Source organism: Mytilus edulis, chromosome 3 (genome assembly GCF_963676685.1).
Source record: "Mytilus edulis chromosome 3, xbMytEdul2.2, whole genome shotgun sequence".
In the NCBI taxonomy this organism is placed as follows: domain Eukaryota; kingdom Metazoa; phylum Mollusca; class Bivalvia; order Mytilida; family Mytilidae; genus Mytilus; species Mytilus edulis.
Window position 1 is genome coordinate 81,342,011 of NC_092346.1, and position 59,453 is coordinate 81,401,463.

At 32.9% G+C, this 59,453-nt stretch overlaps 3 protein-coding genes across 4 annotated transcripts; 2 read left to right on the top strand and 1 right to left on the bottom strand.

Annotated features, from left to right (window-relative positions):
* Positions 1-1,608: 1,608 nt before the first annotated feature.
* LOC139517590 (uncharacterized) lies at positions 1,609-2,710 on the bottom strand. Its single transcript, XM_071308807.1, has one exon. It carries the CDS (start codon positions 2,585-2,587, stop codon positions 1,658-1,660), a length of 930 nt encoding a protein of 309 aa, XP_071164908.1. The 5' UTR covers positions 2,588-2,710; the 3' UTR covers positions 1,609-1,657.
* Positions 2,711-29,469: 26,759 nt separating this feature from the next.
* Positions 29,470-32,030, top strand: LOC139514957 (uncharacterized). Its single transcript, XM_071304536.1, has 2 exons — positions 29,470-30,161; positions 31,641-32,030. Exons 1-2 carry the CDS (start codon positions 29,492-29,494, stop codon positions 31,967-31,969), a joined length of 999 nt encoding a protein of 332 aa, XP_071160637.1. The 5' UTR covers positions 29,470-29,491; the 3' UTR covers positions 31,970-32,030.
* An 8,483-nt stretch (positions 32,031-40,513) lies between these two features.
* On the top strand, positions 40,514-58,889 carry LOC139514521 (uncharacterized). 2 transcript variants are annotated; one of them, XM_071303878.1, is made up of 6 exons: positions 40,514-40,711; positions 44,077-44,171; positions 45,896-46,122; positions 48,908-49,076; positions 52,620-52,829; positions 56,059-58,889. In XM_071303878.1, exons 2-6 carry the CDS (start codon positions 44,078-44,080, stop codon positions 56,208-56,210), a joined length of 852 nt encoding a protein of 283 aa, XP_071159979.1. In that variant the 5' UTR covers positions 40,514-40,711; position 44,077; the 3' UTR covers positions 56,211-58,889. The 2 variants fall into 2 exon arrangements, with proteins under 2 accessions (XP_071159979.1, XP_071159978.1); XM_071303877.1 differs by having other exon boundaries at positions 40,563-40,703.
* Positions 58,890-59,453: the final 564 nt, after the last annotated feature.

The following is a 59,453-nucleotide window of genomic DNA, read 5'->3' on the forward strand; positions in this document are numbered from 1 at the left end:
AAAAATAATATTTAATTTGGTTTTAATTTATTGATAGCAAAATGAATATGTTTACCGATAAAACATTATTGAAAGATATTAGTATAGTGTTGGATTAGTTACTTTTAAGAATAAGTTCATTTAAAGGATCGAAAAGTTAATCCGATCGTATCTAAATTTAAATACACATTCATGGCTCTACAATCTTTCGATATCTGCATCTTAGCATTGCACAATGTTATGTTTTTTTCTCTGACGTCTTTACACTAAATCCATTGGCTGTTGGGTGTGTTGTGATTACTAACTCAATCTTAGATGCATGCTATTTTTTATTAGTTAGTATTGGTTTTGAACTAGATGTCAGTAACTGCGAATACTCTCAAATCTGTAGTTCCATATTGTAGTAGGGAAGTACCCGTCCACGTCCATGTATATTTTTCTAGATGTATTTCTATATTTATATCCATGAGTTAAGCATTTTTCAATTGATTTTTATGGTATGTTCTTACTGTTACAACACTGTCCCAGATTAGGCGAGGGTTGGCGCCTTCAAACGTGTTTAATTTTCTGTTTCTGTTGTGCCTGTTCGATGACAGAAGCCTGTAATTCAGTAGTTTTCAGTTGTTTCTCTGTAACATATATGTTTTTCGTTCATTATTTTGTACATAAATTAAGTCGTTAGTTTTCGTGGTGAATTGTTTTACATTTATCATCTTTGGGGCTTTTTATAGCTGAATATGCGGTATGAGTTTTGCTCATTGTTGAAAGCCATACAGTGACCTATTTCCAATCATACCACATCTTCTGTTTATATTTGTTTCGTTCTTTTACATTCTGCAAAAGATGGGCGAAAGATACCAGAGGGACATTCAAACTCATCAATTCGAAAATAAACTGACAACGCCATGGCTAAAAAAGAAAAAGACAAACAAACAATCATAGTACACAAAACACGACATAGAAAAATTAAGACTTACCAACACGATCCCCACCAAAAACTGGGCGTGATCTCATGTGCTCCGAAGGGGAAACAGATACTGCTCCACATGTTGCACCCGTTTTGTTACTCATGCTATTAGAAACCCGGTAATAAGTCTATTTCGGTAGGTCACATTCGTGAAAAGGGAACGGGATGGTAGTTACGACAAAAGGAACATATCCGATATCATGTGTGAAACGGATATTCCATAACGGTCAGCCAACTCGTGATGGCGACTGTAAAATTTACAAAGGGATAATTTCAACTGCACAATTTGGAACTTTTGGTTTACTAGCTTACTTGTAAACACCAACGCTCTATCAAGGAAATCATGATAGGAAATACAAGCCCGCGTATATCGTATCAATTTGGAGATATATACTCCATATGCAGGCGCTGCTGGAATGTTGCTACATAGAAATGGAAAGTTCACAATTGGGAAGCTGAAATCATCTTTTTTGTCGTACAGTTTTGTTTTCAACCGACCCTCATTGTCAATTTCTAGAAGTGAATGACAATGCAATGAGAGTAAATGACAAGACCACTAAACATGATCTTGATAGATTCGCAATTGTACAATTTAGTTATCGTCACGGTTTTTATGCAGTAATGATATTTTGTATGGCCTGAAAAGATGATTAATTCATATCCACTTTTGAAATCTGAAATTTATTAAAGTGTATTATGGCTGTTCAAAATTTAGTTTCGAAACAAAGTAAACGTAAGTGTCCATAAAACACATACGAGCGTTGACAATTTTAACATATCAGCAGTGGACGCATTGCATTCCGATCGCTTTTCGAAATTAACACAGTCGTATTTGCTCGGGTTTTCTTCAAAATAAACATGAAGTGTGGATCTTCTAAGGTTCCCTAAACAAAGAGGGACCTCTTCCATCAATTTAGTGAAAAAGGATGGTTCAGGGTATTCATATGGAATAACTGTTGAATTCAGCACGGCTCCATAGGACCAAACAAATCCTTTCAGTTGTCCGTGGTAATACAGAAGAGCAACCGGGAAAAAGTTAGAGCAATTCATATCAAGATGTATGTTGTAAAAGTAATGAAATCCCATACCGGGAAAGCATAGACCTTTTACCCATTTTGTTTTGGACTCTTCTAAGGCCATTTCTATCACATCTTCTTCCGGTTCAGTACCATTCTGAATTAGAAGGTATTCGGCTATTCCGTGCAATTGAATTCGCTGTTGCGATCTCCCTCTTTTACAAATAGTGCTTGGGTCTGTGAAATAAGCTGTCAGTTTATAAAGTTCTCCATCACGGATAAATGGCGGCTGCATATTATCTGGTGGATATCCGTTATCTATATCAAAAGGAATTCCAGATTGTAGTCCTGCAATATTTCCGTTAACGTCAAACAGAAGAATAACTTGTGGATCCCCATTCTTCATAAACTGCTTTCCTCTAAAGTTAGGGTTGCTTTCACATTCCGATATTTTTGTATATCCAGTTTGGAGAGCATCATGTTCTGTTGTGGGGAAGGATGTAAACATATCAAATCGAAGTTTTAAACTTGTCCATTCAAACCTTTGGTGCTTGTTTGTTGTAATTCTTGGCATCAATATTAGAGTGACAGCAGACATGAATGCGAATTTTAATCGTAAATCCATCTTTTGACCATTTATTTTTCCAAAAAAGTTTAAACCTGGAAAAACATGACATCAAATATTTTGTTTACAGTGATCTCTTTGGGAAATAGCGAACCGTTTAAAATTTAGAAGCAAACAAATATTTAACAACGATATGATTTTTTACACACACAAAAGAAAACCATCAAAGAGCATCGGGGCGAAGAAAGTTTTTAAAACATACAATGATACACTTAAGTTACGCTTTGTGAAGAAGTAATTATAACGCTCTGAATATTTTTTTAAAATGATATCTTATGTATTGTGAAATGTTAAGGATCAACTACTACGGGGCGCCGAATGGGACTCTTGTGGTTTTGTACATAATTCAATTCTGTGATAACAAAATGATTTTTGTCTTACAAAACTATGTGATACAGACTTGTTTTATGAGCACTTTAATTTTGTGATGACAAAATTCATTTTTGTGATGACAAAATTCATTTTTGTAGACAAAATTCATTTTTGTCAAATAGGTATGCAAATATAAACTTATTTGCATACAAAATTGACTTTTGTGACAAAAATGAATTTTGTGTTAAATTTTCACTTCAGTTCAACAAAGCTCAATTTTGTCTACACAAAAATAAACACAAAATTGAATTTTGTGACAAAATATCAAGTTTGTATGCAAATTAGTTCACAGATTTTTGTTCAACAAAACTCATTTTTGTCCGTACAAAATTGAATTTCGAGTACAAAACCACAAGAGTCCCATTCGGCGCTCCGTAACTACTAGAACACCTTCAAACTTTACAAATCACTTGTATATTCTTAAAAGTCGCCTTTAAAGTTGGTTTTTGTGATTTTGTAATAGGATTATATGGTGAGAGTTGGCTTATGAACTGAATATCTACGCACCAATGATGTGAATATTTACCCATCGATTCAGACAGAGACACATATATATAGTCTCTGATTCAGGTGACAGTAGGACTCCAATAACGATTGGCTGCATATCTGTTCTTATATTTAGTTTTAAATAAACGTACGGTACTAACGTGAAAGAAATCGTCACTGGCATAGCCAGACAAATAATGTAAATGTGAACAGCTATTATGATATTGTCGTTGACTCAAAATTTTTTTACAAAAGTCTCCTTTTAATCAAATTTAATTTTTTGTAAGTATGACGCGGAATCAAGGTCATACATATCGATTTTAGTATATACTAAAATCGTTATTTATGGCCTGAATTCCGTGCCAATGTTTCTTTATAAGCTGCATAATTCATTATATGCGAAATTGTATAATACCCTAAATTAATTTAAATATATACTAAATTGATTTTAGAATACCCTTAAATGATTAAAGTATGAACTAAATCAATTTTAGAATACCAATAATTGATATAAGTATATACCAAATTGGATTTAGTATACCATAAACTAGTTCAAGCAAAAATTTATTTTGAGAACTCTAAAATCGATTCTAGTATCAAATAAAGTCGATATTTATTATCCTGATTCCGCGCCAAATATAAGATAGCAATACACAGTAACTGGTTTCGCATTTTGGACTTCTAGATTTTTCAAATATGAAATTTATTGAACAATAAAATTCAAATTTAGACAGCGGACTTCGAATTGAGCCTTCAAAATGTGCTAATAAGATTATTTTTTTACATGTTTTATGGGCTATTTTATGTTTGACTGTCCGTATTTTCCTAGCTAGACCGGCCACAGGTCCAGTAATTAATGTAATGTTTGCAAATAGTTATCAAAGGTACCAGGTTTATAATTAAATACGCCAGACGCGCGTTTCGTCTACACAATACTCATCAGTGACACACAGATCAAGATAGTTAGAAAACCAAACAAGTAAAAAGTCGAAGAGCATTGAAGACCCAAAATTCCAAAAAAGTTGTGCCAAATACGGCTATATATGTCTGGAATAAGAAAATCCTTAGTATTTCGAATAATTTATACTTTTGCAAAACAGTTAACTTATACAAACACTTTTTCTACACGTAGTTTTTTTAATGCAAAAAATGAGACGAAATACATATGATTTTTATTTCATTTCTTGATTATGATTTCTAAAAAGTTTCAGAAAAGGTCTCACACCAAGTGATTAAAATTCTAATTCTGGCCGAGTTGTTGGAAACTATGTGACGTCTTTATTCCCTTTTTGCAACATTTATAGCAAACAAATGCAGATTGTTGCCATGGAAACACCAAAAAGTATAATTTAGCCTTTTAACCACTTCATATCAAATCTATGGAAGATACTGATTACATACATAAGCAAATGTATGACACAAACAGTGATCCTTATTTGGAAGAAAGCAAAGAAAAGGCGATTTATAATGATTTTTTGAATTTTTTTCTATCCTTCTTTTGAACATTTACAAAAAAAAAGAGGATAACTTAATTTTGATGAGTAATAATCATATCGAATCTTCCACCAGTAAGACCGAAAATATAACAAATTCAACAAGATTGATTATACACCTGAAGTACCATTTTTTGATTTTTAGTAAATAACATGTTGCCTCTGGCTGCTTCCCGGTACGGTGAAATATACACCTTGTTTTTACTTGTCATAGGGTACGAAATACAAGCTTAGTAAAAGAAAATGGTTGAATGAAGTACTTTCGTTCAAATGTATTTTTGATGTACTTATCATATGATACGATTTAAAATGGTAAATTACTGACACAGCAGTAGTTTACCATTTTAAATCGTGTCCTGTCTAATTTTTGGCCTTTTTTCAGACATCAATTTTAATTGGACTTATTGCTGATTCTATTTGCCATTTGACGCATTGACAAATACAACGAAGCAACATTTTATTTGTCAGTATGGTTCTTGAGTGTAAGGTTTAAACCAAAGATGCATTAATCCCGATAAGCGATATGTCAATTGTTCGATTATGTGAGGTTTTCGATAAAAGAATTTGAAAATATCATTTTTTGTAATTCTTCAGTCAAGAACGAACCATCCTATCCACATCTTTTACAATATAAAGTATGATATATTTTTATTTTATAGTTTTTTTCATTTTCACCTATAACAAATAATATATACCCTCTGGCGATTTTGGCTGGTTTAGCATACAGTTGATTTTTGTCTAATGTTGACATTGTTGAGGGCTGATATATTGTTTGGAAGTTGTCTATTCTTACATATTGTTTTTTGTTGTATTTACGCTGCCTTATTTACGTAAACTTCATTTGTTTTTTCTCACATATGTTACATATTCCACCCTGCTTTACGACCGTTTCCTTTTATTTCCGTTTGTTTTACAAAATAAATCTAACTGAGATTACGTCCAACATTTTATAATACAATATAATACAGCAGGGTTTTTTTTTTGGTGAAATTTGCATTGTGTTTTTTCTAGCTTTTCAGTCATTAAGAACCATTGAACATTTGACCAATTAAAATCGACAGATTATAATATCTGGTTTTGTTTACTTTATCTTTGGTAGGAGAATTTCACAGACTAAACATACAACACTTCCACAATGGACCACACATATCTTCAATTAACAGAGTTAACGAACAACACTTTGATTATGAATATCACAGATCTTCCAGCTATTGCTTACAATCCCCGAATCCACATCCTTATCATCAAGATAATACGGAGACTTAAAGCTGACCATGATCTAATGCAGATGTACATGACCGTCATTGTTCTATCGCTGTTATTTGGATTCTTCTTCCTCCTATATCCACTTTATCAAAAGCGACGTCAAACAACTGTTTGGAGTCTATGGTGGACGACTTTGTTAGGATTAATACAAATATGCTACAGTTCAGTTAATATACTTGTTGCTAGACACGCCTATTTAAAACCGGAACCAGACTCAATACAATGCAGCGACTTCTATTCAATTCCAGTGTTCTGTGACGTTTTATCAATAGCTGTGCTTGTTGGTTCCGCTATTTGTGTGCATTTTAGAAATTCAAGAATTGTAATTCGGAAATATGTTTATTTCACTTACTCAACTCTTTGGATGCTAAGTGTTATTGCCCTACAAAGTTTGACAACTCCTCACCAACCTTATGGAATTGAAGTGACATCAAACTTTCAACTAGAACCAATGGCTTGTGGTTTTAATCCGAATGAGCATCTTCTCATTATTGCATGTGAATATGTTTTGTTGGTGGTATACTCTCGATTACGAAAGGCAAAAGGTAATTAATATAGTTTTAAGATATAAATAAAAGGAGACGTAGGGTATTTGTCAATGATAGAGCAACTCAACCATAAAAAAAAGCAAAAGGCATGTTCACATCAACATATTGGATTTAAAAATAACTGAAGTAAGTAAAAAGAAAATTGAACTTTTAATTTGTAATCGGATTTTAATGCAATAGTATTTGCATATTTAAAGTTATATCGCATCCAATTAACTTGAGACTGAAAGTCTGGAAAGCACAAAATGAACAAATCATTTGAGAGAGCAAAAACAAAAAACGAAACACAAAAAACAACAAAAAAAACCAACAAAAATTAAAGCACTGCACTGAATAACAACAAAAACGAAGACAACATCAAACAAAACAAAAATCTTGACATTATACTAAAGTAGTCAACATTTTATACTTTCAATATTTGTTTTATTCTTTTATTTGCTTCACGCATTTCGACAAATATTTCCTGAAAGTTGTGACGTCAATTTGTGGTGTTGATACATTCGTATGACGCACAGTTCGTAATTCTATTAATAATTCGTGTTTTTGTGTACTATCGTCAATTAATTTTAGGTATTCGTTGTTATTTTGTGGTTAACATGTCGAAATGTACTATTTTATTATTTATTTATGTATTGCTCTGTCCTGAGTGTTCTTGCATTCATTTGTACTGTATTCCTGTTAGGCAATGTTTAAATTTTAGCGGTATTTTTAACATTGCAATTAAGCGCGAAGTTTGACCAGCTACACGACAAGGTTCAACTCGCCATTTTTACTTTAAATGTCCTGTACCAAGTCAGGAATATGACAGTTGTTATCTAATGTTTCTATGTAGGTTGCATTGGCGTTTTTTGTTTTTTTTTTGTGCTTCAGTCTTTTTGTTGATAGGGACAGAAATCTTACCTTGTATAAGGCACCACGGACCGCTCAAAAGAGGTTGCAAGGTATCCATAAAGCATATTTTGTTTTATTATCAGACACGTGTTCATTTAATATAGTGGTATTAAATTGGCGACTTTGAATCATACATATTCAGGACAAGTTAAATTCTGAACTATTCCTTTTTTTTGTAAACATGAAACTATTGAGCGATAAAAGTGAAATCGCCCCAAACGGTATAGGATGCTTACATATACTTGCTACCAAATTTAAGGAAGCTTTCTTTTTTGCAGTTCCCAAGTAAATGAAATGATAATTTCATGGGACGGACGTACACACGGGCGCATTTTAGTGTTTATTGAATATAATATATTGTTTGTGCAAGGGAATTGTCTTCGGTGAAAGTTCGGAGATTTGAACTGTTAAAGAAAAATGAGGGTATTTTTCTACGCATCAAAGAGTTGATGCAAGGCCAAGGGTTTTTTCACGTAGATGTTGCATTTTTGTTTTAATTATTGATGATATTCAGCAAGAAGATTTGCCTTTTCAAAATATTTATTTACCTTTTTTTTCAGAAAGGTATCAAGAAATATATTTCTGTGTGCCTTGCAATGAAGACAACGTATGTGAATCATGCCAGTATCAGAATTATGTCTGCCGGTCAATTCTGTCTTCATAATATACATATCATATCATAACCCCGCCGCATTTTTGCGCCTGTCCCAAGTCAGGAGGCTCTGGCCTTTGTTAGTCTTGTATTATTTTAATTTTAGTTTCTTGTGTACAATTTGGAAATTAGTATGGCGTTCATTATCACTGGACTAGTATATATTTGTTTAGGGGCCAGCTGAAGGACGCCTCCGGGTGCGGGAATTTCTCGCTACATTGAAGACCTGTTGGTGACCCTCTGCTGTTGTTTTTTATTTGGTCGGGTTGTTGTCTCTTTGACACATTCCCCATTTCCATTCTCAATCATTATTTATTCCATGTATGGTTTTCTACACCAGGACATTATTCCAAGTGTTGTATCAACCGCAGTGTATGTGTTTTTATACTTTGAATACACTATTATATTACAAAGTAGTTGTAAGCAGTGTACAGAAACACAGACTGAATCACAAAAGGACAGTTAACAGTGATATTTTCGACTTTTTTTACATTGTTTCTTTTTCAAATATATACTCGTTTGCTTTATTGGGTCATGACGAAAAAATATAATACTAAATGCAGAAAAGACAACAAACGAAAACACATCCAGCAAAGACCCATAACAATTGTTTAATCTCGAATTGATGATGTTTGGTACGTTGGTGTGAAAATATACTCCAAAGACAGAAGACAAAGTGTGGAAGTTTCCGTTGCCAATGTAGGAAAGATGGATATAAAAATAATACATTGAAATCTATCGCGCATGCTTATATTATAGCAACTGAATTGCTTATCAACGGCTTCCGTATTAACTATTTACTATATATTTATAATTGTTATTTATTGTGTTTCTGGTGCAATGCTTCGATCATACTACATTTTAAATTAGTTTATGCATATTGTTATCAAATATTTGATGTTTAAAATGTTATTGAAATAAAAGAAAACGATTTCCATGAACTTCATGGGTTTTTTTTAAAGCTGATTAAAAGACGGAGTTAATTCCAATAAACTCCATTGAAAGCGTTGACATACGATTTGTTTTACAACAACTGGACAACTCACGATCTACGCGATACTCAATAAATTATCAAATACGACACTTGCGCAAATGAAATGAAAATTTAGACCATAACTAATTTTTTGATCTACCGACGAATTCTCCAAAAAAAAAAATTAAATTCACAAAAATACTGAACTCAGAGGAAAATCAAATCGGAAAGTCCCTAATCATGGCAAAATCAAATGACAAAACACTTAAAAAACGAATTGACAACAACTACCATATTCCTGACTTGGTACAGGCATTTTCAAATGTAGAAAATAGTGGATTAAAACTGGTTTCAAAGCGATTAATATTTAATAATCTGCCATAGAATCCTTCATGAAGAAAGGCAACATTAGTATACCGCTGTTCGAAAGTCATAAATCGATTGAGACAAAAACAAATCCGAGTTACAAACTAAAACCGAGGGAAACATATCAACTATAAGAGGAAAACAACGAAACAACAGAAACACTGAAGTGAACAAAAAACAAACGACAATGCAACACACACAGAAACGAACTATAAGATAACAACCGCCATTTTCCTGACTTGAAACAGGACATTTAAAAAAAATGGTGGGTTGAACCTGGTTATGTGGCTAGCCAAACCTCGCACTTTTATAACAATGTTAAATATAACACTAAAATGACACCATTACATGCACAAATAAATGCAAGAACATTCAGGACAAAAGAACCACGAACTGTCTTTCACACGATTGGGTCAACGCCACAAATATGACGTCACAGGTAAATTTCTTAAGATTTTAATACTGATGAAGATCAGGTTTATAACTATGTCATTTGATGTATTATATAACAATTACAAGAATATTAATATAGAATTGTGTTAGTAATTAGATAATTAATTGTATTATCTAGCTATGTCGGTATTTTTTCTAAATCAAACGGTAAAACAAATAAATAGTGTACGAATAGTTGCTTTAAACTAAAATATTAAGCCTCGGTCACACCTTACCGGATAGCACGAACGGACGATTATGATTATGAATAATAAGAATTCATGAACCTTTAGAAATGAACTGGGTGATTTATTATCTTTACTTTTACATACGAATAGAAAATAATAAAAACAGAATTACAACTACAAACGATAAGACATTTTACAATATCCGATCAGAATTACAAATACAACATCATAACTAAATACATGAATGATGGATAACAAATACCGTGACACGTCTTATAGCAATGCGAATTCACACTCAGCAAAACACGTAAATGGTAAATCACAATCTAAGACGTGGTAAAAATGTCCTTAGTTTAGACACAGACACATAGTATGGATCAACCAATTCGTGATGGTGTCCATAACATTTACGGAGTGTCATTTTTAATCTTTCCTCCTCATAACTTTGTTGAAGCAGTTTCTGCGTAAGGAGCACACTCATGTATATGAAGTCCGTATAGTGTGAATATGCACGACGCACGTATCAACACAAAGGTTCCTGGGTCGATCCCCGTTCCGGGGAGAAAATTTCAGGGATTGAATTTTCTGCTCTCCCTTGACACCATTTGCGAGTATGGTCTTGAGAAACGATGATAGTCCGTCGGAAGGGGACGATAAATGTCTGACCCGTTTTAAGAGAGAGCTATATCTCTTGCACGTAAAAGACACCCTTGTAGATTTCGAAAAAGAGCAGTTTCCCAATCCATTATAAATGAATATGTTGAAGCTATCAACTGAGATATGTAAACACCATACGATGGGGGCAGAGGGTACGCTACTGCTGAGAAATGTGAGATTGATAATTGGGAAGTTGAAATCGTCCCGTTTGTCATAGATTTTGGTGTGAAGTCGTTTATCTGTGCCAATATTGAGGAAAAGATCACGGTATGAAGCAGTCCTCCTAGTATAAGTAGTATTCTTAATTTCAAGTTCACTGGTATATATGGGATTTAGGTATTGGCTGAATTATGGCTTATTCAGTGATAGGACATCATCAATATATCAGAAAGTAAAATTAAAGAATTTCGCAAGGGGCTTTTACTTTTTGTCTGTTAGAAGGTTCTGACTGAATTCCGCTTCATACGAGTACAAAAACAAATTTGCCAATATGGGTGCACAATTAGTACCCATTGGAACACCGACTGTTTGTTGAAATATCAATCCTCCAAACTCATTAAATATGTTGTCGATCAAAAAGTCCAGCATTTTGATAATATCATCTTCAGTATATTTTCTGGTAGATTCAGTGTGGGTTTTTTTTCACAAAATAAGAAGTATTATAATCCAAATCAAGAAATTTGTATCTACGATTCACATTTTATAGAAAAAGCTGTGTTTAATGAGATGATGAAGTCAATCTTTCAATTGAGCATGAGGAATATTAGTATAAAGCGTAGAAAAATAAAAAGTCTTAATGTCGCTGCAAAATTGCAGAGATATTGCGAGTTGCAGACTTTTAAAACAAGTTTGTATTGGAAAAGATAAAAGGGGAAAAGATCCTTTCTTAAACTTTCCTTTGCCAACAAAGGTCTCGATTTCATCAACTTTGGCAATATTCTTCATCATACATCAGTTCACTCGAAAATACCTCACTATTTTAAAGATCAGTCTGTATCTAGCATTACCTATACGAAACCAATTACAACAAAAAATTTAATTCATCAACACGTGTTGCAGGATCTTAATCTCAATATTGACAAGTTCAATTCTAAATCTCCTGTTTGCACCTGTGCTAGTTACTTATTCCTATATAATTCGGCTAGCCACGTAATTACTGGTGACCTAACAATTGTCAATAGCACTTCTCTGTTAAATTTGTTATCCAAAAGCCCGAAATATCATGAACCTAATTACATCAATTGGATATACAACTTCAAAATACCGATGGATTAAGTCTAGAATTATGCCAGGCAATGGGTTAAACGCGAGAAAAAAGACGTAAATACTCTTTCCGAATGGATTAAGACTGTATGATCGTTAATACAAATCAGTACTATTATTAGGAAACTGAATGATTCTATTAATACCCATCCTATATCAATATTTAAAAACCCAAATGTTTCAAAACACTTGTCCTACCTCCATGACAAATATGTTGCTGTCCCTGCAGATAAAGCCTCAAACAACATCGTTTTTGTGTGTAAATCATATTACATAAACTGCTTGACATAGATGACCTAGGTATGGGTTATTCACTTGGGCACTCAAATACACCCACGCCACATGCTGAAGAGGAAATCTGGGATAATCATAAATCTGTTCTAAGTTACTTTGAAACTTGGACATAAATGAAGAAATTGATCTTCAATCACTGTATTGGATACCTTAACAATATAAGTGTCCTTACAAACAAAGGAAAAATGGTGGCGTGAATCAGATGTGGATACTAAAAAAATCAAAAGATCTTTAAAAGTACATACACATCTAAGACTCATTCATCTTGCAATAGTATCAAAACATTTGACTTTTCTTCACTCTACACAATGATTCCGCGTACCAAACTAAAGGTCAAATTGAAAGAGTTGGTCCTGATTTGTTTCATAAAAAAAGAATGGCCAACCTTAAAACATGTATCTTGTCGTAAGGAGGGATAAATCCTACTTTGTAAAAAATCACTCTGATTCAAACAACAAAATTTTTTGAAACTGACATTATCAAGATGCTTGATTTCTTGATTGACAACATATGTGTTACGTTTGGATGACGTGTTTTTCGACAAACAATCTGATCCACATCTGATTTACACTACTCTAGGTAGTTTAGGTTTCCAATACAGTGATGGAAGATCCAGTTCTTCATTTTTGATCGAGGTTCCATATTTCGATATATTCCTATGTATATTTTAGCTCATTGCAATGCTCATAACGTCATTAAAGGGTATCTCGTTGTTACAATTTTGTTTTGTGTGCGTCTTTAAAATCAAAGTGCCAATTAATGAGTAGGTTAAATGTGATAAATTGTAACAACAGGATTGCATACTTTTGACGATAAATTGTGTCATAGATCTCCAATTTTTAGCACCTTTTACATGTGGAGCAGGATCTGCTTACCCTTCTGGAACATCTGAGATCCTTTCACTCCAGTTTTTGATGGGGTTCGTGTTGCTTAGTTTTTAGTGTTCTATGTTTGTGTCTTGTGTACTTTTATTTGTCTGTTTGTCTTTTTTTTATTTTTTAACAATGTCGTTTTCAGTTTACTTTCGGTCTATGAGTTTGACTGTACCTCTGGTATATTTCAGTTTTTCTATCAATGGTCGGTGGTTCTCTCTGGGCACTCCAGTCCGGCTTCCTCCACCAATAAAAACTGACCGCTACGAAATAGCACAATAGTGTTAGAAGTGGCGTTACACACCAGTCAATCAATCAATATGCATCTTAGAAGATATGCGTTGCATAAATAATTAAAGATAACGAAATATGTTATTCGGAGACTAAGTGATAGAGACCAGGGCTCTCGGTCATACAACTTTACTAACGAATTATAAATCCCCGGGGAGTGTTTTGGCTGATGCATGATTTATTATTATTAATTATGGAGAGAACAATTTGCATCAGCAATTCGACTTTGGATTTTTTTATATGGCGGCCGTTACCATGGAAACAGCAAAATTATGAAAAATTTCAAAATGCTTCAAATTTAATGAAACTTAAAACAAACATTGCCTAGCATATGTAAACATGACTTTTGATACTAAAATTTCCAAAATGGCCGCCGTTACCATGGAAACAGCAAAAATGTGAAAAAAAGTCAAAATACTTTAAATATAATGACACTTTTCATAAATGATAAGAAGCACTATGGATACCACAGAACAATGAATTAGGGTCCGTTTTGGCGACTTTTGTGTTAGCATCCTAACACAGGATTACTAGTTGTTTTTGGGTTTTTTAAAACTACCTTTCGGTAACTGCGAGTACTTTCGTGTTAATACAATTTGTTGATACAATTTGTAATGCATTTTTGTTATTTGATTTTTCCACATTTCTTGTTAAATCAAATCTCACAATTTTTAAAATATACCACATTTGATAGGTATTTAGTGTGTGATAAAAATTAAAATAAGTCGATTTGAAAAGCTCACTAGAGCTTGTGTTATGTAGTTCATTGAATATCGACTCTAAATAAAACTTTGAATCTTGAAACAAAAATACCGAACTCGAGTAAAATTCAAAACGTGAAGTCTGCAATCAAAAGGCAAAATCAAAAGCTCAAACACATCAAACGAATGGATAAAAACTGTCATATCCCAGACTTGGTACAGGTATTTTCTTATGTAGAAAATGGTGGATAAAACCTGGTTTTAAAGCTAGCTTTACTTCTCACTTGTATGACAGTCGCATAAAATTCCATTGTATTGACAACGGTGTGTGAACAAAACAAATAGACATAAAAGGTAAATATGTCAGAATAGAGGTAAAGCAGTCAACATTATGTTATCATCTAAATCACTATAAATACAAACAATCATGTAACAAAAAATCCCACAATATTAAAGACATATATACAAAGCACATTAGCAAAAATGAAAAACAAGGATACACCATAGCACAATAACACAACGACGGGATGTATAAGTACAGGGCCACGTCATATGTAAAAAAGAAACACAACAAGGCATATAGACAAAGAATATTAGGAAAAATGAAAGACAAGAATACAAATCTTTTACCATAGAACAATAACAAAATGACAATGTATAAGTACAGAGCCACGTCAAATGGGTATCACTAAAAACAGACTAAACAGTAAAAGTATTATCATTAAAACAAATAAAAGAATATTATAACAATTTTATTAAGATGCTAAACAACGTAAGTACCTAGAATCTATATTTCAAGACCCTCATGTACTATTTGTAAAGTTGATACGGAATATTTATCAAAAGGTCTTGGTACCTTCCGATGAATTTTTTTTAGAAAAAGGACAAGGCGTTCTTTGACATACCACTAGTTCGTCAACTTTCTACTCAGACAGTGGTGTTGTTTTAAAAGTAGAAGCTGCAAGCTCTCGAATACCTAAAACGTTGCGAAACATATATTTTCCCAGGCATATTTGGCACAATATTTTGGAATTTTGGGTCCTCAATGCTCTTCAACTTTATACTTGTTTAGCTTTCTAACTATTTTGATCTGAGCGTCACTGATGAGTCTTGTGTAGACGAAACGCGCGCCTGGCGTATCAAATTATAAGCCTGGTACCTTTGATAACTATTTACACCACTTGGTCGATTCCACTGTTGGTGGACGTTTCGTCCCCGAGGGTAGTCAGCACTTCGGTGTAGACATGAATATCAATTATATGGTCATTTTTATAAATTTACTGTTTGTAAAATTATGAAATATTCGAAATACTAAGGATTTTCTTACCCCAGGCATAGATTACCTTAGTCGTATTTGGCACATTTTTTTTTTGGGTTTTGGGTCCCCAATGCTCTTCAAATTTATACTTGTTTAGCTTTCTAACTATTTTGATCTGAGCGTCACTGATGAGTCTTATGTAGACGAAACGCGCGTCTGGCGTATCAAATTATAAATCTGGTACCTTTCATAACTATATCCCATATGCAAGTGAAGTTGGTATATTGCTACTGAGGTTGGGGAAATTGATAATTTTAAAATTAAAATCGTCTCGTTTGACATAGATTCTGGTACTGAGATGTGTGCGTATGTCAAATTCGAGGTATAAGTCTAAAAATGAGGTGGAGGAAGCCGTGTCTGTTGTTTTTTTGAATTCTTATTCTGAGGGATATATTAATGAAATTCAATCAGAAAACTTTGGATTGTTAATGGAAAAAACATCCTCAATATATCTGAATGTGAAATTAAATGATCTGGATTCTTTTATCTTCTTGTTTTTGACAAGTGTCTGAAGGAACTCCGACTCATATGAAAATAAGAAGAGTTCGACAAGGAGAGGCGCACAGTTCGTTCCCATAGGAATGCCGACAATTTGTTGAAATACCTCCAAATTCAACAAAATGTGGTCAATAAGAAACTCCAACATACTGATCGCTTGTTCCTCTGTATAGATTGTTTTACCTTTTGGTTCACTATTTAAATTATTAAAAAAAATCACTTCTGTGCTCGAACTATGAACAACAAATTTATTTATTGTTCTAAAAAAAATCCGTACTGCATGGTGATGGTTGACAGGGCTTTTTTAGCTGAAGAAGTTTTAGAAGTTTTTAGACTAAAGATATACCATAGTTTTAATACTGGATCAAGTATGTGTGCTCATAATCACATTTTAACTTCGATTTTAACTTTTAGTGTTCCTTGGTAGATTTTAATTATCCCATTGACACTATTAGCTGTTTTGTACTTGCCGATCTTTTAGGAAAAGTACCGCAAGCTTGACAATTTTGTTATTTTTCTGCCATCCGGAGCTATTGTCCCTTTTGAACGTATATTTTAGCTGTAAATATCTCATTATTAGTCCCGCGTATCGTTTGTACATTATTCCATTTATGTTTAGCCTTTTTTTAAGTACTGTGTTTATCTGATTATTTTTATCTCGAGTCAGTCCCAAGTGTATATGACCCCTCTCGACTAGGCTCTACAACGATAAAAACAATACATAATGGATGTGGTGCGTAGAAGTACTCTTGTCCAGGCTAAGCACTTGCCTTTTACACCCGGCAAGGGAGTTGTTAAATCAAGAAAACATAAAAACACTAAGGCTACTATTACAGATCAAACTGTTCAGTATACTCTTGACCGACAAAAGGCTGTTAAGAAAAAACTTGATGCTGCCAACCGTTTTTTCTCTGTCACGCCAGAAATAAGTCCTAGTAATCTTGTCTTGGTATTCTCAGCTGCTGCATAAAAAACTTTTAAGAATGTCACCTTCAATGTGTTAAACAACTTACAACACACATTAGACATCACGAGCACGAAAGACCAATCTGGTGCTGTAATATATGACTCTGAGGCAGTAAAAGTGAAATCTGTTAAGCGATGTGTGCTGAACTTTTACCATTCAAGCTCAAAGGTCCTGCTTAATGGTAAACAAAATCACACGATAGACTTTATACAAACAACACTACAAGATATCATGGGTATGTTAGAACAGCATGATGACTTTACTAGTATAAACAATACAATCAAGAACTACTATAAACATTACCTACAAACTCTTGATAGTTCAAATGACCATGCAAGTAATAAATGCACCAATTCTAGGGACTCTAAAAATGTACTCCATATAGACAATAATAATACCTTGTCAGTGACACCTGCCAATATCTTCCCTTTCTGCAATGATCCATGTGAATTTTCTTCAAAAGCAATAGGGTGTGATACGTGTGATAAATGGCTTCATTACTCCTGCGAGCATCTATCACCTAAAGACATAAGATATTATGAATCCGACCACTCAGCGCAATATATTTTTCGTAGCTGCATGAGCTTACAAGCTTCTGTTGCAAATGACTCCGAGAGCTCTAATGTTCTTAACCATCGTTTTACTAATTTGGGAACCCCTAGACTTAACAACTCTGGAAAACTTAGTGCATGTGAAAATTTGGAAAGCTCAAAGCTTGATGTTATGGAACAAACTTTACCTAAGGTGCTTATACCTAATACTGTTGATGCAAATCAAACACTTGTACATGTAGTAAAACAAAGGGCAGAAATCCAACCAAAAAAAACTAGTGTCTCTAAACAAAAGCCAATTATGTCAACTAACTTGAGTGATATGCATGACATTAGAAAAGACCAAAACGAACTGGATATTCCGGTTGCACATTCTAAAATTGGAACTAGCACGGTCTCAAACAACCCTGGCGACATGGGTTATAGATACATGTATCTTTATGAAATTGCACATCTTAAATATTGTTTGAGTAAGAAAGAAAAGCTATTAAGAGTTCAAGACTCTACAATTTATAAACTACAAACTGATATCTCTAACCTACAAAACGAATTGACAACTAGTAGATCATAAATAAGACCCAAATGTTGCAAAAGACCTATCCGACCTCCATGACAAATATGTTGTTGTCCCCGCAGATAAAGCCCCAAATAACATCGTTTTTGTGTGTAAAAGTCATTACATTAATTGCTTGATAAACGAATTAGGTATTGACAATTCACTTGGAAACTCAACATATACCCTCACGACACTTACCAAAAAAGAAATCCTGGATAATCATAGTTCTGCTCTATGTTCCTTTGGAATTTCAACCAGAGATGAAGAACTGGATCTTCCATCACTGTATTGGATACCTAAACTACATAAGTGTCCTTAAAAACAACGGTATATTGCTGGGTCTTCCAAGTGCTCCACGAAACCTCTTTCTAAATTATTAACATCTATTTTATCAGCAATCAAAGACGGGCTTCAAAGTTATTGTGAAACTGCCTATTCTAGAGGTGGCGTGAATCAGATGTGGATACTTAAAAATTCCAAAGATCTTTTAGAGCACATTCAAACTAACTCTCTTTCATCTTGTAACAGTATTAAAACATTTGACTTTTCTACTCTTTACACAAGTATTCCACATTCCAAACTAAAAGACAAATTGAAAGAGTTGGTATTACTTTGCTTCATAAAAAAAGAATGGCCAACGTAGATACAAGTATCTTGTCTTAGGGAGGGATAAATCCTACTTTGTAAAGAATCACTCTGATTCAAACTAAAAATTCTCTGAAACTGATATTATCAAGATGCTTGATTTCTTGATTGACAACATATTTGTAACGTTCGGAGGACGTGTTTTTCAACAGACTGTCGGCATTTCAATGGGAACAAACTGTGCCCCTCTACTTGCCGACTTGTTTCTTTATTATTATGAGGCTGACTTCATGCAGGAACTTCTTAGGAAGAAAGATAAGAAGTTAGCAATATCCCTTAACTCTACTTTCCGCTATATAGATGATGTTCTTTCACTAAACAATTCAAAATTTGGTGACTATGTGGAACGCATCTATCCCATCGAACTAGAGATAAAGGATACTACAGATACAGTTAAGTCGGCTTCATATCTTGACTTACATCTAGAAATTGACAATGAGGGTCGGTTGAAAACAAAACTTTACGACAAAAGAGATGATTTCAGCTTTCCAATTGTGAACTTTCCATTTCTAAGTAGCACCATTCCAGCAGCACCTGCATACGGGGTATATATCTCCCAATTGATACGATATTCCCGTGCTTGCATTTCCTATCATGATTTTCTTGATAGAGAGTTGCTGCTCACAAGGAAGCTATTAAACCAAGAGTTCCAAATGGTGAAGTTGAAATCATCCCTTCGTAAATTTTACGGACGCCATCACGAGTTGGTTGACCGTTATGGAATAACCGTTTCACAAATGATATCGGATATGTTCCTTACGTCTTAACTACAATTCCCTTCCCTTTCATGAATGTGACCTACCGAATTAGACTATTTACCGGATTAAAATTTTGTAATCACATAAGCAACACGACGGGTGCCACATGTGGAGCAGTATCTGCTTACCCTTCCGGAGCACCTGAGATCACCCCTAGTTTTTGGTGGGGTTCGTGTTGTTTATTCTTTAGTTTTCTATGTTGTGTCATGTTTACTATTGTTTTTCTGTTTGTCTTTTTCATTTTTAGCCATGGCGTTGTCAGTTTGTTTTAGATTTATGAGTTTGACTGTCCCTTTGGTATCTTTCGTCCCTCTTTTATAACTCTGGAAAGTGAAAAATTAGACTTAGAGCACTCTCTCCGTATACATAAACAGAAACTTGCCAATGAATTATCACAAAATGATAACTATCCATCGTTTAAAAAATTCTCAAAATCACAATGCAGCATCTCATTATCATCAAAGTGCTGAGCAAGACTCCATAAAGGTCTGGGTTCTGGAACAAAGAATTAAAACTTTTACTTTTGATATAATCAAGCAAGATAATAAAATGTCAAAATTACAAGATATGAACATTCATCATATGTACAACAAACATAATCATGAGAAACAAAGGGGTAGAAGAAAGCGCAATGGTAACAACAATAATAACAACAATCGCTATCGAACACATAAACAATCTGGTAGTACGCTTTCAGATATATCTGAAAATGTGAAAAAAACAGTTCTCTACACATTTTTTGCAATGATCAATATGATGATATCTGTACGTCAGTCAGACCGGATAAATCCACTGTGATAATGAATGATTCTCTTGAAAATGAAATGGATAATTATTTAATGCAAACCCCTGAAAAGGCAAATTCAGGAAGTGATGAAAATTCTTTGTTAGACATGCGCAGTCGCCCCAGAGTGAGGAAGAAGACTAAAAATATAGCATTGTCTCCAAAAGTGTGGATCTGTGCAAAAACGCAAGTGAACCGAGAAATGAAAGACCAACAGGGAAAGGCGTGTTAATCTTATCCGAGCATCCCGTGCATGCACCCCACCGACTGGGAAGAGATAAGTTTAGGTCAGGTCAGGACTTGTTAGATGAAGTTAATCTTGTAGATAGCATACGTATTTTATCTTTAAACATTGAAGGATTTGTTAGCAACATAGTATATCTACAAAAACTTAGTGAACATTTTGACATTATAATGCTTCAAGAGCATTAGTTGCATTCTAGAGATTAATATAGAATTCTTGATGATTTTAACCTTTTCAATTCCTATACTAAATGCTTTGATAATGATAAAGTTGATAATCCGCTTCAAAGAAGTCGGGGTCATGCTGGTATTTCAATTATGTATAGAAAAACGTTATAGTAACAACCAATTATTAAAGAAATTCCGGATGGTGGAAACAGTATTATTGGGGTTTTATTAAAACTAGCAAACCTAATACTTTTGTTATGTGTATACCTTCCAACTAGGGGCAATGGTTATTCCAGAGATGACTACCAAGCAGTATTAGATGAACTCTCCGAAATTATTCAAAAATATACTGACTCACATACCATTATTCTTGAAGGAGATATGAATGCTTTGTTTCATCCCAAAGGTAGCAATACTAAAGATATTGACTTTAGACTATTTGCAGATGAACATAACTTCTCTTTACCTAAACTTTGTAAATAGCAAGATACATTTTACATTTTAATGGGAAATACTCTTCACAAATTGACTACTTTCTTCTTAATACAGATATTGTCACATCCTATAATGTACTGACAAGAAAGCTGAATAACACATTTACACATGATCCAATTACTTTAACTATCCAAATGGACAACGGAAAAGAATATCGTCAAGTCAACTGATTCAGTTAACAAGTGTGTGCGAAAAATTGACTGGAATAAAATTTACACCGATGAATATGAAAGAAATTTGAGCCATAAACTAGACTCTAAACTCCAAAAGTTAGATTTGGAATCATTTGATAACTTCATAGGTAATCTGTGCGAAATAGTTACTGACACAGTAAGGGAGCTGGTCCCATCAAAATACAAATCTGGAACACGTACTCGTAGGAAATGCAGAGTTTGGCCTCAAACAATTGTTGATATCATTAGGAAAGAAAAACATTGCTTTTTTAAATGGAAACAAGCTGGACGACCCAAAAGCATGGGAAAAAAACTTTTGAAATGATTGAGATGAAACGAATGAAAAAAGATCCCAGGTCTGCTCAGAGAAAGCTTGAAGCATCAAAGCGTCGTGACAATTTTACCAACGTAATGGAGCTTAGGGAAACCGATCAGAAACAATTTTATAAACTTATCAAACGCCAACGGGACCATAACTATGTATCAACATCTATACTGAGATATAATGACAAATTTTTTAGTGACTCTGTAGCTATAGCTGAAACTTGGGCTGATTATTTTCAAGAACTGTCTACCCCTTTTGATAGTGATTTTTTTGACAACAATTATAAACAACTGGTCGAAGATGACGTACAAATACTGCAGGACCCTTTTAACACCAATAGACAACCCCTTGAATTTCTCTCGGAGGATGATGTGGAAAAATGTATAATGTCTTTAAAAAATTGAAAAGCAGCTATTGAACAAGGGATAACTTTTGAACATCTAAAATATGGAGGTCAACCTATTGTTAAAAATATTATTAAATTAGTAAACTTTATATTTCAACATATTAACCTTCCGTTTGATCTGAAAAGTGGTATATGTTACCAAGTATTCAAAAACAGGGGCAAACCAAGAGATGTGCCTAATTCGTATCGTAAAATAACAGTTACAAGTACTATTGGAAAAGTAAATGAAAAACTTCATTTGTCAAAAAATGTTAACATTATTAAAAATAAACAAAGTCGTCTGCAAAAAGGTTTCACAGAAGAGGAATGTCCTTCCGTAGCTGCATTTCTCTTAACTGAACTCAAAGCTGAAGCTAAGAGTTAAAAAAACAATTAATCATAACTTTGAGTGATGTACAAAAAGAATTTGATATTGTGTGGCACTTTGGGCTTATGAGAGAGATGTACAAAGGAGGAATGACAGGTGATAATTGGTTGCTTTTCAATGAATGGTATAAGAACTTAATGTCCTCTGTAATGTGGCAAAGTATCAAGTCAAAACCAGTTAACGAATTCCAGGGTGTTCCCCGACTGCCTATAAGGTCTTCATAAATACACTACTGAAACTGTTCGAAATGAATGGTCTTGGTGCTCACTTAGGTTCAATTTACTGTGGTATACCTACTGTTGCTGACGATGTCACTCTGATTTCCAACAACCCGTATGAGATGCAAGCAATGATTAATGTCTTGTCTGATTATGCAAATAAACATCGCTAAATAATAAGCAGTCAGAAGTCATGTACTGTACAGTATGGAAGTAAAACTGAACATTTATTTACGTTGAATGGTCAACCTCTTCAAAATGTAATAAAAGCGACTCATTTTGTATTGATCATGCTGTCAATTTTAAATATGGTGTGAAGGATTGTGTACCTAGTAGAATTCAGACGGTGTATGCCCTCATGGGAGCTGGGCTCCATGGATCGAATGAACTTAACCCTAAAGTTTCGATGCACCTGGTGAAAATGTATGTGCTACCCAGACTTTTGTTTGGCTTAGACTCTGTAAGACTTTCCGTTTCTGATATGAAATTACTGTCCGTATACTATACCAAACTTCTAAAGCAAATTCAGCATCTGCCAGAGCGCACTGCTACTTCTGCTGTTTACTTACTTCTCGATCAAATTCCAGTTGAGGCTGTACTGCATGCGCATAAGCGTATGCTAAATTTTTTCGGCAACATCATCAGAAACCATGGTTCTATCGAGCGTGAAGTTGCTATCAGACAATTGGCTGTAATACCGCGTGATTCAAATAGTTGGTTTGTGAAAATTGTTGATTTAACAGAACAATATGGCTTAATACCATCACCACATGATCATATTAATGTGCCACCTGTAAAAATTGAGTGGAAAAATATTGCAAGAAAAACTATCTCTCAATATTGAAGGATCTACTTAAAATAGAAATAAAATCTAAGTCTTCTCTAAAGTTTTAAATGTCAATAATATCACTCAAGGAAAAACCCACAATGTATGGGATAGCTGTGGAACAGAGCCTTTTACTTTAACTATGGCCTGTATAAAAGCAAAAAGCATGTGTGGAACATACACTTTACAACATGACATAGCTAAGTTCGACAGATCTGATGGAACTAATTCAGCATGTAAATTATATGGCAAGGAAGCGAGGACATTAAACATTTCCTTTTATGTTGTGAAAAATTGAGAGACATACAGGAGCATTTCCTAAATATTATGCTAGTAAAGTTATATGACAGTGTTGATAATCATATGGGAGTGTATAATGAAATATTATCATCTGATGATTTAGAACTCAAAGTTATTATTGACTGTTCATCCTTGGAATTCCTAGATGAATCCATCATCTCTATAATTGAATGCATATACAGAGGTTATTGCTATAGCCTGCATCAGAGAAGAGTTTTTGCTACTTCAAATAACCTGTCCCAAGTCAGGAGCCTCTGGCCTTTGTTAGTCTTGTATTATTTTAATTTTAGTTTCTTGTGTACAATTTCGAAATTAGTATGGCGTTCATTATCACTGAATTAGTATATATTTGTTTAGGGGCCAGCTGAAGGACGCCTCCGGGTGCGGGAATTTCTCGCTACATTGAAGACCTGTTGGTGACCTTCTGCTGTTGTTTTTTTTTCTATGGTCGGGTTGTTGTCTCTTTGGCACATTCCCCATTTCCATTCTCAATTTTATTAGTTATCTTCATTATACAAGTGACACTAATTTTAAAACCGTTAAATTGTGAACAATTTCATTTGGAGAACTTTTGTGGACTATGCAAGCAGAAGTATGGATAGCTAGTAGAGGAGTCATGCACATATCGTTTTAAAGTATATATTTAATTTCCCATTTTTGGTCATTGATTGTATATACCCGGTAATATAAAGTTAACGTTGAAGTCCCAAAATAAATCATGTAGTTAAGGTGTGATTGGGCCCCTGTATATAACAGCTCCCAAATTACACCGTTTGGTGGTGCGCCTGACAGAGGCTGAATTTACAGAATAGGTAACAGGTACTTTAACGGCATTTTGCCCGAGGTCATAGTTGTCTTTATGATATTGTTTTACATCTCACACCTCTTTTTTTTTTAAAGTAATTTTGTATTTATATTGTATCAGAAATCAAATGTATTCATTCAGTGTATGTTTAACTGGTTTTGTTAATATGTCTTTTGAATGAGTTAAGCCATTTCTATAGTGTGTCTTTTTACGTTGTGATATTACACTATTGTTTCAGGTTAGGGTGAAGGTTGTCGCATGTTAAAACGTTTAAACTCGCTGCATTTGTTTGCAACTGTCCTTAGTCAGAAACCTGTTGTTGATGTGATTCACAAGTGTTTCTTGTTTCTCGTTTTTATATAGATTAGACCGTTGGTTTTCCTGTTTGAATGGTTTTCCTCTGGTCATTTTTTTGGCCCTTTATAGCAAGACTGGTACCCGGCCGTTATTGTATATTCCGAAGACATACTGAATATTTTACGGAGGGAACCAACTTGCTTTATAGCTTGCTGTTCGCCAATCGGTGTCAGTCAAGGCTCCGTGTTGATTGTTTACTTTTACAAGTTGTGACTTGGACGAAGAGTTGTCTCATTGGCACTCATAACACATCTTCTTCTATTTATAGGGAATGAAAAATCGTCCCTTTTGCGTAAAATTTTATGAAGAGTTTCATGTGTGAAACTGAAATATTCAAATATAGGAAAGAACAGTTATTCACTGGCGTCAACGTGATGATCGTAACTGCAATTACGATCATCCCAATATGGCAGACACAAATATAGGGATATTTTAGAAGGCTGATTTCTCCACTTTAACAGCTTCTTTTCAGATTTGTTTTATATCATTCTTCTTGTTGCTTTTCCATCCGGTCCGACAAAATATTTCAATGGCAATGCGTATAAAGATGTTTCTTGGCATGATACAAATCTGAAAATAAGCTGTTAAAGTGGAGAAATCAGCCTTATAAAATTTCTCTATATTTGTGTCCGCCATATTGGGATGATCGTAACTGCAGTTGCAGTTACGATCATCACGTTGACACCGGTGGTTATTGCTGTTTATATTTCACAGTGTAATACTACTATTCTGTACGCTATCCGGAAGTCGCGATTTTCAAAGCGATGATTTCCAACTGGCTAACAGGACGGTTTTGCCTACGGTGACTTTTCTCATCATTTGTTTACTCCTATATCTATAAAGTGCTTTGAACATCTTCAAGGTATGTGTATCATCATAAATATGAGTAACTGTAACAAAAACATGCATTGGAATGTAAAATATAGGTGTACATCACACCAACTTGATAGAAAAAAAAGTGAAATCGATGGACAATTTTGCTCTCGTAGTACAAAGCAAAAAATCTTTTATTGCAAATATTCGCATCAGTTTAGTTAAATAGAATGAAATTCAAAACAGTGTGGCTGTGGCCATTGATTGACACATTAAATTCATCCATTGACTGGGACAATTTAGGTGAACGTTTGTATGTAACGACCATTGCCCACTGTGTACTTTTTAAAGACACTTAAACTATGGGGTCACCAAAGGTCCTCAACACCTTAATAAAGTATTTCGAAAAATTAATCAGGAATAACAAGATGTTTTGATTTATATCAATTGTATAAATCAAAACATAAAGGTTATTCCTGATTAATTTTTCGAATTATTTTATAATTAAAGGCGTTAAGAAACCTTTGGTGACCCCACAGTTTAAATGTCTATCGTAGGTACGTCGTGAACAGTGGTCGTTACAGACACACGTTCACGTAAATTATCCCAGTCAATGTGGGTGATCTCGTGTGCTCAGGAAGAGTAAGCACACCCTTCTCAGCTGTTAAAATAGATAAATATGTATAAGATTACTAAACGAATAAATCAGGAAATATATGATCAGGTAACGATCAGGCACATATAATGATGAACGGAAGGTTGCAGTTTCGATACAAATATAAATGGAATAGAACTTTATATATTTACCTCATTAAACAAACAGTTTCTTACAGATGTCAGACATCCTTTAAGAATATACAATTCAATGTTCCACTTTCTAGGTTGTATCTTGCAAAAACTATTTTTTATGGTTACCACAAATAATGTTTCTTACGTGAACTTTCACCTGGTAAATAGCAGAAAATGATAGGTGAGATTAGGTGAGATAACCAAGTTTCCCATTGTAAATCTTCTCGGAATTTTTGTTTTGGCCATGGTGTTGTCTGTTGGTTTTTTTGTTTTTTTTTTAATTATTTTTTTTCCTCATGTTTTTTTTTAAAATTTCCTTTCTATACACCTTCTCTCCCAATTTTGTTTATTTTATTTTGGAAAAAGTACCTTCACTTTCTACGTACCGTCTGTTTGAAATCCATTGTCGTATTCGGAAAAATCATGAATGATCGAGAAGTAAACCCAGAAATTATCTCCAGAATCTTGCCATGTATTTACGTGCCAAACTTTAACGCTCACCTAGTTTTAATTTCTTTCAAATTAGGTGTTATAATTCTGCAAAAGCAACATATATTTTGTCGTGTAAGTCTAAAAACCGATAGAAGTCGGAACTGAGAAGTGTCCAGCTGGAACGTAAGACTGTATCAACTTCAAACTGAGAAACATCAAGTTGTTACAGAGAAATGTCATCTTGGCAGTGAGAAATGTCAACTTGAAACAAAAAAATGTCACCTTGAAACAAAGAAATGTCACCTTGAAACTCAGAAATGTCCACTTGAAACTCAGAAATGTCATGTTGGAAGTAAGGAATGTAAAAATGTAAATGAGAAATCTTTAAAATAGAATATCCAAGGACTTAAGATTTTTCGTAAAAAAAATAAATGTATTTGTTTTTTGAAAATATTTACATACTATTGTCTCAAAATATCATCAAAATGGATGTGTTTAAATAAAACAAAGCAATGCAGGAACTAAAGTTCTGTATTTAGTCAGATTTGGACAAGTTAAGCCACTATGTATAACATCAAATTTATCATCAAGTCGGATGTTTAACAAAAATGAAAATTTTCATATTATGACATTCAAACAACTTCTTTTGATACATTTTATAATTTTTAATAGTGAAAACATTTTAAAAAAGGAGGAATACATTATTTTGATGATAACCATATCGATTTTCTAGACCACATGGGAATTGAATTTAACAAGATTGATTAAAAACATGTGGTACTATTTTTATTTTTCTTGTATTATATTTGCCTCTGGCTGCTTCCGGGTATGGTTAGATATACACCTTGTTGGTTTTTTTTATCAGTTTTACTTGTCATAAGGTAGGAAATATAAGCTTAGTAAAAGAAAGGACGTCACACGGTATGTTATTTATTTATTTGTTAATCTTAAAATGATTGTAAACTAAGCAAAAATCAACGTTTTCTATCTTTTTTTTTTCTATGTTTTTCATTTTTTACTAGTTGCATGAAATACAATCGTTCCAATGTATGTTAATATATATTCATTTACAACAGCAATAATTTATCACTTTTTAGTAACAGATTCTGTTTAGTCGTGTTCTGTCTTATTTTTAGCCGTTTTTCAAACATCAAATTTAATTGGACTTAATGCTGATTCTAATGCCATTTGATGCATTGCCAAATAAAATGAAGCAACAATTTAATTTTCAGTATGTTTCTTCTATGCAAATTATCGCGATTATTATATGAATAAAAAGGTGAATTACTCAAGAAAATGTGAATGAAAATGAATGTCAAACTAAAAATATCGATAATTCACAGATAAAGGAATTTTTAATTTTTAATTCTTAATTTATAAAAAAGTAAAATCACAAAAATACTGAACTCCCGAGGAAAATTCAAAACGGAACGTCCCCAATCAAATGTCAAAATCAAAAGCTCAAACACATCAAACGAATGGATAACCGAACTGTCATATTCCTGACTAGGTCCAGGATTTTTCTTATGTAGAAAAGGATGGATTGAACCTGGTTTTATAGCTAGCTAAACCTCTCACGTATATGACAGTCGCATCAAATTCCAGTATATTGACAACGATGCGTGAACAAAACAAACAGACATAATAGGTAAACATGTCAAAAATAGGGTTACAGCAGTCAATATCGTGTTATATTCTTAATCACTATAAAAACAAACAAACATGCAACAAAGAAGCTGTATCTGTTTTACAAACATTTCTTGATACTTTGTGTCTTTGTAAGTCTATATCTCCAAATGGTCACTTAGTGTTAATATAGCACAAATACAAAAATTGTTGTTGTTTTTTTGGAAAGGGTGGAAGATATTTGATAATAAGAAATGGTATTATGATTACCAGAATAGAATTGGTGGATACGTTACTTTATCTTGGAATAGTGTTTTAATGGCAAATATAATAAGTTACAACAGAAACTCTCTGAATATGGCAGAAAAGCTGTGTTTGCCACACGTAAGGTCTAGATCATAACCATTGACTAGCGATGGCGGGTATAATGAACGTATCCTTTCACTTTCATTTGCATCTGCTTTACAAAATATATAAACTAATTAAAACTTAATAGACGTGCAACATTTTGTAAGACAATATGATGGAGCGAGTTATATTTTTGTGAAATTTGCAGTGTGTTTTTTCTCTTTTCAGTCATTCACAATCATTGAACACTGAACCAATTAAATTCGAAAGAAGGTAATACATGATTTTCCCACTTTATCTTTGGTAGACACAGAGTTAACAGACGACACTTCTACAATAGATCACACAGATCTTCAAACACTGACAGAATAAAAACAACAACACTTCGATAATGAATCACACAGATCTTCCAACTATTGCTGACAATCCACGAATCCACATCCTTATCATCAAGATAATACGGAGACTTAAAGCTGACTGTGATCTAATGCAGATGTTTGAAGTGGTACAGATGACCGTCATTTTTCTATCAGTGCTCTTTGGATTCTTCTTCCTTCTATATCCACTTTATGAAAAGAGACGTCGAACAACAGTTTGGAGTCTATGGTGGACGAATTTGTTTGGATTTATCCAAATATGTTACTGCTCAGCTAATATACTTGTTGCTAGACACGCCTACTTAAAACCGGAACCGGAACTGGACTCAATACAATGCAATGACTTCTATTCAATTCCAATGTTTTGTGGCGTTTTATCAATAGCTGTAATTGTTGGTTCCGCTATTGGTGTGCATTATAGAAATTCAAAAATTGTTATTCTGAAATATGTGTTTTTCACTTACACAATTCTTTGTACGCTAAGTGTTATTGCCCTTCAAAGTTTGACAACCCCTTACCAACCGAATGGAATTGAACTGACATCAAACCTTCAACTAAAGCCAATGGCTTGTGGTCTTAACCCGAATGAGCACCTTCTCATTATTGCATGTGAATATGTTTTGTTATACATACCTATGGGAGTTGCACTGTTGGTGGTGTACTCTCGATCAAGAAAGACAACAGGTGATTAATATAGTTTTAAGATATAAATAAAAGGAGACTTGGGGTATATGTCAATGATAGAGCAGCTCAAAGACGAGAAAAAAAGAGAAAAATACTTCACATGTAAACAACATCAACATACTTGATTTAACAATAATACAAGTCGGTAAAGAAAAGAAATTAAAATAAAAATTTGTAAAATTGCAATGCCATACTATTCAAAGTTATATTGCATCCAATAAAATAGAAATATAAAATGCACAAATCATTTGAGAGAAAGAAATATAAATATAAAATAACAAATATCAACAACAAACAAAACAAAACACAAATAAAAAAAAAAATCTAAACAGTATACTAAAGTATATAGTTTCAATATTTTATTATTTTTTTTTTTTCTTTGATTCACGTCCTTCTAGAAATATTTCCGGAGAGATTCATAAGAGATCGAATTGACAATAAATCTAATAGGTAGGCATAACAAACTTGGTTGTCCAAGATAAACGGGTAGTTTGGCATGTATTGGAAAAGAGGTTTTGTTTGAAAGGGATAGGCATCTTACCTTACAGAAGGCATAGACCCCTCAAAAGATTTTACAAGGTTTCCATTAAGTTTAGAGATGGCACGCTCCCTTCAGTTCGCTCCAAATCCAATCGGACGTGACTGCATATTTAAATATTCCGAACCCAAGCAATTAGGAACTCCTACCTCATTGTCAGCATACATTTTTAATATCGGACGGGTGTTAATTTAATTCAATAGTATTTTGGTGTAATTTTTTTTTTTTTTTTTAATTTAATGCATTTTTGTTGTATCGTTGACAATTGGAGACATATGGAATCATGTTTGTGTTAGTAGCGCTTGAAAGACAACTAATAGAGATTCTTTTTTGGCAAATCGTTTTACCCCCTCCATAAGACACCCTAAGCATTAAAAATCAGGAAGTTATTTTGTGAAAATGCATCGCACAGCATAGCATGCTTACAATAAACTTCAATTTTTAGGAAGCTCCTATATTCGTACTTATTGGGGGTAAATATATAACGATAATTTCATCCATGGCCACGTTAATTATTTTGTAAACAAGAAGTTTAAAATGAGATATTGAAAGTGTTAAAGTGAAATCGCATCAAACGGTGTAGCATGTTCGCATAAACTTAATACCAAATTTCATGAAGCTCTAATTTGCATGTTCCTATGTAAATGTAAATAAAATTTCATGGGTCGGACAGACAGACGGATATAAGTTGGGATATTAAATATACTATATTGTTGTGCAAGGTATGTCGACTTGGTTTTAGGTTCAGAAATTTGAATTTTTTTTTTTTAATTGAATAGGTACAGAAAGTTTGCTTTGCGCCATACTTCATTAAAGAGTTGTTGCCCAGGTTCTTTAATGTGCAGTCAATGATGCAATTTTCTGTTTTATTATTGGTCGTGTTTAGCATGAAAGGAGTATTTACATTTGCAAAGTATTGATTTTTTCTCTTTTTTTTTCAGAAAAGCAGCAAGAAATGTATTTCTTTGTGCCTTGCAATGAAGACAACGTATGTGGATCATGCCAGTATCAGAATTATGTCTGCCGGTCAATTCTGTCTGCATATATATTCTGTATATACATTATCAGACCTGGGGTAATCATTATTTATTCCATGTATGGTTTTCTACACCAGGACATCATTCCAAGTGTTGTATCAACCGCTGTGTATGTGTTTTTATGTTTTGAATATACTGTTATATTACAAAGTAGTTGTAAGCAATGCACAGGAACACAGACTGAATCGCGAAAGGACAGTTTAAAAAACAGTGATATAAGCGACTTTTTTTAAAATGTGCTTTTCCAAATATTTATGCATTTGCTTCATGGTGTCATAGTGAAAAAATATCCAGTGGCAGATCAAAGATATTTTCATAAGGGGTGCCCACTGGGTACCGCTCCAATCATACCTAAGGAATTTACTATATAATTAACAAAAATGTTCCCATAAAAGGGGGTCTGAGCCACGCCCCCTTGATTTTCATATATCAATACAAATCTGAGCCAAAAACAGAAAAGACAACAAACGAATACACTTCGCGCAAAGACCCAGAATAATTGTTTAATTTCGAAATGATGATGGTTGGTATGGAAGTGAGAAAATATACTCCCGAAATTAGCAGACTAAGTGTGGACGTTTCCGTTGGCAATGAAGGAAAGATGGATAAACATTATACATTAAAATCTATCGCGCATGGTTAGATTACAGCTACTGAATTACATACCAACGGCTTCAATATTACAGTTTATTAAAGATCAATAACTATTTACTATATATATATTATTTATTATTGTTATTTATTGTGTATACATAGCTGATGCAACTTTTAATGAATATTGTTATCAAATATCTGATGTTGTAATGTTATTGAAATAAAAGAAAAGGTTAATTCCAACCATCTCAAACTCCATTGAAAGCATTGACATACCATTTGTTTCATAAAACTAGACAACTTGCGACGTGACACACAATAAATTATAACAAATACGACAAAAATGTTTAATTACGCCCTTATATATAAGAATGCCATATTTTAATTGGTTGGTAGTCAGTGTATTTTTCCCATATTCTAACCTTTTCCTCATTTCAAACGAATTTGCATATTTTTCACCAATGCCGGTGAATATGCTTCAAATTGTCTTCTAAGTGTATGCCATAAATCTAAATCAATCTATCGACATAATGGTGTAAAACACGACTGTATATATTCAGACTTTAAAATATGTTTGAAAAATTTATAAATACAAGAAAATGCGATTTTTTACCCGTGACAACAGTAGCCTGCCAAGTTCGGCTCTACAAGCAGCATGAGAACACCCAATCTAATTAAAAACCGATCTCTCATCGCTCCTGTTTCTGATATGTCGCGTGGGAGATCTAACGAAACCGGCTTTGGGGTCACATGTGAGTGAACTGAAAGTCATGAATCTATAAAGATATGCAAATGAGTTGACGACCTATTAATAAGCCAATCAAAAAAGTTTATGAATTATTATGACTGACGATTTCGTCGTAAATAAAATGAGTTACATCCCTTTGCCTTACGTTAAACTTCCAAGATCGTGGAAGACTCAATTTCATTGGTCGAAAAAGACACACCTACGAGGTCACTCACATGTGACCTCAAAGCGGGTTTCGTTAGATCTCCCACGCGACATATCAGAAACAGGAGCGATGAGAGATCGGTTTTTAATTAGATTGGAGAACACCTACACTTGCTTTTATGAATTCCATATAGAATTGTCTCCCGAATAATCATAACACCCCAAATCTCACTACAATACAGCAATATTTGACTTACTAATGAATCAAATAATTTTTCTAAACGTTAACAAGGATTATCCAATCCAATTGTTTTCTTAATCTTAAAACATGCTTTCCTAGCTTTTTCCAGGATACAGCTAAGTTAAAGTTACACTTTAACATTATCCCAAGTAACAATATTTGGAGACGGTTTGTATGGTATTATCATTATAGATAATCTCATTTAGATGTGTTTTACCATTAGAATTAAATACTAATACCTTTGATTTTTTAACATTAACATGTAGTTTCGAATTCGAGCAATATCTACCAAGAATATTGAGACTGGTTTGTAAACAAGTTTTGCTTTCAGATCTGATAGTTATATTAAGGTATATATGAGATTTTTTTCTGAGACAAAGTGCCTGTGAAACATCGTGTCGCATTAATGCCATATATATATATATATATATAGTGATAGTTCTTGTCGAATTATTTTTCATGTTTTAGCGTTTAAAATGCCATTTCATCAGTTTCTTTTTATAAATTTACTATCTGGATGATAAGTTTTATATAGGAAAAAATAACAAGTTATTAGGGAAATCTTTTTATAATTTATCATTTACTGCGAGTCTTATATTTCCATTAGTAAACGAAATTATTACGGTTGACATTCTTCTAGAGGCCTGCAGCTACGACAAATGTACACGTGTTATCTTTACGACATAAGAAGTTTTAGTAGGGTTATCACGGAAGTTCGCGGCCTGTTGACATTTTTCAAATGTTAAGCTTTTAGTACCTTGTTGTGTAGATATTGATGGTCAATGATTGTCTACCAGTATGTGTAGATATTGATGGTCAATGTTTGTCTACCAGTATGTGTAGATATTGATGGTCAATGTTGTCTACCAGTATGTGGAAGATATTGATGGTCAACGTTTGTTTACCAGTAGGTGTAGATATTGATGGTCAACGTTTGTCTACCAGTAGGTGTAGATATTGATGGTCAATGTTTGTCTACCAGTATGTGGAAGATATTGATGGTCAACGTTTGTCTACCAGTAGGTGTAGATATTGATGGTCAATGTTTGTCTACCAGTATGTGGAAGATATTGATGGTCAACGTTTGTCTACCAGTAGGTGTAGATATTGATGGTCAATGTTTGTCTACCAGTATGTGTAGATATTGATGGTCAACGTTTGTCTACCAGTAGGTGTAGATATTGATGGTCAATGTTTGTCTACCAGTATGTGGAAGATATTGATGGTCAACGTTTGTCTACCAGTAGGTGTAGATATTGATGGTCAATGTTGTCTATCAGTATGTGGAAGATATTGATGGTCAACGTTTGTCTACCAGTAGGTGTAGATATTGATGGTCAATGTTTGTCTTCCAGTATGTGGAAGATATTGATGGTCAACGTTTGTCTACCAGTAGGTGTAGATATTGATGGTCAATGTTTGTCTACCAGTATGTGTAGATATTGATGGTCAATGTTTGTTTACCAGTATGTAGAAGATATTGATGGTCAATGTTGTCTATCAGTATGTGTAGATATTGATGGTCAATGTTTGTCTACCAGTATGTGTAGTTTTCTAAAACAAGGGCCTGTGGAGACAGCCTTCCACCAGAGACCAAATGGCATAAATTAAACTACTAAAGATCACCGTACGACTTTCAACAATGAGCAAAACCATACCACACAGCAAGGACGTATAACTAACAACTTATATACGTCCTTACACACAGTCAGCTATAACTTGAAAGGCCCGAAATGACAAATGTAAAACAATTCAAACGAGAAAACTATAACGGCCTGAGTTATGAAGAAAACAATGTACGAAAGACAAATATGACATACATACAGAAACCCAACATAACGAGCTTTTTTTCAGAGACAAGTGTCAATAGTGCCTGTGGTTTACAAGTGACGTCACAAGTTATCTAATGAATTTGATATTTATCTTAAAGACCTGAGTAAGGATCAGAACCAACGCTCTCAATAAATTGATTTATAAAACTAAGAGTTGTAAGACTGTCATTATTTATGATTATTTATGGATAAAAAGATATGGTGGGACACATTTTACCTTGATTTCGCTAAAAAAAAAAGAAGATTAAGTACCTCTTAAAAGACTATGTAAGAAACTGTATTTATACGGTACTCGTGGTTCCATATTAGGATGGATAACTGACTTTGTAACTGAACGTAGACAACATGTTGCGGTGAAAAGGGAAAATTTGAATGGCAAAATGTAATAAGTGGAGTGCCCAACGCAGTGTACTAGGACCTGTTCTTTTTATTATTTTCATAAACGATTCACCAGATGTTGTAGAGTCTATAGTAAAAAAAAATAATCGCAAACGATATCAAAATTTATGCACCAACTTTTAAAAGTAATGTCTTCCAAAGGATCTAGACGCACTCTACAATTATTGGTCCAAGTTATGGGATATGAAATTAGATGTGAACAAATGTAAGCGAATCCACTATGGAAGAAACACAATCCTGAACATATTCATACCATTTTGACCACCGAAAGTCCGCAACCAAACCAATTACCTTGAAACAAAAATTATCTTAAATTTTCACAACACTTTTCAAGTAAAATGAATAAAGCCATGCAATAACATACTTGGTTTTATTAACCGGACTACAAGGGTTGGGATCTCGCTGACATGTTTAACCCCGTCACATTCTGTATGTATGTGCCTGTCACAAGTCAGGAACCTGTAATTCAATAGTTGTCGTTTGTTGCTGTGTTACATACATTTTTTTTGTTCATTTTTTTGTACATTAGTTAGGTCGTTAGTTTTTCTCGTTTGTGTGATTTTGGGTCCTGTTATAGCTGACTATAAAAAGCCCCGTAATCACAAATATAAAACATGGGCTATTCTCATTGTTGAAGACCGTACGGTGATACATAGCGTTTAATTTCTGTGTCTTTTTTTGTCTCTTGTGGAGAGTAGTCTCGTTGGCAATCATTCCACATTGATCTTCTTTTTTTTATATTCAAGTTAGCTTTAAAGATCAATCTACATTTTTAAGACTGGAAATTGCGTTGGTACAACCGCACTTGGAATATGTAAACACAATATGGTATACGCATTTGAGGAACGATATCAATGGAGTAGAAAACGTACGGAAGCGTATAAGCGCCACACAACTTTTTTTTAATATTTCTCCCTATGTTTGCGTTTTAACTCGCAAAAGGTTCGCGTTTTAACGCAAACATTGGCGTTATAACGCGAACCTTTTGCGATATAACGCAAACATTTGCGAAATAACGCAAACATTTGAGTAAAAACGCAAACATTTGAGATATATAACGCAAACCTTTGCGTTATAACGCAAATATGTTCACTTCAATTATGCATTAAGTTTTGTATATATGCCCGTCTGTCATTCATTTCGGTTGTGATTTACTAGTAGACAAAAAAAAAAAAACATTCAAGGCCAAACAATTTTAATGAATATTCAATAGGAATAAGGGAATACTTGAAGTGCAATTATACATAAATTAAGAATGATTTGTGCATCAGAAAAGTATATAATTTCAGAAGAAAATAGATAAGGTATATAGGCATATTTTAATTGAAAGATAAAAAATAATGTCATACAATTGTGAAACCGTCCAAGTCAAATAGACAAAATGGTCTTTCTGCTTTAAAATGAATTATTAATAAAGAAACTTTTTTTTTTAAATCTCAGAATAAGATAATTTAAAGATTCTTTGATAGAAAGTCACTAAATTTTCATTTCAATATAGTGAAGTATTTTTAAGATGATTGGGTAGCAATTTGAATGGAGAGAACATAATTTTATTAATAAAACATCTTCATTCTATACAAAGGGTAGCCTGTTTGAATCTAACCATATTTACACAGTCCTCAAACGAGAGCTTACTTTGGAAGTATATTTATATTAGGTTATAGCTACTTTAGCAGGGTTGATTTTTTTTATTTTATTCGGTATAACTTCAATTTACTCAATTTTCTTTGTAATATATATACAAGTAGTATCATGGATATCATTTTGGGGGCCTTTATGGCTTGCTGTTCGGTGTGAGCTAATGCTCCGTGTTGAAGACCGTACTTTGACCTATGATGGATTACTTTTACGAATAGTGACTTAGATGTAGAGTTTTCTTATTTGCACTCATACCACATCTTCTTACATATATATATATATTATGCTACTCATTATTACTCAATGATATGTTCTAAATATTCAAGCATTTTACTCTGCAATGAGTACAAAGGTGATAAATTTTAATATATGGGTCATTTTCAAAAAATGTCGAATTTTGAAATTGAAAAATTTATTAAGTTACTTATTCAAACAACCCTCTACATAAGAAAATCAAAACAAACAGTATTTTAAGAACAACATATTAAAAGATGCAATCTTAATGATGTCATACAAGAATATCTTGAAACATTTTTTGATCGGTGGTACAATATTTTGTCTATCCTGTTACCATTTTCAAAAGAAATTTTAGGTTATTAAGAAAAGGTTTAGATAAATTGTTAAGCTTGTTTTACGTTACAAATTAGACAGTTTTCAAGAGAATAAACTTCTATATATATTCATTCTGTAAAATAATAGATTATTTGCCAATTTTCTAGGTTGTACTGAAAAATGGCTCTAAAAGGTTGTAACAATTACCACCAGTAATGCAAGTCTAAGATAGCAATTTATATTGTTCGGCCTTTTTTCACCCTTTCAAATAAACCCAACATCAAGTAAATCCCTCATAAGTTAATTTACTTTTCTCTTTATTTCGTTGGTAACAGGAACGTACGTTTCTGATATATTACTATATAAAAGTCTATCCTGTTACCTTTTTGTCTATCCTGTTATCTTTTTGTCTATCCTGTTACCGATATCAGTATTGCACCTGCAAATGCTTAATTGGGAAGATTAAGACGTTATAACCTTAAGATGAGTTCAAACAATGAAATATTTCATTCGTTTTCCACCTACATGTTAAGATAAAATATTTAACGACGTTTTTGTCTATAATTGTCTATCCTGTTACTGTAACCATAGCAACCATAGTAACAGGATAGACATAACAGGATAGACAAATTTCTTCGTTTTTGATTGCTGTTGTGGAATAACTACTCCCTTTAGTGAAGTGATTATGGTTTTCTATTGTGAATTTGGTTTCCAACAGGTTATTGCACTTTTTACAACCATACTGTTAGTGTAATTAATCAAAATGGTTGGTAACAGCATAGACATGAAAAAAAGTACGCTCTATTTTTTTCACTAAATGTCTTGAAATTTCTTTTCTCTACACTGTCGTTCAAGAAACGAGGTGTTTTAAATGTAAAGATTACTTTGCATTTTTGAAATCAACACTGACTGATTCAATATTTATAGGGAGAATAATTTAACGACTGATTTAAGTAGCGGTAACAGGATAGACATGAACCTCCTGTACGCTGATTGAATTTAGTTTGTAGGTAATCTGTTACATACAATGATAAAGAAGCTACGATTTTTCGTTAGAATTATAAGTAACGTTCTTAAGGATGTATTCTTCTGACGTTTCAGTCTCGTTGAAATCTCGTTCTTGAATTATTTCCAAAACATGTCATACAAGTGGAAAATATCAATGAATTTTAAAAATATTATAATCAATTATAACTCTGCGAAAAAATTGTGTATTTACAATGAACGGTTTTTGAGTAATCCCGTTTTCAAATTTTACTACCAATCAAGTCATTATTTTTAGCCAAAATTTTCAGAAAATGTGTGAGGGATACAAAAAATGATTTTACGAGAATCATGTACATCCCATATCATTTTGGTCTTTTCCAATTTCTTAGATATGTATTTTAAATCATTTATAACAAAAAAAGTTGAAATAACTTGCATTTTTTTCTTAAAACTGAGAAAAATCACAAAAATAGACAATTGGCACCATGGTAAATTTTACACAAAAAAGCGTCAACATATGATAAAACTTTCTTATATTAACACCTACCTATTGTTTTTCTAAGTAAAATTTATTCAGATTGGTCCACTTCATCTTTATAGAAAGTATGAAAAAAAGTTTAATTGTGGAACTGCGATTTTTTTCACGGTTATAGCCCAAAAATAGGTAAAAATCGATGAAAAATGGGAAAATCATCAAAATTGGGCATTTTCAAAGGGCCGTAGCAAAAAAAGAAGTGCACCACCATATGATTTTTTCTTCACCAATTATTTTTTTACAGTCTTATACATCCAAAAAACAGGTTAAGAAAAAAAGTTTAATTCTAGAAATTTTTGGCTCCTCAGAGGTGTACATCCTTAAAAAGTCCCTTTTGCAGATATCAAGGCGATCAGAAAATCGGAAAAAAATCATTTGAAATGTGTTTTTCTGACAATGTACGCACACAAATACCCCCAAAATCGGACTTAAATGCAGTTTAATCTTATCAAAATAGATGTAAGGTGTGTTTATTATTAATGTTCTGAATCACAAATCCGACAAGCTTTCATTTAAACCATTACAACTGAAATTTCCATCAGAAATAAAAAAAAATTAGCATGGGTGTACTGAAAATTCGACATTTTTTGAAAATGACCCATATACAGCCTCCTCCTGATTAATAACTGCTGTTTCCTTTGAATCTTAAATAAGAAATAAAATAAAACAAATGTTTGCGTTACTACGCAAATGACGGTTTGCGTTATGACGAAAAGGTTTGCGTTATTTCGAAAAATCTATTTCTAATACTGTTTCTAATATTAAAAATGATTTTAAAATGATACAAAGTGTATTTCGGTCAACGCTTTTACACCCCAATGAAGTTACAAAAAGAAGGATTCAATTCTTAAATACTTTTAACTGTGTAAAATATTGCACCAAACCATGCAGGATTAATGCTTGTATCAGTTTTGAAAGAGTACAAAAATAAGGTGGTCTAAGAATGATAGGATCCATCCATATGAGCCCCACAACGATCTTACACAGGTATAATGATTAATCTCATCTTATTATGTGTTGATCTGTGCAAGGAGGTTATATAACCTCCTTGATCTGTGTTACACAGCCCGTGTGTCCAATATTTTCCTTTTCCGTTCCGTTTTTATCGTTCCTTGTTTCAGTAAAGGCCAACAATGACCCGTATTTATTTATAACATAAGGTCAAACACATTTTAACATTGTGGACAAATAATGCAGACTGCTTATTTGACGAAGATGTAAATCTTAACGATCATAACTGTGGTTCCACTGTATAAACTCTGCCTTGAATGAGTCAGCTCATATTTGTAAATACCAGGTATACAGGTTGGTATTATATCGCAATATTTTGGTATCATTATGTTATACATGTAATATGTATAGTGTTTATTCGGTGTTTATTATTTGGAATCTGCAACCAATAAGTTCCAGATAGAAGTCAATGCAATTCTTTCTAAAGTGAGTCTGACTGACAGTTGATTAATATGACATTTTACACAAATTTAATTCTTAAATTAAAAAATGTGTTGGTTTTATCTCCCTTTGATATGACATAAATGATGATACTAATAGATTTGACGAGAATTCATTGTTTGTTTGGCTAACAACTATCCCAATTCATTCCAAATTTACGTTATCAGTGGCGGATCTAGAGGGAGGGTCCGGCAATGTTTTTGAATGGGACATAAGGGTGGATCTCCCCCTTTTTGTTTTTTTTATAAATCCTATTTATACTTATATTAGAAAATCATTTATTAATATTAAAAAAGACTCAAATTTTAAAAATAAAAAAATAATTTACTAATATAAATAAACATTTTTAATGCTAGAAATAAATTTTTAAAGGTAAAAAAATGATTTTTTTAATATTAGAAATTCATTTTCTAATTTTACAAATTCATTTCTTAATATTAGAAAATGAATTCTTAAAGCTTGCGGGTATAAAATTTTCAAAAAAAAAATTAAACATTTATTTTTCATACAGATTTTATTTTATATTACCTTTAGTAGTTGTTACTTCAAGGCCGTAGCGCATGTTCTTTTAAAGTGAGGCATTTCGCCGAGCGGAGCAAGGCGAAAAATTTTTGGGCCCTTTTTTTTAGCGGAGTTCGGATGCATGAAACGGAAGAAGCTTATTTCAGCATTACTATCTTAAATAAAAAACCAAAAAATATATAACAGACTGAATGCGTTTTTTTTATTAGCTAGCCTAGTAAGTAACAAAACAAGTTTCAACTCTGTTGTTCAACCAAAACTTTCCGATTCTCCTATGACCTGTACTATCAAAAAGCTTCAACACACGTTCTGATGTATATATATATATTTATGTCCAACAGCAAGTTATAAGCTTCTAAAAGACGAGAACATATTATAAGTTTTAGGTCTTTGGTCTGACCTACCGTTCGGGGTTCGAACCCACGGCCTACCGCAATATAATCAATGGAACAAGCTAGCATACAACCAGACCATGCATGCTAATAATAATAATAAAACAAAGAAACACAAAAAAAATATTTTCAAACAATACCAAAAATATATTTCATGCTTTTATTAAAGATAAATAAAAATCATGAATTGCCTTATACATTAAAGACTTCCATATAAAAGGCGCTTCATGATTTTGTTTAAATTAATTATAAATAATCATTATTTTTTGGTCAATGAAATATTTTATCGATTTGCATTTGCGGCATGTTTGTTGTTCAGTGTGTAAACATTGGTAGATTCAAAAATAAACCAAGAAAGTTATAAGCCAGCATACTTATCGGGGGTGTTTATACTCATGAGTTTCCCTTTTCATCTTTTTTTCTCTTTAAAGAACCCGTCTTCAACCAGTTTTGTAACGACATAAATAAGATTTGTTTCAATTTGTGTATTTTGATTTGTAATCGGGACACTTATTTTTGTTACCGTCACCGCTATGCATGTAAAATAATTATATTCAGAATCGCTGCTGCAGATTGGAAACACTGTATGTAGTGTGCCGGTAAATAGTTTGAAACTTGAAACTCGCATATTGATAATGTAAAATACATGAAATTAAAAAAAAATGGCCACTTCTAAAGTTTGATCGTCGTTTCAAAAGTGAGGCATTTGCCTCATTTGCCTCCATTACGCTACGGCCCTGTACTTTATCATATGGTACAAAAATATTTCCAAAAAATCAATTCTTGTTGGTCCCAGGTGACTTTTAAAATGTAGATATCACTGAAAAAGCTCCAAATTATCTCCCTTTGGTGTAAAAATGCCATTTTTGGGCATTAAAATTGAAATATCTTTTTTAACTCATCAGTGACCTTTATTTTTTTATTGTTGTTTTCGAATAAGCTGAACATAAACTAAGTAATTGTAAAATTAAAGCAATTTCTGTAATTTAGTTCTTTTTTTATTTCGACATTATCTCTACTTCTCCTATTAGTTCAACAGAAAAAAGTATGCTTCTTTCGATGGCAGATTGTTAGCGTAAATGAACGGTGACCCCATTTTTTTATTTCATTTTTCTATTAAGTATAAGATAAAGTTCTTTTATAGAAAAATATTGCGAAATCCTATATTAAATAAAAAAATTGATATAGACCCGCGAGCCCCCTTTTAAACATTTAAAAAATTAATTCTTTAATATTAAAAAATGTGAATTCTTAATATTAAAAAATGAATTCTTAATATTAAAAAATGAATTCTTAATATAAAAAAATGAATTCTTAATATTAAAAAATGAATTCTTACTATTAAAATATAGCTCTTTTTGTCCACTTTGGCTTGCCATATAAAAGTGATGCAAATTGTGCTTCGATCAACACTTTTACACCCCAATAAAATTACAAGAAGTATACCAAATTTTTCCCACAAAAGTGGGGATGTGCAATAATTTAGATTAGTTTGAAGTAATAATAAAATCTTCATATGAAAGAATCCAAACAAATTTCATTCAGCAGATAACTTTGAAAAATTTTGAATTTAGAATTTAAATAAGATAGATGTTGAAATCTTGTATCTTATGAACAGGACATTTAAAAAAAAAATTTAGTTCATCTTTAACATAAAATTGAGAATGGAAATGGGGAATGTGTCAAAGCGACAACAACCCGACCATAGAGCAGACAACAGCCGAAGGCCACCAATGGGTCTTCAATGTAGAGAGAAACTCATCTTAAGCAGAATTCTTACATAGCTTACACTTTCTGTCTTCAACTTTCATGAAGCTGCATCTGTAAACACAGAGCATTTTAACAACTCATTTGACCAAGGTTATATAAATACAAATAAGAAAATTCTGTAGTTATTACACATGTTTATACATATTCAAAATATGTTTTCCTGAAGAAAATTTGATAAAAATGATCAATACCATGAATACTTAGCCAGCTGCAAGCAAGTGAACTCCAGGGGAGAGAAAGTTATTTTCTAGCAAGAATCATGTTCTAACAGGGCAGTGGATTGTACCCCACAGAGGTCCTGGATTATTGTTCTTTTGAGACAATGTGATTTGATGACTATGCGGGTTGAGCTTTATACTGTTTAAAGCTATACATTGACCTATAGTTGTTAAATATTGTGTCATTTGGTCTCTTGTGGAGAGTTGTCTCATTGGCAATCTTTTTTTCATACTTCTAGTGAGAATCATGCTTTCCTGTTACAAGTTACTTATTTTATTTTATTTCTTAGTAATAATTCTTTAATTTCTATTATAGAATGTCATATCCATCAAGACTATTAGAGTTGCTGCTTGTGGTATTCCTGTGTGATGGATTGTATACTAATCATCAAGTACAGGCAATAAACAAAGGTATGTAAACACAATGGGGCTGTCAGTTTATATAGTACATGTAGTATTAGAGTTTATCGATTGGTTGATCAAGTGATGTTTTGTGATTAAAAAAGACATTGGCTATAACCATGATAATGTGACTGTAAGTTTTTATTAGTGGCTATATAACCATGATAACGTGACCGTCAGTTTTTATTAGTGGCTATAACCATGATAACGTGACCGTCAGTTTTAAGTAGTGGCTATAACCATAATAACGTGACCGTCAGTTTTTATTAGTGGCTATAACCATGATAACGTGACCGTCAGTTTTAAGTAGTGGCTATAACCATAATAACGTGACCGTCAGTTTTTATTAGTGCAAGAAACTGGAGTACCTGAAGAGAACCACCTAACTGCAACAATAAAATTGAGAATGGAAATGGGGAAACCAACAGGTCTTCAATGTAGCGAGAAATTCCCGCACCCGGAGGCGTCCTTCAACTGGCCCCTAAACAAATATATACTAGTTCAGTGATAATGAACGCCATACTAATTTCCAAATTGTACACAAGAAACTAAAATTAAAATAATACAAGACTAACAAAGGCCAGAGGCTCCTGACTTGAGACCAAACTGCAACAATATACGGACATCCTTGTCAATTACAATTGGAGTTGACCATGACTATCACATTCCCGGCTTGAACTCACAACCTCAGTGTCGACCGGCTTCTAACTACTTAGACCACTAATGCAATTATAAGCCACAAAGGAAGAAGTCCAAATCCAGACTTGATTATTTCATGTTTGACACTGCAACTGTATGATGTCATGCTGTAGACTTCTCAGAGACTGGAAAAACATTTTGCAGAATTCTGACAAATAATTACTTATATGCAATGTTGAGTTACCCTTAAAAAGCTATATATGATACACTATTTTAAGTTGTTAAAATAGATATAAGAAGATGTGGTATGAGTGCCAATGAGACAACTCTCCATCAAAATCACAATTTATAAAAGTAAACCATTATAGGTCAAAAATGGTCTTCAACACATAGCCTTGGCTCACATGGAACAGCAAGCTTTAAAGGGCCACAAAAATTACTAGAGTAAAACCATTCAAACTGGAAAACCAATGGCTTATCTATATAAAACGAGAAATAGTAAGCACTTTAACAGCATCAACAAACAACAGCTACTGAACATCAGATTCCTGACCGTTATACTTTATTGTTAATAAAAAAAATTATCTCACTGACAGAAAATTATTAAACAGGTATAAACATTTTTTTTTTATGATTGACATTTATATACGAGATGTACAATATAGATAAAGGTATGATTGTATATTCAGACAAATTGTTGATGATTATATATTTTGCTAATTTAGTAAAATTTAAAAGATTTTTACAAATTCTTTTTTTACCTTTCTTTTTTTCTTACTACATTTAAAACAAGAAAAGATTAATTTTCTTGAAGAGTTCCATATCCAGACTTGAATACTGTAAATTCAGAAATTATTGCGAGGTTTTTATGATTGCGAAAAATGTGACAGAGTTGTAAATGCAATAATTTAAACTCGCATTTTAAAATGTTTTATATGAATAAAACAGGATTTTTCTCAAAATCGTAAAAATGAAAATCGCATTTAAGTCTAAAGTGACTAAATCGCAATAATAAATGCAGGCAATAATTTCTGAATTTACAGTCAGTATTATAAATGAGAAAAGATATGTGGTATTAATGCATTGTTTTACAGTGGTTCATTTTATTGATGCGGACTGTGATGAATACCGACACTACCTAAAATCAGAAGATGATCAGTATGAAGTACAATGGGATGGGGAACCTTATCCTAGATTTTGTAGTCTTAGATTTAAACTAATGACCGGAGGTGATACATACAAGATATGTGCTAAAATAACAACTCTAGATTTACAGTGTGAAGGCCCTAAACTTGCGTATTATTATGCATCAGATAAAAAGGTAAGTTTACATTGAAGGTCAATAGAATAGGAAACTTTCAGGTCCAGTTTCCTTTTTCACAGATGTATGGTCAACTGTCTTTTTAATGCACATTCTGAGTACAGTTACGAAGTACAGGGTAATCAATATTTGACAAATCCAGAAAAAGGAGGGGGTTACCATCCCTTTCTTGGATAAGGCGATTAGTTATCAATGGAACCTCCCAGTACCTTAGTATGGGTCAACCTTTTTTTTAAATGTCTGGCTCTGCATCAGATTGATATTACCATTGACATTTTACTCAGTCCCATCCATTTACATGTAAAGGTCATGTGTTTTATACATATTAACATATTCAAATTTTGCATAAAATAGTATAATTAACATGAGCCTTATTTATGAACCAATTATGAGGCGCATAGGTGAATCTAGGCAGGGCCGTAACTAGCCCCTTTTAATAATGAGGCAAAATAAAACTTTTGGCGAGGGGTCTGGGGGCCGCTTAAGGCCTCCAGAAGCTCTGAGAACAATAACGCAAAATCGTGCATTCTGAGTGTTTCCCGGACTCTTTCTTACATAGAAACGCAAATCATTTTTAGCTATTTTTTTCAACATTATTCTGGTCTCAAAGCAAAAACATAGATTCATTATTATTTAAGACTTTAAAGTTTTAGGGAAATTCAAAACATTTAAAAAAGACCGATATGTAGGATAAAGCAAAAATCGTAATTCTCATAATCATTAATACCGGATCTGTCTGTCTGTTCTTGTCTTGTATTGTGCTGACTTGAAATTTTTTATGACTAGATTTAAATATAGTGACAGTCATTAGTGCAGTAATATACGTTAAATACTAGTACTGCTCAAGTCGACACTAGGGACTATCAGAGGCGGATTTAGGGGGGGGGGCCCTTTTTGGGAAAAAAATTGGTTGCTTATATAGGGAATCACTGAAGCGTGACTGGAGCGGGCCCCCTCTTAGGTCAGTCAGTGGGCCCCCACTTATGAAAATTTCTGGATCCGCCACTGACCATATTGACCTTGTTTTACGGTATTTATGATTCTTTCATTATTGAAGACCCTCCAGCAACTATCAAGATGAAGAACAGGAATAAAAACTTTGACCATTGATCATTTGTATTTTTTTCTATACATTGACATTGTGTGTGGTTAGCTCCCGTGCACGTGTACTTCATATTCCTTTATTTTCTGTTAAAGGGTCTGAACACGACTTAATGCAAATTTAACCCTTGAATGTAAAAGGTCATATGGCAATACATTGATGTTTTTTCATCAAATGATTTGATACCGGGAAATTGGTGGTCTTACTTTAATTTAAACCATGTCAGCTATCTAGTTTTATCCACAGGCGCTTGGGTATATGATACAGTTAATTTTTTTTTATTTTTTTGTTGATTAAGATATTCAATTTTCTAAATTTATAATACATATCTATCACTTCTGTGCATATCTCACCTACAGAAAATACCTAATTTTGCAATCCATACTAAATTGGGTATAGTTTTATATACAAGAAAGGCAGTTTCGTATTCTTTGATATCAAGTTCAATTCTCCATGCAGAAACGACCATTTTTTTCTGTGTCCAGTAGCATTGTATATTCTTAAAATATTTCTCGCATAATGCCTGGACATCGGTGGACATGCGACATTACACAGTGTGACACGTTTACAAATAAAAATCAACACTCAGACTAGTCATTAAGTAGGACAATAAATGAACAAAAGACAAACCCGGGACACAGAAGTACAAACAATAGACCATCAACTCTGAAAACCAAAAGTAAAATAGAAACATGCATGGATTACGAAAAATATGCAGGGGAGTGAAGAGAACTTGCTTCTTGCAAGACACTTTCAGTGAAAACAATTTGATATGAAGACAATCATATGAAGACAATCTTTTGTTTTAGTTTTTTTTTTTGAAATTTAAAACATGAGGCATTTGCCTCATTTGCCTCAATGTAGTTACTGCCCTGCTAGGGATGGGGACTGGGTTGCTTGCCCACACCTCCCCCCCCCCCCCAAATTTGGTTGATTGTATAGAGAATCACTGAAGCATGACTGGAGTGGTCCCCCTTAGTTCTGAATTGACACAGTACGTCTGTAAAGCAAGTTATTATCATATTAGTTTACATCACTTTACCAGTATACATTTACAAGGTCATTATAAGCAGTTCTTGTAACATTTTAATAATTGTTCTGCTATGCAAGATTGACAAAAGTGCTACTGTTTATCTTTTATTAAAAAAAATTGAAAGCAACACGTTAAATAATTTTTTGCATCGGAAGCGCTTTTCTGGATTTACCTTCATCAGGAACGCTCAAAGCCAAACAATTGAAATCCAAGGATGTATAAGTACCGAAACCATTAAAGATCTTTTTGACAAAAATACCTTAAATTGATAGCCGAATTCATATAAAGTCAACTTTGCCTGAAGGAGTTTAAACCTTAGTTTCCTAATAATTTCAAAATTTACAAACCAACACTTTTAGAATAGATTGTTAAATCATGTCAGTACCAAAGGACTGACTACTGAATTGATGATACTCTTGGGGACTGATAGTCCACTAGTAGAGGTATCAGCTCAGTGATGTAAAAAATTGAAAACAACATATTAAATAATTTTCTGCGTTCGATCTCAAGAGATGAATGAAACAGAGTTTTTGTGAAGAATGACAACACAAATTTGACCACAACAGCTAGGGTTGGCATGTCCAGTTTACTTCTATTTTGGTTGTTTGCCTTCATGACTTTTATAAATATTTATCCTCTTTTACTTTTAGAGTTATACCTGTACTGATTCGCCACCAGTGAATGAATATTGTGATGATCTCTTTATATATATGAAGTTAGCCCCTTATGATATTGCTAACACAAAATATTATTCGTCAAAAGTAAGAATAACCATTACAGCTACACTAATAAGCAGATATGGTGAAGATTCAACTGAAGGTTGGTAAAAATTATCAAATTTCCCATGTGTATGTTGACTAACTTTCACCGAAATGCACTAAAACTAGATAGGTATTATGGGGTAAAAATCATTTTAACACAGGGAAAATAATCATATATGCAAGCTTTTGTTTTTATACGACCGCAAAAATTAAAAAAAAATTTGGTTGTATATTGCTTTCATGTTGTCATCAGTGTCGTCTGAAGACATGGTTTCCAGATAATAACTTTATTATAAGTGAATAGAAATCAATAGAATTTAAACACAAGGTTTATAATCACTAAAGGAAGGTTGGGATTGATTTTGAGGGTTATGATCCCAATTGTGCCAAAAAAAGGGGCCCAAATAAGCATTTTTGTATATTCCAGACAATTACTTTTGTTAAAGTGTATGAATCTCTCTGAAATTATAACACAAGTTTCCATTTTACAAAGGGATTGTCAGGATTGACTTTGGGGGTTATGTCTCAACCATTTCAGAATTAGGGGCAAACAAGGGGAAAAAGGGTTTTTTTCTGGTTAAAGGACAATTGAGACAATTTTAAAGCAGTGTAAGGGAGGTTATCCAAATCAATTTAAAAAACAATGTTTCAATACCTCCCTTACACTGCTTGTAAATTATGTATTAAAAAATGATGATTGTCTTGAGGTGTTTAGCTGTCAATTAATTTTAGCAGTTACTATTAATTAATATTAGTTTTAGCCATGACTATGTATGTCTGTTCATATTTAAAAAAAATTATGATGTATTTAAATGGGTAATTATGGTAGCAAACTCATTAGAAATTTGATTTGAAATACTGGCCATATCTTGAGGGAAAGAATTTTTTTGGAATAAGGGAAAAAATTGTCAATTTCGCAACAACATAGTGTATTGCACATTCCTTGACTACTGTTATTCGGTGTCAGAAACTTATTATGTGTCAAAAATTTAATTACAATCCAAATTCAGACCTATATCAAGCGTGAATATTGTGTCCATTTTGGTCCCAACTTTTCAGGATTGGACATCTGCAGTCATATCCTGCCCTGCTCAGTGAAGCAATTTATTGATTTATGTTGATAGTGGTAATTGAAAGCTAAGAGTGTTTCACTGACAAAAGTATGTTGAATTATGCAGTGTTTTGACAGTTTAAAATTGAGAATAGAATGGGGAAATGTGTCAAAGATAAATAATAACTTGACCAAAGAGCAGAAAACAGCTGAAGGCCACCAATGGGTCTTCAACAATAGCTTTAAAATCCTGTAATTGTAGGTGCAATGTGCAATACTGTGGATTCATTTATTTTCGTTGGTACCACTTTTCGTGGATTGAGGAAAACTTGCATATTCGTGGATATTTAATTTCGTGGTTTTGACAAAGTTTGCATACATTTCTTAAAATAATTTTAATTCATGGTTTACCTATACCCACGAAATCCTTGAAAATTGGTATCCCACGAATAATAATGAATCCACAGTAGTTAAGTAAAAAATGTACGTCACACTAAACTCCAAAACATTTTTCTATGAACTGAACTAATAAAAGAAAAGAGTTCAATTGTCCCCTGCATAACACATACTTTATCTATCCAAGGGCAATAACTAAAAAAAAATTCTTTGTTCTATCAATTTATAAATGAGAAATGAAGGTTTCAGAGCAAATTCAATGAGATTTCTGTTATAATTATTTTTATAGGACCGCAAATTTTTTTTGGCATCGTATAATGGTATCAATGTCTTCGTCGTCTTCTGCGTGGTCGTCTGTGTTGTTGTCTGCGTAGTTGTCAGAAATACTAGTATGTGTCAAATATTTAATAACAATCCAAATTCAGACCTGTATCAAGCACGAACATTGTGTCCATTTTTGCCTCAATTGTTCAGGGTTGGACCTCTGTGGTCGTATCCATCTGCGCTCAACGAAGCAATTTATTTAAAAGGGCATAACTACTTTAAAAATACTTGATCAGCACTTACTTTCGAAAGTGTCAAAGACAAAAAGTCACAATGTTGATATAAACCTATGATAAAAGTTTTATAAAATTCTGGCAAGAGTTGTCCACATGAGATTGCAACATCCCATATAATCATTATCCTAAGGGGCATTACTCTTTTATTTTTATTTTTTTTATTTTTTAATATTTGAAAGACAATGCTGACATCTATGATACAAGTTTCATAAAAATTTTGGCAAGAACTGTACATGTGGGAGTGCTAACTTTGCATATAATTGAAGAAACTTAGTAAGTAGCTCACAATTACCCCCCCCCCCCCCCCCCCCCCCCACGTTAAACATTAAGAAAAAGAAATTAAATCATAATTTCCTGTCGATGTGCATACAAACTTAGTATACATATGTCCTTATTATCTACAAAGTTTCATGAAATTGTGTTGTGTGGTTTCAGAGGAGTTGCAATGACAAACTGTTGCTAAGGGGCATAATACTTTTAAAAACAATTTTATACGACATGTCAATAATTGTACACATTAGAGCACTTATGATGCTATTTCCATATAATTAATGTTTGTAAAGGGCATAATTCTTTTTTTTTTAATAATTGATCAGCACCTATTTTCAAACTCATTCAAGACAATGCTGATGTGAACATATAAGTTTTATAAAAAAAAAACCTGGCAAGAATTGTTCACAGGAGAGAGCAATAATGAAAAAATTCAATAAATTTATGTCATAACTCTAAAAATTATTGATCAACACTGATTTTTGAACTCATCAGAGCCATTGCTGATATAAATCTTGATATAAGTTTCATGAAAATCTGGCAAGAACTATACATTGGAGAGCGCTTAAACATTAGTCTGGATGGAAGGACACCTGGTATTTTTATAATGCAATATTTGTAGTCTCTCTGCTCTCATAAGTTTAAGTCCCCCTTAAAAGCTAGACAGATAATGGTGAATCATTTCATAGCACTACTTCTGAAGAGTAATATTTTATCCTGGTCTAGAATTTACAGTATTGCCCCTGACTGAATGTTAAAGGGGAGATAACTGAACTATTTACATTTGATGTGTTTACAATGTAAACTTTACATTGATATGAACTTGCTGCTGATGGGAATTTCCATCTTATCAGTTGGACCAAAATAGATACATAGATGCAAATACATGTATTGCCAAAAACTTTTTATTATTAACATCATTTAATATGAGGGGCCTCAGTGGCCAAGTAGTCTTAGTAAGCCAATTTAACCACTGAGTGGCACTACCCTGTCAACACTTAGTTGCAAGTTTGAACACTGCACATGGCATGTGTACTCGGCTCTAATCTTAATTGACTAGAATTGTTAGTTTTCCCTCTGAAGGTCAGTGGTTTTCTAAAGCTCTTATTTATCTGCTTTTATCAAGGAAAACAGAGCTGTGAGTGCCATGGCTAAACTAAAATAAAATGCCATGAAATTTAAATAATAAACAGTGTAAGAAATATCTACAAACAGAAAATAGCATTCTATTCAACCTGAATGACGGGAAAAAACTTAATTAAATTAATAGCAGTGGAAATATTTGGCATAATATAGGTATTGAATAGAATAATTTTTCTTTCAGGTACTGGTATAGCAGTAGGAGTGTGTTTTGGAATTGCAATGATTGTGTTTTTCGTGATTGTCTTTTGCTGTGTATATAAAAGACGGCAGGCTGCATTGAGACAATTGGAACAATCTGGAGGAGTTGTTGTTCTTGGAAGACAAGGAAATATGGTTATAATGGCAGCTCCTGTTACATATGCAAATAATGATGTAACTGTTCCTTTTCGAGGTACATGTTAACAGATAAAGACACATTGATTTTGTTTCACAAGAAATTGGATTATCCTTAAATACACTGATTTGCATGTGCATCCATAAACAGCTGTATTGTACCAATTTGAAGGAGTCTCCCGCAGGGTCGGATCCAGGATTTTGGAAAGGGGGGGGGGGGGGGAGTGAATAAATTTTGACAAGCGGAGCAAGGCAAAAAAAATTTGGGACCTTTTTTAGGCTGAAAAACATAAAATAAGTGTAAAATGCACTTTTTAAACGGTTCCTGACTTAGGGCATGTATATTTTATAGTTGCTGTAAAGTGTAAGGGTTGGACATTTTTGATGCCGTATATATTAAATGATTGGATGGATCCAAAGCTATGTACTAGTATATTTGATTTGAGACTTGCCAGTCCAAAATGGACATGGAAAATTCTCGTTTGTTGTATGTTTAGTTAGTATAGCCTCACATATTTCTTGTTGTAAACAAGACGCCAGGCTATTCAATGAAATTTACAATACGACCCACAGGAGTTAAGAAACAAACAAACAATTTTTATCCAAATTTTGGTTGAAATGTTTCAGCCAACAAGGGAAGTAAGGGGTTCCAAATCAACCAAAGGCTACGAATGAATCTGAAATGACAAGGAATTTATAAATGAGGGTCGACAAATGGAGCCATAAAAGTCACACTCAGCAGGCAGGTTCCAGTCTGACTTTGAAAAAAGTATTCAATAAATCAGTTCGGCGAAACAGACATTCTGGTCAGATATGGGATTTACATGCAAACCCCTGGCCCCCCAAAAAATATGCCCGTTTATTATTCATCATGTTCATTTAATGCTAAATAATTCTGTTGGAAATTTTTGTTTCTAATAGCAAAAAAGTGGACAAGATTATTGTTTTCAATCCAGATACGACAAGAATTTTTGTTTAAGGCAAAAACACAGGCACTTGTTTCTATCAATGTGGGGTTTACTATCCATACCTGTACGTGATTTTTCGTACTGGTATGGATAGTAAACCCCATATTGACAGAAACAAGTGCCTGTGGGCAAAAATCAGGGTCAGACATTTTTCTCAAACATCTCAAACTGCCCCCTCAAATCAAATGGTCCGTACCTTAGACTTAGAATCTATCTAGAGCTTACTGACTAGGGATCATTATTCAGCTAAGTTATAAATAGGCTTGGGCGTGTGGGGTTAAACATGTTTTCGTAGGTAAATAATATTGCTGTGGAACTTTTTTGTTCATGAGAGTGTAATAGAGTTTATTTTCTGTTTGGTTGAATTGTGAAATAGAAGTCAGTAAGTTCTTGCTCAATCCTTTGTTGCTTTAAAGGTGTTCTGCTTGTCACCTTCTGCATAAGCAATTTGTTACTGTAATTTGAATTTCAAAATATCTGAGTGACGTTTTTTCGATGCAATGGTTAACTCCACCGTAGCGAATTACATGACTCTGACATAACCAATAATATATTTAAAAACAGTAACTACGAGCGAAAAATATCTTTATAGGTAAAGAATTGACGCATAAAAAATAAATGCACGGGAAATGGAAAAGTTCACGAAGTCTAGTCTGATTAATTATTTTACAAAAAAAAAAAGTCCAAGCAAAAACACCCTCTACGTCTCTGGATCCGCCACTGGTCTCACGGGTACAAAAATTTCAGAAAAAAAATAAACATTTGTTTTTTCATTACAAATTTTATTTATTACACTCTTGGTTCTTACTTTATGATATGGTACAAAAATCAACCAAAAACAACGATTTGGTTTGGCCCTAGATAACTTTTAAAATGTTTATATCATTCAAAAAGCTTCAAATTATCTCCCTTTGGTGCAAAAATGCCACTTTTTGCCATTTAAATTGAAATATCTTTTTTAATTATTGTTTTCAAATAAGCTATACATAAACTAAATAATTGTAACATTTAAGCGATTTCTGAAATTTAGTTCTTTTTTTATTTCGATATTACCTATATTTCTTCTATTAGTTCAACAGAAAAAAAGGATATTAACAAAAATGTATGCTTCTTTCGAAGACAGATTGTGAGCTTAAATGAACGGTGACCCCATTTTTTTATTTCATTTTTCTATTAAGTACAATGTATATGATAAAGTTCATTTATAAAAAAATAGCGAAATCCTATATTAAATTTTTTTTTTATTTATACCCGCGAGCTCCCTTAATGAAAGTTAGTAGTTGTTCTACACATCAGCAAAGTTTGCACAAATAATAACACAAATATTTATAGCAGTAGGTCAATTTAGTAACTAAAACTGTAACCTTATGGGGAAACTTACATAGGGTAAAAGAGATTTAGTGTGAAGCTGCAGTGAAGTAATCTTAGCAATTTTTGTTCAACAAGAATTTCACCATAATTGTTCAGCTGCTTACAGTTTTTTTCCCAGTGGCTATGCAACTGTGATTAAACAAGTCAATTTATTTCTTCTGTGTAATTTTCTGAAAAACTAAGCAAACTATTTTGGAGTTATAATTATTGCCTCAGAAATGTAATTTCATTTGCATATTTTGAGATTTTTGTTATTATCTTGAAAATTTTAACAGGAACCAAACAGTTAAATTGACCGAAACAGTAATATATTTGCATTTAAGTCAACATGGTTGAAATCATCAACTGACCCCTTTTAAAATATTTCGCAAGCCAAATACATTTCAAGTTTGGGAAAATTTGTAACAATAAATAGCCTAAATAAATAATAAGAGCTGATAAAAAATAATATGGTATTCTCTACCAGAGAGAGTTGCAACATTTCTTTTATATTTTATAGTTTAATGTTAATAATAAAAAAAAAAAAAAAAAAAAAAAAAAAAAATCTATCTTTCATTGTACCTTTAAGAACTGTTACATAATATAGATATATTTTCTATCTTAACTTTATTTAACACACATTTTCAATAAGTAAGGAAACATTGTTGATTCAAGGATCGTTGCAGAAGGAATACCACTTTCATCATATACTATAAATCAACTAATTTTTCAAGACTTTCGCAAGTAGACAAATAAAGAGCATATTAATTGTCACAAAAATTTAAAACTTTGATATTCCCTTATCAAACTACATCAAGTGAATTTGAAAAAAGCAAAATTGAATTGCCTCAGAAGTGTACTAGGAAGAGCTAAACGACAAATTAAGTATCCACAAAATATGTTGGTTTACATGTACAGTATTCAGTTAAAATTGCTTTTAAACTTTATAATAAATTTATTTATTTACAGATCAACCTATGGTGCAACAATTCTCTGATAATCAAAGGACACACTCTGGAAATTCAGATTTCCAAGATTCAAATGTGCAAAATAGTTTACATAACAATCATCAACAATCAGCCCCACCGCCATCCTACAGTGAGGTGACAGGTTACAAATAAAGCATTTTCTGGTGTCAAGCATGGGAAGCAGTAACCCTATCTGTACTGGAAACCAGAGTGATAGGCTTTTATTAATGGAGTACTCTAAGTAAAAGACAAGTAAAAATTGTCTGATGTTAGACTGGGACATTTCATTTGTGTAAGAATATACATAGACCAATCTGGAGTTCTTTTATGAATGAGTTATCTACTGTTTAACCAAAGGTCCATCAGGGAGAAGTCTGTTCTGACATTATAACATAATGATTGTGACTTGAAAGAAATGTATAGGAAAAAGGCATTAATTTAAAGGTGTTAATAAATGAGGATAGAATCTAAGTTAAATCAACAGTGCAAGACCCTTGTCAGTAGTTAAGTTTGTTAAAAACCCCAGTAGTTATAAATCATGCAACATTGGAGTTGAAGATGGAATTCATTTTCTTCTTTGGTGTCCTGTTTTAGAAAATAAAAGATCAGATTATGATATAATCAGTATCTACAAAACTTCAGAAATCTTCAAAATAAACAAGACAAATATGTTATTATCATGATTATTAAAAGGTTAGCAGATTATTATCATGATTATGTAATTTATATTAAGGGGGAAAAATTACTTTTCATTAGAAATACAGAATAAAATGCAATCACCAATAGGTTGTTGGTCTACAAATACATACAATTTTGTAGGGCATTATGCATATTTAGATTTTATATTTCACATGTTTTATTTTTCAAAATTAATCAATGTATGAAATCAATTGTATTGTAATTTTTTATTTCACCTGCTTGACCAGGGGCGTAGCTAGAAAGTACTGGCGAGCTGAGCAAGGCGAAACAAATTTGGGACCCTATTATGCAGAAATATTTTTTTTCTCGGTTTTCCGTCATAGGACGGTTAAAAGAGGAGCTATATGTAGATAAAAATTTATGAATGTAAAACTATTAATAAATCTTCTGAATATAGTAATACATATACAACACATATTTGTGATACAGAATTTACTCAAAATTGTCCAAAATTTGCTCTTCAGGTCTGGGCAAAAACAAACTTCTCTATTACTTTGTCAACATTCACACTGAAATCCCGATGAATATGCAGTAATGCTATGTAACTTTCGTTGTTCATTGTTGATCGTACATTTGTTTTCAATAACATACCTAGTACCCTGACTGATAGATCTCAGGGCCATCATGGCATGGTAGCACTCGCGCGATGTTATAAACCAGCATACATGTTCGGCATCGAGCGACCTCCCAATTGAATTCGTCAAAATTACATGCTAGGTCAGTTTCATATGTTTCAGACAATATTGAGATTTGTTCGTTTGTGATATTTCCTACAACACGATGAAGCAGATACAGCACAAAGAAGCGATTTTCTGATTACTTGACGCGACACCACTCTCCAGTTGCCTTATCATATGGTCTATGAATGCAAAAAATAATGAGACTTTCCAATACTGTTTTGGCGTGGTTGCAGGGTGATTGGCTCCGGTATTCTGTCAATCACATCGCCTCGGCATATTTTCAACGATATCGAAGAGATCTGATAATTCTAATGCGGATTGGTACATCTCATTCCAAACTGATGAACTGTACACTGTAAAATGTGCTCCAATACTACATATCTTAGACTGAGTATTACAATTCAAAAGTAAAAATCTTGTAAAAGATACAAGTAACCTTCCGATTTTGTCATAATCTCAACAACAAAAATTATTTTGAAACCAAATGTCGTTATTTAATGATGTTTCATCAATTAAAAAAAAGTGACAACATAGGTGTTTCCTTTAACATTCAATTTATAAATTTTTATTTTGCCATTTCTTTTTTTGCATGCCGAATCAATGTGCAAGCAACTTCGGAGCTACAATCTTTTTCTGAATGAACAGCTTCATCAACACTTGTAACTAGGTTGTCAAACTAATATCCGGGATAGACGGAAAAGACACCAACAGTCTCCGATTCCGATTGACCAACTCATCTCTCTCTCTTCTACTTTTTTTGTTTTTTGTTTTTTTGTGAAAACAACGTGGATGCACGTGCTGTCGTGCCTCCGAGTAGCTACACCCCTGTTGACTTTGCACATTTTACTGTATAAGCGTGATAAATAGGAAAGTCAAGCAGGTAAAATTTAATTTATTTTTATCTATCATGTTTTCCTGTACAAATTGTTATTGATTTGAAGTAGATTTCAGTCTCAATATTTTTTATCCTTGTACTTGAGGTTTATTGGTTGGTATCTTATAAAGTATACAAGATATTGTATATAAAAAATATTTATATAAGATATCTTATAAACTTTTGGGGATATCTTATAAATTTTTGGAGATATCTTATAACAAACATAAGATATCTTGTAAACTGTAGAAGATATCTGATAAAGTATACAGGATATCTTATAAAAAATATATAAGATATCATATAAATTATATGAGATATCTTATATAGTTTATAAGATATCTACTTTATAAGATATCTGATAAAGTTTATAAGATATCTCATATTATTAATAAAATGTCTTATATTATTTTCTTTATAAAATGTATGAGATATCTTATAAACTAAAAAAATATTTATAAGACAACTCATAAAAGGTAAAAATCAGTTGAAAATGTTCTAAATTTCTAGACATGTGACTCTAGATTGGCAAAAGAAATGTACTTTATTTAATCAAATTAAAGTTGTAGTATTATGTTATGAAGACTTGTTTTTATACGACCGCAAAAATTAAAAAAAATTTTGGTCGTATATTGGTATCAGGTCAGTGTCGTCAGTGTCATCAGCGTCATCTGAAGAGGGATTGTTTCCGAATAATAACTTTTGAATAAGTAAAAAGAAATCATTAAAATTTTATCACAATGTTTATAACCACAAAAGGAAGCTTGGGATTGATTTTGGGGGTTATGGTCCCAAAGGTTTAGGAATTAGGGGCTCAAAAGGGCCAAAAACAGCATTTATCTATTTTCAGGACAAAAAGTTGTGTATTAGTATTTCAATTGTTTTAAAATTGTACCACAATGTTAAAATACCATAAGTAGAAGGTTGGGATTGATTTTAAGGTGTTATAGGGCAAATAGTCTAGGAATTGAGGGCCAAAAATGGGCCAAAAACAAGCATTTTTCTAGTTTCAAGACAATAACTTGTGTGTAACTGTATGGATCTCTCTGACATTGTACCACAATTTTCAATATTACACAGGGAAGGCTGGGATACAGTTTGGGGTTAATTTTCCCGAATATGTAGGAAAAAGGAGCCAAAAAA

Coding starts and splice junctions, on each gene's coding strand:
- LOC139517590 (XM_071308807.1), bottom strand. CDS start 2,587: ATGGATTTACGATTAAAATTCGCATTCATGTCTGCTGTCACTCTAATA.
- LOC139514957 (XM_071304536.1), top strand. CDS start 29,492: ATGAATCACACAGATCTTCCAACTATTGCTGACAATCCACGAATCCAC. Junction 30,162..31,640: donor TCGATCAAGAAAGACAACAG/GTGATTAATATA, acceptor TTTTTTTTTCAG/AAAAGCAGCAAGAAATGTAT.
- LOC139514521 (XM_071303877.1), top strand. CDS start 40,675: ATGAGTCAGCTCATATTTGTAAATACCAG. Junction 40,704..44,076: donor CTCATATTTGTAAATACCAG/GTATACAGGTTG, acceptor TTTCTATTATAG/AATGTCATATCCATCAAGAC. Junction 52,830..56,058: donor TGTAACTGTTCCTTTTCGAG/GTACATGTTAAC, acceptor ATTTATTTACAG/ATCAACCTATGGTGCAACAA.